General features: G+C 46.4%; 1 protein-coding gene across 3 annotated transcripts; it reads left to right on the top strand.

Moving 5' to 3' along the window:
* Positions 1-39,277: 39,277 nt before the first annotated feature.
* Positions 39,278-57,958, top strand: LOC125551633 (polypyrimidine tract-binding protein homolog 1-like). 3 transcript variants are annotated; one of them, XM_048714904.1, is made up of 10 exons: positions 39,279-39,588; positions 40,676-40,885; positions 41,621-41,683; positions 41,762-41,835; positions 41,939-42,034; positions 55,943-56,000; positions 56,114-56,218; positions 56,314-56,395; positions 57,092-57,204; positions 57,397-57,958. In XM_048714904.1, the coding sequence occupies exons 1-10, from the start codon at positions 39,394-39,396 to the stop codon at positions 57,814-57,816; spliced, it is 1,416 nt and encodes a 471-aa protein (XP_048570861.1). In that variant the 5' UTR covers positions 39,279-39,393; the 3' UTR covers positions 57,817-57,958. The 3 variants fall into 3 exon arrangements, with proteins under 3 accessions (XP_048570862.1, XP_048570861.1, XP_048570863.1); XM_048714906.1 differs by having other exon boundaries at positions 57,092-57,157; positions 57,397-57,641; XM_048714905.1 differs by lacking the exons at positions 57,092-57,204; positions 57,397-57,958 and adding an exon at positions 56,574-57,030 and having other exon boundaries at positions 39,278-39,588.
* The last annotated feature ends 14,131 nt before the right edge of the window (positions 57,959-72,089 follow it).

Raw genomic sequence — 72,089 nt, 5'->3', positions numbered from 1 at the left:
AATATTTGGTTTGGAGACCATCAAAGATCAATATGTGCATGATGCTGAATTTAAAGATGTATTGCAGAATTGTAAGGAAGGGAGAACTTGGAACAAGTTCGTTCTTAATGATGGATTTGTGTTTCGTGCTAACAAGCTATGCATTCCAGCTAGCTCCGTTCGTCTTCTGTTGTTGCAGGAGGCGCATGGAGGAGGATTAATGGGACACTTTGGCGTCAAGAAGACGGAGGATATACTTGCTACACATTTCTTTTGGCCAAAGATACGACGGGATGTTGAGCGTTTTGTTGCTCGCTGCACTACATATCAAAAAGCTAAGTCACGACTCAATCCTCATGATTTATATATGCCTTTGCCCGTACCTAGTGTTCCTTGGGAGGATATATCTATGGACTTTGTTTTAGGTTTACCTCGAACAAAGAAGGGGAGGGATAGCATATTTGTTGTCATGGATAGGTTCTCGAAAATGGCACACTTTATACCATGTCATAAAAGCGATGATGCTGTTAATGTTGCTGATTTGTTCTTTTGTGAAATTATTCGCTTGCATGGTGTGCCAAATACTATTGTTTCAGATCGTGATACTAAATTTCTTAGCCACTTTTGGAGATGTTTATGGGCTAAGTTCGGGACTAAACTGCTTTTTAGTACTACTTGTCACCTCCAAACTGATGGACAAACTGAAGTAGTCAATAGAACATTGTCTACTATGCTTAGGGCTATTTTGAAGAATAACAAGAAAATGTGGGAAGAATGCTTGCCTCATATTGAATTTGCTTATAGTCGTTCATTGCATTCTACTACTAAGATGTGCCCTTTTGAAATTGTGTATGGTTTCCTACCTCGTGCACCTATTGATTTGTTGCCTCTTCCATCTTCGGAGAAGGTTAATTTTGATGCTAAAGAACATGCTGAATTGATTTTAAAAATGCATGAGTTAACTAAGGAAAACATTGAGCGTATGAATGCTAAATATAAACTTGCTGGAGATAAGGGTAGAAAACATGTTGTGTTTGCACCTGGAGATCTTGTTTGGTTACATTTGCGTAAGGATAGATTTCCTAATTTGCGCAAATCAAAGCTAATGCCACGTGCTGATGGTCCTTCTAAGGTGTTAGAGAAAATAAATGATAATGCATATAAACTTGAGCTGCTTGCAGATTTTGGGGTTAGTCCCACTTTAAACATTCAGATTTGAAGCCTTATTTGGGTGAGGACGATGAACTTTCGTCGAGGACGACTTCATTTCAAGAAGGGGAGGATGATGAGGACATCAATACCATTGTTACACTCACAGCCCTTGCTGCTATACATACTGGACCAATTACTAGAGCTCGCGCACGCCAATTGAATTATCGGGTACTTTCGTTTCTTGGTAACGATTCTAATGTTCATGAGAATATGATGCTGCCTAAATTGGCTACATTTGTTTTGCTTACAAATGAAGGGCCTAGCTTGGACAAAAAAGATGAACCTTGGATCAAGTTCAAGCATGGAGATGATGGCATGCGCAAGGGGGTCAAGAACGGAGTTACAAGTGATGATTTTAGGATTTTGAAGCCACCATAAGGAGTGCATGAAGCCTTGGACGAAATATACAAGATGACACTTCATAAATTTCGTCCAGAGGCAATTTTAGGTGTTGCGTCACCGTATTATTGGGCCAGGCCCATGTATTTTCGAAATACTTAATTATAGGCTGTTTTTAGAGTCCGTATGTGTGGGGAAACAAGAGTTAGGGTTGGTTTCGGACCCCTCCTCCAAGGGCCACGAAATCCCCCCCTCTTCCTCCATATATACAGCCCTTAGGGCGTCGTTTAGACTTTGGGTTTTGTTTAGATTAAAGTTCGTCATAGCTGCAACTTCGCGTACTTTGTTTGTGTTCAACGACGAGACAAATGTGTCACAGAATCCCACCTTGATCAATAAAGATTTCATCTTATATTCGCAATATCCAGATTGCAATCTCCGTTTCTTTCTTGTTCTTCGTTTGCTCGCAGGAAACAGACCCTTGTGGTCAAGTTGATCGTGCTCCGGCGTGGTCAATAACCCTCGGAAGTTGGTTTAGTGATTGCTAAGGCGCGACGTCTCGCACGTTCATAGTCGGATCGTCAAGGTCGACTCCCACAGAAAATGATAGCCACCATCTCATTAAAACATCGAGACACCTTCGCCTCTATCAAAATTACATGGGCCTGGCCCAGTAATAAGGTGACGCAGCACCTGTAATAGCCTCTGGATGAAATTTATGAAGTGGCATCTTGTATATTTCGTCCAAGGCTTCACGCACTCATTATGGTGGCTTCAAAGTCCTGAAATCATCACTTGTAACTCCGTTCTTGTTCCCCTTGCGCATGCCATCATCTCCGTGCTTGATCTTGCTCCAATGATCATCCTTCTTGTCCAAGCTAGGCCCTTCATTTGTAAGCAAGACAAATGTATCCAATTTAGGCAGCATCATATACTCACGAACATTAGAATCATTACCAAGAAACGGAAGTACCTGGTAATTTAATTGGCGTGTGTGAGGTCTAGTAATTGGTCCTGTATATGTATCAGTAGGGGATGTGGGTGCAACTTTGTTAGTGATGTGATGCGGAGCATCCCAAGGCCATCCCCATGGACCCAACTACATCTCCTACGACCCCTCGTGGACCCATGACACGAGCACGTGCAAGAGCCCTTGAAACCGAGGTGACATCTCTCCTCTCACATTTCCACTTTGATGCACCTGAGACATGGCTACTACCTCATACGGATACTTTGTGCATTCTCAGGTATCATGGAGAAGCCAAGGAGCAAGGATAAGTAGAAGAGGAAGATGGACGTGAAGACGGAGATGAAGAAGAAGAACTGCTCAAAGTCTCCAGGCTCCGGACGACCGACGAACCCCGGACGTCCGACGACCTCCAGGCCCCGGACGTCCGGCCTCCTTCGGACGACCGACACTACTACCCGAGCCAAAACAGACAGACATCCGACGCCACCCGGACGACCGATGCTCCTTGGACGACCGACCCCGACCAGACGTCCGACCGAAGACCACCCGAGCCGAAACTACGGACGTCCGACAGGCACCGGACGTCCGGACCCTCGCGAGCCTCTGGATGACCGGTGACCCCCAGACATCCGACGCCTGTGCGTTGATGCGTGTTGGGCCGCAGCCCATGTACCCCTTCGCCCCCCTCTTTTGCACTAAGACTATATATACTCCACCTCGTCCAACTTTCTAGGGTTAGCGTTGGTTTAGCTCATTTTGAGAGATAGAGCTTCGCTCATCCACATCGGATCTACTCCTCGTGAGAGACCGCGGCCTCTTCGGAGAAGATCCCTTTGGATTCAAGACCCCTCTTTAGGGAAGAACATCAAGACCTCCTCGCGGGGAAGACCGTTACCCTTGTATCGTCCTTGGTTGATTGTATACCGTGTGAACCCTATGTATTCGAGGATCTAGCGCATGTGTAACTTGTTCTTGTTGGTTTAGTGTTTCTCTTGTGTTTCCCTCGTGTATTCCCTCGTTTCCCTCCTCGCGTTCTTCGTGTTCTTCGTGGGATCCGCTCCTATCGTGGAAGATCAGCCCCAAGGGTTCCTACCCTACATCATGATGTCCTCATCAAGGGGGGAAGAAAAGGGCAGGACCGGGCGGCGAGGACCGATGACCCGGCGACGAGGCACGCTGGCGAAGATGGGGATCAGGCGTGGGGGCTCCTGCGTGCGTGGGTGGTGGCGGCGGAAGGGAACGAGGAGGAGGGGATCGAGAGGAGGGGAGGGATCGAGAGTAGACCGGGCTAGGGTTAGGAGGTCTAACTGGACCTTGGGCCAAATTGGGCTGCTGGGAGGTGCAGCAGGGCTGGGCTCTCTTCTCTATCTGATCTCCCATAGTTCAGAAAAGAAAATGATGGAGAAGAAGAGAAAATATTTGAGGGCTCAATATTTTTTAGTTGAGACGAAACTTAACAAGTAGCCACTTGGCATCTTGCCAAAGTGCCACAACTTGAAATGGGCCATACAGAAAAAAGATCATGGATGCAAAAATATTTTAGAAACAAGAGGGAATTAAAATGCAAGTTTGTTACGATGGCTTTGAAGTAAAAGTAATATTTTGTTATAGCTCCCTAAAAATATTGGGAGACTTTGGTATGTTTTAAAGAGAATTTCACCATGTGAATTCCCTCGATTTAAATGGATCGAAGATCCGTACGGTTTATTTAGTTGAGTTTTAAAAAGGGGTGCAAGATGACATGATGCAATGCACATGATGCCAAGATAAATGCAACGAACCAAACAAATCACACGACGAATCTCGGAATCCATGGAAGGCATCTGAAGCGCCGGTCTTGGGGCGTCACAGATGATTTCCATCCCGAATGTGGATCAAGCTCACCATCCCTAGAAGGGCTCTAGTGTCGTCCCTATTTTGTCTTTTGCTAGTATTCTGCGGGCTTGAGTGTCGTGTTTCTTTTGCCTGTTTGGCCGTCTAAACTACTTGGTTCTTTATCTTACGTGGTTGTGTGACTTGTGTTGGATGCTTGGTGGCTTTATTAATTTACTAGTAAATTGCACGTGCTTTGCACGTCAATTATCATACAGAAACATATACCTAATTAAAATACACATGCCAAACCTATAGATGTTTTTTTCCCAATGACATAGAGATGTTGTTACACCTTATTACACATTTTATTATTATTTAATTGCAGGTAACATTACAACCAACTTACGAAAATAATGTTAACCGGTTTTACGTGTTTATAATGGTATTATCATTGGACTGCCATGTAGGATAAATGATGAGGTGGATAAAAGACCATAAGAAAATGCATGTCTTCTATTGATTAATAGATGATCTCTTAGCAACAATATGTCTCATCAAATATTTAGAAATATCGCATTATCAAAGATGAGACTAAAAATAAACCACTACATATGTTGATGTCTTCTCTAGATTACATGACGGGCTTAAGATAAAACGGTCTTATCAAGCACTGTGCATGCTCTAAATAGTAACAAATTAACATTTGGGTAGTCGATAATAACATGTGAGATTATGAATATATCTTTGTGCAAATATATCAGGACAAAATGTTCTTTTTTTCTAGTAGAAAAGAATGTTCAATGTGACTGATTAGCTCCATGCTGGTTTTGACTACTTTAATTTAAAAATGAACCACATGTTTTCTTTGGTAACACAAAATTAGTAACTAAATGGAGATTGGACACCATGTCCTGCCATGTACGTAAGTGCAGCAAGCAAGATTTATTCACGTACATGACATACTTGTACTCCATTTGTAAACTAATATAAGAGTGTTGATCTAAACACTTTTATATTAGTTTACAAAAGGAGTACTTAGAGAAAAGTAAAGAAAAGAAACGGGGAAGCTGATTACGACAACATGTGAAGTTGTGAACCCACATGTTGCATGAGCACGTGCCCTGCAAGTCTCCACGGCTTTACATGAATGTTCAGGATGGTTCACCAGATAGCGCGGTAGTTTCTGCGTTGCAGCAGGATGTGCAAAGTGACAACAATTTACGTGCTAAAGAGTTGATTCAATGGCTAATTTTGTTTGGATTTGCCAAATATTGACCATTGGATAGAGTGAATCAATGGCTTACATTCAGGGTCTGTTTGCTATGAAGGAAAACCGCAGGAAAATTGAAGGAAAGCGAATCATGAGGAAACATTGCCTTTCTTGCCATTCGGAATGAAGAAAACGCTCCCTTCCTATCCTATGGATAGTCTTCCTTATGTGCGTTTTCATGGGAAAGAAAATATCCACTTCCAACTTATTTTTTTGCGGAGGCCCGAGGTAGTGCAGGAAGAAAGCCTGTTGTACGCATCTTGGGGCCTATCAGGGTTGGGGGCTGGTTTATCTATGGATTCTTTCGCATTTAAAACTCATTTCATGAGCCTCACTTGTGTTGGTTCTCTGATATTTTCTGCTTTGTATAGTTTTATGTAGTGTTTTCTATCCCTTTTACATCTTTTTCCATTTCCTCCGTTTTGATCCAAAACCATGTTTCGCTCTCCTATAAACCGAACAGGGCCTCAAAGTTATTCTCACAACATAGAATGATATAGAGAAAATGGGGCAATCCCCTTTTTACCTTAAAAAGTATAGTTTTCGGGTTGGGAAACGTTTACAATCGGCACGCCGGCCGAACGCTCGCTCGGTCGCATCCACGCGTGTGCACTCCCAACCATTCAAGGTCTGACACGTAAGGGTGGGGGCCCACCTTATATTCTATCCTCTCTCTCACGCGTCCACCTCTCTTTCTCTGTTCTTTTCTCTCTCTCTCACGCACCCATCTCTCTTTATCTGTACCTTTCTCTCTCCCACCGCGGACATGGTCTCAGGTGTTCTCCTCGTCGGAAGTCTCTCACCGAGCGCCACCGCCGTGGGCCTCCATCAGCGACCCCCTCCTCCGATTGACCTTGTCTCAATGTGCTGGAGCTGACGAGCGATGCAGACGAGCCTTACCCGGAAAAACCTGCAACCTCGATGTGAGATGCTGGAAAGCTGCGACCGACACCCGTCGGCGCTGGAGAAGATACACCCTCAAACTCCCATGGTGCTACAATTGGCACCCACCGTTGTTGGAACGGTGGTCTCCATTTGCTACAACCGGCAGCACCAAAAAGGCTGGAATAGTTGGGAAAGCGAGTTGCATCTGTGTTGATTTTTTGCTGGAACTACGCTTGATTTTTGCTGGAACCGCAGTCAACTTTTGTTACATCCACCATGGCGGTGTTGGTCGAGACAACGATGATGTTGCTTTTTTGCTGCAACCGTGTTTGAATTTTGCTAGAACCGGAGACAAATTTTGCTACAATCCACCATGGTGGTGTTGGTCGCGGCGTCGGCGGCGTTTTGTTTCGCTGCAACCGTTTCGGAGTTTGCTACTAGCGGAGGTGCCATTTGCTACTACTGGAGCTTCAATGGCGACGACGGTGAGGCTGCGATGGCGAGGTTGCAACAGCAAGGCTACGGCGAGAAGGTTGCAAGTTGCAACGGCGAGGCTGCTACCGGCGACGACGAGGCTACGATGGTGAGGTTGCAAGCTCCAACGGCGAGGCTGCTACCCGAAGACGGCAAGGTAGCAACCTGCAATGGTGAGGTGGGTTTTTTTGCTGCAATAGTCATCGGATTTTGCTACCAGCAGTGGAGGATTTAGCTACATCCGTCCTGCTGGAGCTGCAACCCAGCGACGGCGGGGACCTTTTTTGCTGAAACAGTCATCAGATTTTTGCTACCACTGGCGAAGGTTTTGCTACATCCATTCAAAATGTCGTTTACTGGTGGTCGTTTGGAATCCCGTGCAGCGAGCGTTGACGGCGAGTGGCGGCGGTGGTGCATCATGGTGTTGCATCAATGGAGCCTCAACAGCGGGAGTTGCAACGCATCTCGCCGGAGTTGAAACCAGTCGGGGCGGAGCTGCAACTGAAATCGAAGAGCGCGGAAGTTTCTTCGGCGAGCAGCGGAGGGCTGCAGGGCGTCAGAGTGTGAGCGGCCGGTGGACGGCGGCCGTTTTTCCCTCGCGGAGCTGCACACGGGAGGCTATGGCGTGTGAGGCAGAGGTGGTTTTTTTTCTGAGATTCGGTGGGAGGTAGAAGACGAGTCAAGAAGGGGGAAGAGAGCCAGATCAGACGACAAATAGAAGTCAGATCGAACGACTGTGGCTGGACCGGCCCAAAACTAGCGCCAGCGCACCGGCGCCTAGCGTCGCCCTTTACCGAAAAAGGCTTTCGCCCCGCTTTATAGATAAAGCAAACTGCCAAGTGCACACATACATGAACTAGTTCAGGACAAACGCACCCACAAAACACAACAAGAGATCCAAAGGGTTCTGCTGAGGGCACAACTCAACAAGCCCTAAAAAACAACAAAGAAAACGGCATGGCCGAGGCCGAAGCCTAAGCTGAGGAGGACCGCCAAGCATCTAATCAGGCTCGGGAGGAGGCGGAGGGGGGGCGGCGATAGGCGGACTGCCATCGATCGAAGGTCGGCGATGAAGGCGGAGATGGCGTCCCAGTCTCGAGGGCGGCTAAGCGGCCGCCAAAGCTGCAAGTAACCAGACAATTTGAAAATAGCGTCAGTAGCCCGGCGAAGCGGAATGCGCTGAATCACAAGTTTGTTGCGAATCGTCCAGAGGGTCCACGCAAGAACGCCAATCTCAAGCCACCTAATGTGGTGAGTGGGCAGGGGGGAGTTCTGGAGTTCGGCGAATAGGTCAGGGAAATTGGTGTGGCACCAATCCCCCCCCCACCGCCTCTCGAAAACAGCTCCAGACGAACTGGGCAGAAACGCAGGCGAAAAATATGTGATTCGAGTCCTCGGGGATACTACAGAGCGGGCAAAGACCGGAGCCCGGACCATTGCGCTTGCGGACCTCCACTCCAGAAGGGAGCCGGCCGCGGATCCATTGCCACATAAAGATCCGTATTTTCAGAGGCAGACGGATGGGCCATACTGCCAGGAGTGGGGACGGAGCGGAGGAGGGAGCGATGGCCGAGTAGAGGGACTTGGTGGAGAATTGGCCCAAAGGGTCAAGGCGCCAATGAACTTGGTCCGGGCCAGCATCGACGTCCGGCTCATGGAGGGCGATGCAATCAAGAAGCTCCTCCCAAGCGGCAGTTTCTGGAGGCCCAAATGGCCTCCGGAAAGCAAGGCGCCCTAAGTCAATAAGGGCCCGTTCAACTGAGATCGACGGGGCGACGGCGATGGAGAAGAGCTCGGGAAACCGGGTCGTGAAGGGCGAGTCTCCCGCCCATCGGTCGAACTAGAACAGGGTCGCTGATCCCGATCCCACCGATATGGAGGTCCCAATACGGAGAACGGGGAGCAATTGGATCACAGACTGCCAAATTGGGATCCACCAGACCGTTGGCAGAAGGCCAAAGGTTGGCCGTGCAAGTACTTGTTTCGGATGATGTCCAGCCACAACCCACCATGCCCTTGCGAGATGCGCCAAAGCCATCGGGAGAGGAGAGCGATATTCATGCTTTTCGAACACATGATACCGAGGCCGCCCTGCTCCCGAGGCTTGCAGATATCGGGCCAACTAACCATATGGTATTTCTGTTTGTTATTGTCCCCGGCCCAATAGAAGCGGGATTGGACCTTCGCAATCTCATGGTGGAGCATCTCGTGGGGGGTGTAGAAGCTCATGAGGAACAAGAGGAGGCTGGAGAGCGAGGAGTTGATGAGGATCGTCCGGGCCGCCTTTGACAGCCACCGACCCTGCCATGGATCAATGTGCGTCTGCAACTTGGACACCGTCGGTCGCAGATCAGCCACTGTAAGCCGAGAGTCACTAATGGGCGTCCCCAGGTAGGTGGTGGGGAAGGTGCCCAGGCGGCAATTCAGGCGGTTGGCGATTTCGCCGGCCTCGGCCGGAGAGTAGCCCATCACCATCACATCACTCTTATCGAAGTTGATCTTGAGGCCAGACATTTGTTGGAAGCAGAGGAGGAGGAACTTGAGGTTGGCGATGTTCGCGTCCGAGCCTTCGACCATGATGATGGTGTCGTCAGCGTACTGGAGCAGGGAGATGCCGGCGCCGCCGGCCAAGTGGGGAGCGAGCCCACAGATATGGCCTGCCGCCTTAGCCTTGTCCAAGATGGCCGCCAGTGCATCCACCACCATGTTGAGCAGGAACGGGAAAAAGGGATCGCCTTGCCTCACCCCACAAAGAGTGGGGAAGTAGGGGCCAATCTCCCCATTTATGTTCACGGCAGTGCGACCACGGGAGACCATCTGCATCACCCTGGAGATCCAGCAGTCATCGAAGCCTTTCCGTAGAAGAACTTCCCGAAGGAAGGGCCAGCTAACGGTGTCATAGGCCTTATGGAAATCGATCTTCAGGAAGACCGCCTTTAGGTGTTTGGAGCGGACCTCGTGGAGAACCTCGTGGAGGACTAGCGCCCCATCCAGAATATATCGTCCTTGGATGAAGGCCGATTGGTTGGGGTGGGTAATGTGGTCCGCGAGCAGGGTCACCCTATTGGCGTACCCTTTCGCCAGAATACGGAAGATCACGTTTATCACCGTGATCGGGCGAAACTGACGGATGCCAGACGCCCCAGGGACCTTGGGGATAAGCGAGGTCGTCCCGTAGTTAAGGCGCCCGAGATCAATGGACCGAACATAGAACTCATCGAAGATGGCCATGACCTCCGGTTTGAGCACATTCCAGAAGGTTTGGAAGAACTTAACCGGCTGGCCATCCGGGCCCGGGGCAGAGATAGGGTTCATGTCTTTGATGGCGGCCCAGACCTCGCCCTCGGAGAAGGGGGTCGTGAGGACCGTGTTCTCCTCATCCGTGACAAGCTGGCAGCCGGACCAACAGTCCGGGGCCAGGGATAAGCCGCTCCGAGGAACGACAGCGAACAGAGATCTATAGAACCCATCAACATGGGACCTAATGTCCCGCGGGGACTGCAATAGAGAAGGCCCATCCCAGAGGAGGGGGATGGTGTTGCGTCTACGGCGGCCATTCGCGATGGCCTGAAAATACGCCGTGTTCGCATCACCCTTCAATACCCATTTTTGGGCCCCGTGCACACGCCAGTAGGCCTCCTCGTCGAGTAGATAATCGAGAGTTGGTCTTCCAGGTCGTACCGGGAGAGCCACTCCTCAGGAGAGAGGCCGGAGGAGTCCTGATGCGGAGCATCCTACGGACATCACCATGTCAAGAGTCCGTTTGGCAAGTGACACATGCGACATCTATTTCACATACACAAAGTTGAATCATCTCCTTTACATGTGCTCACTTGACCCCTTCGAGGATGGTATACTACTTGACACTCCACTCGTGTGCTTGCATAGGTATTGTCGAATGGTATGGACGAGGAGGAGGAGTGCGAGCGCAAGTGTACAACTACACCATCCGCGAGGGAAGCGTGGAAGCAAAGACGGAAGAAGATGGAGCGGCAGAATCTACAGCGGCCGGACGTCCGACGTGCCACCAGGCGTCCGACACTCTACAGCGCCCGGACGATCGACGTTCACCGGACGTCCGACAAGTCCCAGGCACCGGACGTCCGACGCTTACCAGAAATCCGGTGCCACCGATCCCGAAGCAAAACGACGGACGACCGACGCTGACCGGACGTCCGGCGCCACCTATCCCAAGAAGAATCAGCGGACGTCCGACGCGCGCCGGACGTCCGGACCGTCCTGAGCCATCGGACGTCCGGTACCCGTCGGACGCCCGACGCCTATCTGTGCACAGTGTATCGGGCCGAGCCCATGTATCCCTTCGCCCTCACTTACCCCTTCGTGGCCCTAGACTATATATACTCCTCCACCTCCTTCGTTTGAGGGTTAGCGTTGGTTTAGCTCATACTTAGAGATAGAGCTTCGCTCATCCACATCGGATCTACTCCTCGTGAGAGATCGCGGCTTCTTCGGAGAAGATCCCTTTGGATTCAAGACCTCCTTTTGGAGAAGAACATCAAGACCTCCTCACGGAGAAGGCCGGCTACCTTTGTATCGTCCATTGTTGACTTTGGATCTTGTATCTCACCTTTGTGTTCATCGATCTAGCGCATGTGTGATCTATTCTTGTTGGTTGAGTGATTCTCTCGTGTTTCCTCTTGTGTTTTCCCTCGTTTTCCCCTCGTGTTCTTCGTGTTCTTGGACGGGATCCGCTCCTTTCGTGAAAGATTGGCCCCTAGGGTTCCTACCCTACATCATCTTGGTATCATGAGCCACGTTGATCATGATTTCGGAGCCTCCCCCACCGTTTTCTAGCCTTCTTTTGCTTGATTTCATCCTAAATTCGAAAATCCCCACCAAAAATAGCCCCATTTTTTGTGATTTGTTGGTTTGATGATGTTTTGTTGATTTTGATCCATGGATTTGCTTGGTTTCGAGTGGATCTAGCATCTCCCCAAGTTTCCCCATCTTTCATCCATGAAATCTCATCAATTTTGACCCCAAAATCCCCAAATTCTACCCAAAATCGCGTCCCGAATCTCGGATCTGGAGTTGACCCCGATACACCGGACGACCATCACCTTACCGGACGTCCGGAGCCGCAGGAACCACCGGACGTCCGACCTTACTGGACGACCGGAACCCCCTAACCCGAGCAGAATCAGCGGATTTCCGACCCGACCGGACGTCCGGCGACCGGACGACCGTTTTTTCCGGACATCCGCTACCTGTAGATATCAACTTCGGCTAATTTTTGTTTCGGCCATAACTAATTCATCCGGAGTCCGATTTTCACGTTCTTTAGCTCATTGGAAAGCTCTTGACATCCCCCTTCCCAAAAAAATACTACATCATCATTTGACTCCATCAAATTTTGACAATTTTGGCATCTTTGCCTAGGGCTTCCACCACATCATCCGCTACACCAGCACCGACTTCCGCAACCTAACCCATATTGATCCCCAGCGCATATGTGGTTGCTTGAGGAGTGATTTGAGTCTCCTAAGGTGTCTAGGCTACTTAGGGATGGTTACTTCTTCATCAACCACCACCACCACTTCCGCATAACCTTGCCCACCATACACTTCCGCCACCTCAACTTAACCCAATTTTGTTTGTGTTGTGAGTTGTGTCTCCTAAGGTGTCTCGGCTACTTAGGGACACCGTGTATAGTCCACCACCATAACCTCCACTTCCGCATTGTCTAGTGCAACACCACCACTTCCCGCTACCACCATTTGACTTTTGTCCTTGAGATTTTGAGTTGTGGTTTTTCCGTTTCCTAAGGTGTTTCGGCTACTTAGGGACGAGTCTCCATCATCTTGGTATCTCCATCAAGATCACTGCAACTCATCATCGACACGGACGGTAACCTCCATATCATCTTGGTATCGTGGTACCCCTCCATTGTACATTCCCCTAGCAATTGCATTGTTAACCCCTAGCCCATTTTGCGTTACTTGCCTATCGAGACTAGCCATTTGAGTATTGCCGGCAACGTTACTTGTGCACATTAGTGATCTACACCATACATTGCATACATACCATACCATATCAGGTATCATCTTGGTATCATATCATCCTTCGTGCCTCAAGTTTGTTCCCGCATATACACAATAGCTATCTTGGTTTGTGCATTGTGCAAAAGTGGCCAAAAAAGAGAATAAAGCTTTTAAGAAAAGAAAAAGAGTGAACAAAGAGCTTGTAAGCAAGTGCCATAGCATCATACCACATTGTCATATAAGATCATCTTGGATCATAACACCAAGAACCATATATACATAGCATACTTGGGATAGAAGTCGTTGCATTTTTGTCTCCTATAGGTTGTGCACAAGTGTCGTATCCGCCTATTGAGCAATCGTGCTAGCGTCTCTCTAGAGTTGTGCAACAAGAGCATTTTCCATGGATTCCACATTTTGAGCTCATTCCTTGGTTGCACGACCCCATTTATCTATCCGTGTGTGCGTTTCCATGTGTCATTCTATTGCTATTGGTCTACTTGTTACACTTGCAAATTTGTGAATCTCTTTCAACATTATTGACTCTTGCTAACATTTTACATCAAATTTTTGTGCCACTATCCTCACCGGGCTCCACCATAAGCCTTACTTGTGTAGGTGTGAGAAACCGACAAGAATTGGTACCAATTGTGCTATTTCCTTATCCACATTGGAGTGATCATTGATCCACTTTCAACTTCAGTCAAGGTACATTTGGTATTCGTTCTTCTCTTTCTACCACTCACATTTTTCTCTTGGAGTGATGGATAGGCAAGGCATTTCATCTTCGGTCTACAACAACAACGACGAGTTCGATGCCGCGAACAACTCCACCTATGCCAAGATGCAAGCTCAAATGGAGGAGATCAAGGCCCTCATCAACTCCTACAAGCAGTCTTCCTCATCTTCGAGAAGATGCTCAAGAGCACATGCCTCCGAGCTACCATCTCCGGCAAGATCACATCGGCATCGACACCATCACCAACAAGGACGTGAAGGTCAAGAGCTCAACACCAACAACCGCTCAATGACTTCACCATCCCCCTTGGCATCTTCGCCAAGCGACTTCAAGGCATCTTCGCCTACGGACATACGACATCTTCGCCCACAAGCACCTCAAGAGAAGCTCCCCAAGCTCAAGTCCACGACTTCCACGAGCTACTACGACCTCGACATCGACCATGAGATTCCTTTCTATGGGACTCTAGAACCCGAGGAGTATCTTGAGTGGGAACGTTTGATGGACGACTACCTCAAGCTACATCAAGTTCCTCCCGAAGATCAAGTGAAGTGTGCCACAAGGAACTTCCACGACTACGCGTCCACATGGTGGCTTCACACACATTCGGAGAGCTACGACATGAGTTGGTCCAAGATGAAGAGCGCTTTGTGGCGAGAGTTCGTGCCTCCAACCTACACGGAACAACTTCAACGCCAATTGGAGAACACCATCCAAGGATCCAAGTCCATCGACGAGTACTTCAAGGAGATGAAGATTGCCTTGCGACGAGCCGGCATGGACAAAGTTCCACTTCATGATGGGATTGCACAATGACATCTCCAAGATGATCTTCCTCGAGAACTACAAGTCCCTTGACGACAACTACATTGGTGCTCTCAAGGCAGAACAAGAACTCATGAAGGCCAAGGCTTCTCGACCCCAAGCACACTTCTCTAAGACCAAGCTCCAAGAAGGCGAGCATGAGGATAATACCACCAAGATGTCCAAGCCCGACGAGTTCCAAGATGATGCTCCCAAGTTCGACTTCACCGCCATCCCTCTTTGTGGCATTAATGATGGTGAGTCCTCCACAACTCTTTTTCAAGATGGTGCAGCGACGACTATGACTACGGAGACCATCAAGGACCAAGCTTTGGAGGCGAGCGACATGGTGACGAGCAAGGATGATGCTTCCATCTTAGGAGGCGAGAGTGATGATGTGACATCTTCGGCCTTCATCCACGGCGATGACAACAAGATGGTTGAGCATGGGATTTTCCCTTCAACCACGGCGACGTATGATAACTTGAGTGACTTGTGCCACCATATTGAGAGTGAGAGTGACTTCACCACTAGCCCCATAGATGTGTTACCCCAATTCCCATGTGAGGAGAGCCACAACCCCCACCACTTGAGTGAGATGAGTGACTTCACCATACGTGAGATTGAGTGCACCTATTTTGAGGAAGTGAGTGAACCACCACATAGAGAGAGTGAGATAGTTGATAGGTCATGTGAGTCCACTTTCAACACTAACGACTTGACCTCTACCTCTATTGTGTCTTCTCATTTGGTGCCAGGTCCCATCTATGATGACGCGCCGATTCGTGATGACTTCGTCCTCCCCTTGGACAAGACGATGGCCATGGTGGAATATGATGCACCCCCACATGGTTCCATCACAATGATGATCTTGACCACCATTCGGTCTTACCCACCTCACCTACACCACGTGAGTGGAATGACAAAGGTAACATAGGTGAAGGTGATGCTCTTGTCCCACTAGTGGACTATCATGACATTGATTGCTTGCATGATGTTGATCAACCTATTTCCATGCTTCATGCTAGTGTGACTTCCCCATGCGATGATTTACCCATTTATGATGAGTATGATGATTGCCATGTGGAGTCTATTTGTAACACCCTCGATGCGACTATAGCTCCCACGTGTCGAGGCACGACTTAGAGACATAATCGCATTGAAGGCATATGTCGCAAGTTAGGCAATCTTCACAAACATCCCATGTAATATAATAATAAAAGGGGAGATAACATAGTTGGCTTACACTCGCCACGTCAATCAAGTACATAAATAACATTACATCATCCAAACACTCATGGCCCGACTATGGCGCCAAAATCAAAGATAACCAAACAAGCGACACGGTCCCAATCACCCCCAACTGGGCACCACTACTGATCATCAGGAAAGGAAATATAGTAACGCTGAGAGTCTTCGTCGAACTCCCACTTGAGCTCATACGCGTCTCCTGGAGCGGAATCATCAGGCCCTGCATCTGGTGTAATAGTAATCTGTGAGCCACAGGGACTCAGCAATCTCGCACCCTCGCGATCAAGACTATTTAAGCTTATAGGTAAGGCAAGGTAAATATATGTGGAGCTGCAGCAAGCGACTAGCAAGTATGGTGGCTAACTTATTCGCAAAAGAGAGCGAGAAGAGGAGGCAAAGCGCAAGCGAGAAACTAGAGAGCAACCTGCGCAAACATTACTCCAACACCGTGTCCACTTCCCGGACTCCGCCGAGAAGAGGCCATCAGCGGTAACACACTCAGTTGATTCATTTTAATTAATTAAGGTTCAAGTTATCTACAACCGGACATTAACAAATTCCCATCTGCCCATAACCGTGGGCACGGCTTTCGAAAGTTCAAATCCCTGCAGGGGAGTCCCAACTTAGCCCATGACAAGCTCTCACGGTCAACGAAGGAATAGACCTCCTCCCAAGACGTTTCGATCAGACTCGGTATCTCGGTAATTCAAGACACTTCGACAGGTTAAAACAAGACAAGCAACACCGGCCGAATGTGCCGACAAATCGATAGGAGCTGCACATATCTCTTTCTCAGGGCACACTGGGATAAGAAATCCGTTGAACTAAAACCAGCCCTCGAGTTTCCCCGAGGTGGTGCTGCAAGGGGCTCTAGGTTGGACCAACACTCAAAGGAGCACTAGCCCGGGGGGGTTTAAATAAGATGACCCTTGAGTCTGCAGAACCCAAGGGAAAGAAAAGGCTAGGTGGCAAATGGTAAAACCAAGGTTGGGCATTACTGGAAAAGCTTTAATCAAGGCGAACTATCAAGGGGTTCCCATTATAACCCAACCGCGTACATAACACCGATATGATGGAACTAGGGCGGCAAGAGTGGAACAAAACACTAGGCGAGAGGCCGAGCCTTCCACCCTTTACCAAGTATATAGGCGCATTATGATAACAAGATAATATAATGATATCCCAACAAGTAAATAAATGTTCAACAAGGAACGGCCTCCAATCTTCACCTACAACTAGCAACGCTATAAGAGGGGCTGAGCAAAGCGGTAACATAGCCAATCAACGGTTTGCTAGGAAAAGGTGGGTTAGAGGTTTGACATGGCAATTTGGGAGGCTTGAAAGCAAATGGTAGGCATCATAGCATTGGCATAGCAAAAGAGCGAGCAATCTAGCATAACAAAGATAGTAGTGATTTCGAGGGTATGATCATCTTGCCGGCACAGTTGTCAGAGTTGACTGGATCCTCGAAAGCAAACTCAAAGGGCTCCTCGTTAGTGAACTCGTCTCTCAGATCTACCCAAACAAGACAAACAAGCAACAAGGACACAATCAACCACGTGCAAGGACCAAGCAATATGATGCAATGATGATATGCTATGCGGGATGCGATGCGGGATGCAAAATGCAAGATATGACAGGAAATGCATGAACCTGGCCTCAACTTGGGAAACCAAGTGTGCGACTGGAAAGATGAGATGAAATCGCTTGAAAACGATATAAATAACGCCGGAATCGGATTTACGGTTTGGAAATGGCAAGCGATTCAAAAATGACACCGGTCTGCGATTTACAACAAGTAGGCATCTAAATGCAATGAGATGAACATGCTACAGCACCCAAACATGACCACAAAATACATGGCAGGGATGCATACAAGATGCTTAACAAAAGTCTAGCACTGAGCTACGGCCAATTCATCCATTAACAGGTTCAAACAAGCATGGCAAAAATGCATATGACAAACAGATCTCAGACTTAGTGAAATTAACACTTGTCTGGAATTTCAGATCAGGTAGCCCTCTTCGGAGCAACAAAACTACATGCTACAGGACCTGAACATGGCAAAGTAAAGCATGGCATGGAGCTACTCAAAGAGCTTAACAAAAGTCCCTTAGTGACCTTGAGCCAAAAGGGATCAGAAAATACAATTGCAAGCATGTGAACATAGCAAAAACATAATCAGTTTTCAGACTTAGTGAAAACTGACATGCTGAAATATAACTCAAGTAGGCATGTTTACGAGCTCGATGCACTCACTACGGTGCAAGTCATGGCAAGACAAGCATACAACCATCAAGAAGGACAAAATCCAAGCTAGACATGGCAAGAACAATAGCATAGCATGCACGGATCACTACAACATCATCGGCAAAATTGCAAACAAGTTGACAATCTGCCCAGATTCACAAAGTAGCAAAAGTAGAGCTCGATTGACTCAAGCTAGGGTGCTCCATAATTCAAACAAAGACATGGATGGATAGAGCACTACAATATTAACAAAACATCCTTACTGATCATCCTCAAAAGAGGCACGGATCACTAGGAAACAACATGAACATAAGGCATCATGAGATAAACAGATCAAGGACTTGGTGGAATTGCTAAGTCCCTGAAAACAGAATTACCAAGTGCACCACTTTGCAAGCTTGCACAAGCCACACCACATCACAAAAATACATGGGTTGCACCTCTGGAAAGATGACAAAACCCTTAACAAAACATATGTAGAGCATCAGGGCATATCATGCACACATTAACAAAACATGTAGCTCAGGGCCATATCATGCACACATTAATCATGGCAAAAATGACAAAAAGCTAAATGGAGTAGCAGATCTGACAATTAACTCAAGTAGCCCTCTTCTAACAGCATTTCGGGCATCAAGATGAGCTCAAATGAAAATTATGGAATGGAATGAAATGATGTACTCTCTGAGATGAACATTTTGATATGCTATATGCATGAATCGGAGCTACGGATGCAAAGTTACGGAGCTACAAACATGAGCACTTGGGCTAGGAATTTCGAGACTTAGACGAAAAAAACAACCTCCGGATCTAGGGTTTGACCCGGCGCGCGAACCGAGGCGGCGGCGGCACTGTTCACGGCCGGCGGATCCGAGGTCGCCGGCGGCCGGCAAGGGCGAGGCGAGGGCGGAGAGGTCGCTGGGGCGGCGGCCGGAGCGCGGCGGCGCGGTGCGGTGGCGGCGGCTGGTGGTGGCGGCGCGGCGCGGTGGCGGCGACGGCGCGCGGAGGCGGCGGCGGCGGCTCGCGCCGGCGGCTGCGGCTCGGAGGAGAGGGAGGTGGCGGCGCAGCGTGGGAGGAGGCGGCGCGGGCGGCTCGGGCCGCGGGGGCTGTCCCTGGGCCTGGCGGGCCGTGGCGGTGTAGGCGGTGGCTGCGCCACGTGGCAGCGCGTGGGTGGCTGGCGGCGGAGTGTCCGGCGCCGGCGGACAATGTCCGGCGCGCGCGAGGGGTGGATCTAGGGTTTGACGAGGGGGATCCGGATTTCGGGGAAGGGGTCTATATATAGACATTGGAGGAGCTAGGAGAGTCCAAATGAGGTGCGGTTTTCGGCCACGCGATCGTGATCGAACGCTCTAGATGATGGAGCAGAGTTAGGTGGGTTTTGGGCCAAATTGGAGGGGTGTTGGGCTGCAACACACACGAGGTCTTTTCGGTCTCTCGGTTAACCGTTGGAGTATCAAATGAAGTCCAAATGACACGAAACTTGACAGGCGGTCTACCGGTAGTAAACCAAGGCCGCTTGGCACGTCTCGGTCCAATCCGAAAATGTTCAATCCCCACACACGAAAGAAAGCTAGAAATGACCACCGGAGGAGAACGAAGCGCCGGAATGCAAAACGGACAACGGGGAAAATGCTCGAATGCATGAGACGAACACGTATGCAGATGCAATGCACATGATGACATGATATGAGATGCATGACAACGGCAACAACACACAGAGACAAAGACCCGAACCCGAGGAAATAAATATAACTTAACGCCGGAAACGGCAAGAGTTGGAGTACAAATTGGGAAAGTTACATCCGGGGTGTTACAACACTCCACCACTACGAAAGGATCTCGTCCCGAGATCTAGGACTGAAAGAACGCCGGGTACTCAGAACGGAGGTGATCCTCGCGTTCCCAGGTAGCTTCACGGTCGGAATGGTGTGACCACTTGACTTTGAGAAATTTGATTGACTTATGTCGAGTCTTGCGTTCAATCTCTTCAAGAATAGCAACTGGGTGCTCACGATAGGAAATATCTTCTTGGAGCTCAATGTCCTCAAAGTTGACGGTGCGGTCAGGAGTCTTGAAGCACTTTCGAAGCTGAGAGACATGGAACACGTCATGAACATTTGTAAAGTTTGAAGGAAGCTCGAGTTGATAGGCGAGGTTGCCTCTCTTGTTGACAATCTTGAAAGGTCCCACGTATCTGGGGGCAAGCTTCCCTTTGATACCGAAGCGACGAGTACCTTTCATAGGAGAGACACGGAGGTAAACATGATCTCCGATCTCGAAAGCCAAATCACGATGCTTACTATCATAGTAGCTCTTCTGACGGGATTGGGCTGCTTTGAGGTTATCACGAATGACTTTGCACATTTCTTCTGCTTCTGTGATTAAGTCATTACCCAAAAGCTGACGTTCACCGGTTTCAGACCAGTTGAGAGGGGTACGGCACTTCCTGCCATACAGAATTTCAAATGGGGCCTTGCCCGAACTTGCTTGAAAACTGTTGTTGTAGGAGAATTCAGCATAAGGAAGACAATCCTCCCACTTCATGCCGAAGGAGATCACACAAGCTCTGAGCATATCTTCAAGAATCTGGTTGACACGCTCGACTTGACCGCTAGTTTGAGGATGGAAAGCTGTGCTGAAGCGGATGTTCGTGCCCATGGCCTTCTGAAAAGAATCCCAAAACTTCGAGGTAAAGATGCTGCCATGGTCTAAAGAGATCACTTGTGGAATACCGTGCAGAGAGACAATACGAGAGGTATAGAGTTCCGCCAATTGAGCTGCAGTGATCGACTCTTTGATAGGCAGAAAGTGAGCCACTTTGGTGAGTTTGTCGATGACAATGAATATAGCATCATTGCCACGCTTGGACTTTGGAAACCCAGTCACGAAGTCCATTTCAATGTGGTCAAACTTCCATTCTGGAATGGCAAGAGGTTGGAGGAGACCCGCTGGCCTTTGGTGTTCTGCCTTCACTCTTCTGCAGACATCACATTCATTCACGAATTGAGCGATCTCGCGCTTCATTCGAGTCCACCAATAAGCTTGTTTAAGGTCCTGATACATCTTCGTGCTCCCAGGGTGGATGGAGAGGAGAGAATTGTGAGCCTCGTTCAAGATCACTTTACGGAGGTCACCTTTGGGTACAACAATACGATCCTCGTAGAAGAGAGTGTCCTTGTCATCAAGGCGGTAGCACTTGTACTTGGACTGACTCTTGGCAATCCCAATCTTCACCTTTTTCACCATAGCATCAAGAAGCTGGGCTTGGCGAATCTGGTCTTCCAAGGTAGGAGAGACTTTAAGGTTGGCGAGGAAACCTTGAGGAACAACTTGCAGATTAAGTTTGCGGAAAGCTTCACAAAGCTCGGGTTGATAAGGCTTGAGAATCAGACTGTTGCAGTAGGCCTTTTTGCTCAAAGCGTCAGCAATCACATTGGCCTTGCCTGTAGTATACTCAATACTCGGATTATACTCTTGAATCATTTCGACCCATCGAGTTTGCCTGAGGTTGAGATTAGGCTGAGTGAAGATGTACTTGAGACTCTTGTGATCAGTGAAAATGTCCACTTTTCTTCCCAATAGAAGATGTCTCCAAGTCAAAAGAGCATGCACAACTGCCGCCAACTCAAGATCATGAGTGGGGTAGTTCTTCTCATTAGGCTTCAACTGGCGAGAGGTATAAGCAACAACTTTCTTCTCTTGCATCAATACTGCGCCAAGACCTAGGAGAGAGGCATCACAAAAGACCTCGTACGGCTTGGATTCATCAGGCGGAGTGAGAACTGGAGCAGTGATCAATTTCTCTTTCAAAGTGTTGAAAGCAACATCACACTCCGGAGACCAAACGTACTTGACGTGCTTCTGAAGAAGATTTGAGAGAGGCTTCGCGATCTTAGAAAAGTTTTCAACGAATCTTCGGCAATAGCTTGCGAGGCCGAGAAAACTGCGGAGTTGCTTCACGTTCTGAGGAGGTTCCCAATTCACAATTGCAGACACCTTCTCAGGATTCACGGCAATGCCCTTGGCAGAGATGATATGACCAAGATAAAGCACTTCATCGAGCCAAAATTCACACTTGGAGAACTTGGCGTAGAACTGATGTTCCCTGAGCTTATCGAGAACCAAACGCAAGTGCTTGGCATGATCTTCCTTGTTCTTGGAGAAAACCAGAATGTCGTCGAGATAGACCAAAACGAAGTCATTGGTGTAGGCATTGAAGATGAAGTTCATCATGCGAGAGAACGTCGGAGGAGCGTTGACGAGGCCAAAAGACATGACAGTGTATTCATATGAACCAAAGCTTGTCCTGAAAGCCGTCTTGGGAATATCTTGCTCACGAATTCGAATCTGATGATAACCCATACGGAGATCAAGCTTGGAGAATACTTGAGAACCTTTGAGTTGTTCGAACAGCTCATTGATGTTGGGAAGTGGGTATTTGTTCTTGATGGTCTTCTTGTTCACTGGACGGTAATCAACACAAAGTCGGTCCGTTCCATCCTTCTTCTTCACAAAAAGAACACCACAACCCCACGGAGAAGAACTAGGCCGGATGAGACCCATTTTCTCTTGAATATCGAGTTGCTTCTTCAGCTCCTTCAACTCTTCAGGTCCGAGCTTGTAAGGACGTTTGCACACAGGTTCCGTGCCAGGCTCAAGATCAATAACGAATTCAACTGGCCGGTGCGGAGGCATTCCTGGAAGCTCTTCTGGAAAGACGTCTTGATATTCGCAAACGACTGGAATTTGCGAGATGGCATCAAGTTCACCCCTTTCATCGAGAGAAAATAGACGGATGGTATTATCACGAGCGGCAAAGACAATCACATCCTCAGACGAATGAGTCATTTGAATCTGCCTGGCTGCACAATCAAGCTGAGCCTTGTTCTTAGAAAGCCAATCCATCCCGAGAATAAGATCAATATCCGAGTCACCAAGAACATTTGGAGAGGACAAGAACTTATAGTCACCCAAAGTGATAGTAACATCCGGAACGCATACTCGAGATGTCATTTGACGGGCCGAAGAGACGATAGCCAACGGTTTCGGCAACACTTGAGTAACAAAATCATGCTTAGATGCAAAAGGTCTCGAGATGAAACAATGCGATGCACCCGTGTCAAAAAGAACTTTTGCCGGAACATCGTTAACAGGAAGGTTGCCCATGATCACATCTGACGAGTCCTCTGCCTGAGCTGCATTCAGCAAATTGACGTTGGTGTACTTGGGGTTATGCTTGACCACAGCTGTACTTGCCGATCTGACAGGAGGAGGAGGAGGAGGAAGACGCCTCTGGTTGAAACACTTGTTGGCATAGTGACCCTTCTGTTGGCACTTGTTGCACGTGACCTCTGAAAGCGGACGGTGATACGGAGCACTCGATCTTGGAGCTTGAGATGAAGTTTTGTTCTGAAAGCCAGGGTTGGGGGGGGGGGAAGATCCACTGCCACCTTTGCTCTTCTGCTGATACGGCTGACGGAACGGAGGAGGAGGAGGAAGCCAATACTTCTTCTGCTTGGCCACTTGAGTAGAGGAAGAAGGAGTAACATCTCTGACTCGCTTCTTGGAAGCATCACACCTCAACTGAGCAGCCTCTTGCTTCAGTGCCATGTTGTAGAACTCATCATACCTCAAGGGCTCGAAGAGAACAAGAGCTAGCTGAATTTCTTCTCTAAGACCACCCCTGAACTGATATATCATGCTCTTCTCATCAGGGACGTCCTGCTTGGCAAAGCGGGCGAGCTTCTGGAACAACTTGTTGTGGTCATAGACAGACAAAGAGCCTTGCTTCAGATTGCGGAATTCCTCACGCTTGCTTTCAACCACGCTCTGCGGAATATGATGAGCTCGGAAATCTCGACGGAAATCATCCCAAGTGATAACACGTCCACCTCTGGAATCCTTGTACTGCTGGAACCATTCTGCAGCTTGATCTTTGAGTTGGAAGGAAGCGAACTTGACAAAGTCCTCGGGCCTGACGTTACTGCACTCGAAATGCTTACACAGATCCACAAGCCAATCGTCAGCATCGGTTGCCTCAACACAATTGCTGAAAGTCTTTGGCCCATTAGCAAGGAACTGGTTGAGTGTAGCAAAGTGATTCTGATTGCTGCCTTGATTCCCTTGGTTGCCTTGATTGCGCTCTTGAAGAATTTGCATGATCAACTGTGTGTTTGCATTGGTTGCGGCCATCACAGCTTGCCATGCCTCCGGAGGAGGTGGAGGTGGTGGCGGATCAGGATTCGGAGTCGTGCGCGTTGGAGGAGCCATCCTGAAGAGGTTGACGTCCATTAGCACATTGATAGACAAATATTGAAGCTGAATCCAACGGAATGAAAATTGCAACATATAGTCTTCACATCCGAACAAAATGAACGAATGCATTCCTCTTGAAATGGTCACATATCCATAAATTGAGAAGCCGCGTAGAATTAAGGTAGAGGAAATAAATCAACAAGGTACGGATCAAGAACGAATAATCGGTAAGAAATCCCAATCTCAAACCAATATCCGTGGAAGAAGAACTAGAGCTACTAGAATTCCCACCTATGAAACTCCCGAACCTTTCCGGTTATGCAATCAGGTGTTGGGGATACAGGGGAAGCATAATATCTCACCCAAACTAGCAAATCCTACATCCAGCTGTATCCATCCTTCAACACATAACCAAGAAACCTTCGGAACCCATCTACCTCAACCTTCTAAAAGCACCCGTTATACAAGTTATGGCGATACTCCCGAACTCCCGCCCCAGTACTGGGTGGCGTCGAGGTTATCTCACCAACGAACTGCATAAAAGAGATTTTCGATGTCGGCGTACTAGACTCAGGTATTCCAGAACTGCAACGATAAAATTATGATGACAACACCTCAGAGCTCAACTCCCCGGGACACTTCCACTAAACCCCTGACAGGAGGCACCAAGACAATGTTCTCATCATAAAACCATCGGAACGATTCCAAGATACCCGCGTGATCCTAAAAAAATTTAGCGAAATTTGAGAAGAGAAGAGTCAAAACTCTACGTCAGGATGCCTTACCAGAGCGATGAGGAGACTGGGAAGTAAAAAAGAATTCCTAAACTCTTCGATATATAATTCCTAAAAGACTCAAAACATTTTTCTAGACACAACTCGGCTGCTAAAAACGATCAAGCAATGGGGCTCCTAAGGTCGGGGAAGGCTCTGATACCAACTTGTAACACCCTCGACGTGACTATAGCTCCCACGTGTCGAGGCACGACTTAGAGACATAATCGCATTGAAGGCATATGTCGCAAGTTAGGCAATCTTCACAAACATCCCATGTAATATAATAATAAAAGGGGAGATAACATAGTTGGCTTACACTCGCCACGTCAATCAAGTACATAAATAACATTACATCATCCAAACACTCATGGCCCGACTACGGCGCCAAAATCAAAGATAACCCAACAAGCGACACGGTCCCAATCACCCCCAACTGGGCACCACTACTGATCATCAGGAAAGGAAATATAGTAACGCTGAGAGTCTTCGTCGAACTCCCACTTGAGCTCATACGCGTCTCCTGGAGCGGAATCATCAGGCCCTGCATCTGGTGTAATAGTAATCTGTGAGCCACAGGGACTCAGCAATCTCGCACCCTCGCGATCAAGACTATTTAAGCTTATAGGTAAGGCAAGGTAAATATATGTGGAGCTGCAGCAAGCGACTAGCAAGTATGGTGGCTAACTTATTCGCAAAAGAGAGCGAGAAGAGGAGGCAAAGCGCAAGCGAGAAACTAGAGAGCAACCTGCGCAAACATTACTCCAACACCGTGTCCACTTCCCGGACTCCGCCGAGAAGAGGCCATCACGGTAACACACTCAGTTGATTCATTTTAATTAAGTTAAGGTTCAAGTTATCTACAACCGGACATTAACAAATTCCCATCTGCCCATAACCGCGGGCACGGCTTTCGAAAGTTGAATCCCTGTAGGGGAGTCCCAACTTAGCCCATGACAAGCTCTCACGGTCAACGAAGGAATAGACCTCCTCCCAAGACGTTCCGATCAGACTCGGTATCTCGGTAATTCAAGACACTTCGACGGGTTAAAACAAGACCAGCAACACCGCCCGAATGTGCCGACAAATCCCGATAGGAGCTGCACATATCTCTTTCTCAGGGCACACTCAGATAAGCAATCCGTACAACTAAAACCAACCCTCGAGTTTCCCCGAGGTGGCGCTGCAAGGGGCTCTAGTTTGGACCAACACTCAGAGGAGCACTGGCCCGGGGGGGTTAAAATAAGATGACCCTTGAGTCTGCAGAACCCAAGGGAAAGAAAAGGCTAGGTGGCAAATGCTAAAACCAAGGTTGGGCATTGCTGGAAAAGCTTTAATCAAGGCGAACTATCAAGGGGTTCCCATTATAACCCAACCGCGTAAGAAACGCAAAATCCGGGAACATAACACCGATATGACGGAAACTAGGGCGGCAAGAGTGGAACAAAACACTAGGCGAGAGGCCGAGCCTTCCACCCTTTACCAAGTATATAGATGCATTAAGATAACATAGCAATATAATGATATCCCAACAAGTAAATAAATGTTCCAACAAGGAACGGCCTTCAATCTTCACCTGCAACTAGCAACGCTATAAGAGGGGCTGAGCAAAGCGGTAACATAGCCAATCAACGGTTTGCTAGGACAATGGTGGGTTAGAGGTTTGACATGGCAATATGGGAGGCTTGAAAGCAAATGGTAGGCATCGTAGCATTGGCATAGCAAAAGAGCGAGCAAAACTAGCATAGCAAAGATAGTAGTGATTTCGAGGGTATGATCATCTTGCCTGCACAGTTGTCAGAGTTGACTGGATCCTCGAAAGCAAACTCAACGGGCTCCTCGTTACCGAACTCGTCTCCCGGCTCTACCCAAACAAGACAAACAAACAACAAGGATACAATCAACCACGTGCAAGGATCAAGCAATATGATGCAATGATGATATGCTAGGCGGGATGCGATGCGGGATGCAAAATGCAAGATATGACAGGAAATGCATGAACCTGGCCTCAACTTGGAAATCCAAGTGTGCCACTGGAAAGATGAGATGAAATCGCTTGAAAACGATATAAAGAACGCCGGAATCGGAGTTACGGTTTGGAAATGGCAAGCGATTCAAAAATGACACCGGTCTGCGATTTACAGCAAGTAGGCATCTAAATGCAACGAAAAGAACATGCTACAGCACCCAAACATGACAACAAAATACATGGCAGGGATGCACACAAGATGCTTAACAAAAGTCTAGCATTGAGCTACGGCCAGTTCATCCATTAATAGGTTCAAAGAAGCATGGCAAAAATGCATATGACAAACAGATCTCAGACTTAGTGAAATCAACACTTGTCTGGAATTTCAGATCAGGTAGCCCTCTTCGGAGCAACAAAACTATATGCTACAGGATCTGAACATGGCAAAGTAAAGCATGGCATGGAGCTACTCAAAGAGCTTAACAAAAGTCCCTTAGTGACCTTGAGCCAAAAGGGATCATAAAATACGATTGCAAGCTAGCAAAAAACATAATTAGTTTCAGACTTAGTGAAAAACTGACACATGCTGAAATATAACTCAAGTAGGCATGTTTACGAGCTCGATGCACTCACTACGGTGCAAGTCATGGCAAGACAAGCATACACCCATCAAGAAGCCACAAAATTCAATCTAGACATGGCAAGAACAATAGCATAGCATGCATGGATCAACTACAACATCATCGATAAAATTGCAAACAAGTTGACAATCTGCCCAGATTCACAAAGTAGCAAAAGTAGAGCTCGATTGACTCAAGCTAGGGTGCTCCATAATTTCAAACAAAGACATGGATGGATAGAGCACTACAATATTAACAAAACGTCCTTACTGATCATCCTCAAAAGAGGCACGGGTCACTAGGAAACAACATGAACATAAGGCATCATGAGCTAAACAGATCAAAGACTTGGTGGAATTGCTAAGTCCCTGAAAACAGGATTACTAAGTGCACCACTTTGCAAGCTTGCACAAGTCACCACACACATCACAAAAATACATGGGTTGCACCTCTGGAAAGATGACAAAACTCTTAACAAAACACATGTAGAGCATCAGGGCATATCATGCACACATTAATCATGGCAAAAATGACAAAAAGCTAAATGGAGTAGCAGATCTGACAATTAACTCAAGTAGCCCTCTTATAACAGCATTTCGGGCATCAAGATGAGCTCAAATGAAAATTATGCATTGGAACGAAATGATGTACTCTCTGAGATGAACATTTTGATATGCTATATGCATGAATCGGAGCTACGGATGCAAAGTTACGGAGCTACGAACATGAGCACTTGGGCTAGGAATTTCGGGACTTAGACGAAAAAAACAACCTCCGGATCTAGGGTTTGACCCGGCGCGCGAACCGAGGCGGCGGCGGCACTGTTCACGGCCGGCGGATCTGAGGTCGCCGGCGGCCGGCGAGGGCGAGGCGAGGCCGGAGAGGTCGCCGGGGCGGCGGCCGGAGCATGGCGGCGCGGCGCGGTGGCGGCGGCTGGTGGTGGCAGCACGACGCGGTGGCGGTGGCGGCGCGCGGAGGTGGGGGCGGCGGCGCGCAGAGGCGGCTGCGGCTCGGAGGAGAGGGAGGTGGCGGCGCAGCGTGGGAGGAGGCGCGCGCGGGCGGCTCGGGCTGCGGGGGCCGGCCCTGGGCTTGGCGGGCCGCGGCGGTGGAGGCGGTGGCTGCGCCATGTGGCAGCGCGTGGGTGGCTGGCGGCGGCGTGTCCGGCGCCGGCGGACAATGTCCGGCGCGCGCGAGGGGTGGATCTAGGGCTTGACGAGGGGGATCCGGATTTCGGGGAAGGGGTCTATATATAGACATTGGAGGAGCTAGGAGAGTCCAAATGAGGTGCGGTTTTAGGCCACGCGATCGTGATCGAACGCTCTAGATGATGGAGCAGAGTTAGGTGGGTTTTGGGCCAAATTGGAGGGGTGTTGGGCTGCAACACACACGAGGTCTTTTCGGTCTCTCGGTTAATCGTTGGAGTATCAAGTGAAGTCCAAATGACACGAAACTTGACAGGCGGTCTACCGGTAGTAAACCAAGGCCGCTTGGCAAGTCTCGGTCCAATCCGGAAATGTTTAATCCCCACACACGAAAGAAAGCTAGAAATGGCCACCGGAGGAGAACGAAGCGCCGGAATGCAAAACGGACAACGGGGAAAATGCTCGAATGCATGAGACGAACACGTATGCAGATGCAATGCACATGATGACATGATATGAGATGCATGACAACGACAACAACACACAGAGACAAAGACCCGAACCCGATGAAATAAATATAACTTAACGCCGGAAATGGCAAGAGTTGGAGTACAAATTGGGAAAGTTACATCCGGGGTGTTACACTATTAGTTGTGATGCCATGTTACATAGGATTTCTTGTGCTAATTCTCTCGGTCACATCATGTTTTCCAATCCGCCTGACTTGTCATATGTTATGCATGAGATCGACCATATGTCATATTTGCAATCTCTTTATAGTGACTATGCATATGCCATTCAAATTAACCCAATTTGCACTTATGGCATAAATGACAAGCCCATGGTTATTGGCATTTGTTTCTCTTGTGATGATATTGATATGCTCCCTTTGCATCATTTATCTCATATGCCATGCCGTGACCACCTAGCTTCGGATATGCATTGTTTTGGGTGTTGCCCATTTTCTCCGTATGATGTTTCAAATATTGCACATGAGGAGACCCCCATAGTTTCCTCATACATTTTAGGAGATTGTGATCACTCCCATACATTGCATGATCCTTATACTTGTATGCTCAATTTGCATCTCCATCGTGTCATACACAATAACTATTGTTTCATGATGGATGACATGTTCTTATACCATGCATCAAATTTCTTTGAGCAACGATTATCTTGTGCTAACTTTCACATGCACATACACATCATGATGGATGATGTGTACATTTACCACACACACAATTTCTTCCGTATGTGTCTCTTTTGTGTAGGTACCCATGAATTCTTGTCAAACTCACAATCCCATGAGTTGACAAAATGAGCTCTAGAGAGCAACGATGACTTGAGATCCCATGTAATGTCTTTCCCACCGCTCTCTTCGCGCAAAGACTTCGCGCATTTCTTCTACATGACCCTCACTTGGCTATGGGTTATTGTCCACTACATATTCTATGCCCATCTTGCCATGTTCACTTTGCATGTTATGCTCATTACTATGCTTTTGCCATGCATTCGTGACCCATGCTTTGCATTACACATGATGATTGATTCTCATACTTGTATGTGTATTTGCAAGCTTGGTGGAGACATTGCTTGTTATTGCCATGTTTGCTTTGTGCCCCATGCCTATAATGATACTATGATCTTGCTTTGTGTTCGTGCTTGCGATATGTCATGTGCATTCTCTATGTCAATTAATTGCTCTCATGACATGATTGCCATGATTCACTCTAGTATGTTGCATCTTCGCACTACTAGCTTGCACGACTTGATTACTATGTTTGCTTGCCTTGTCGCATCACCGATGACTCAAACTTGCTCTCTTCATGCGGTTGATGACAACCATCTACGTACTTTTCACATGATTGTTATTGCTTGCCGTCATATATCTCCATATGGTGCTTCTCTCATGTTAGACAATTTGCCATGTATTGAGTGCAACAATGATTCTAATCTTGCTAATGAGTTTGCCCCCATAGCATTCTCACATATATTTGGAGATTTTGACATATTTCCTTGTGAAGCATGCTTGCCTTACCTCTTTGCACCATATACCTAGTGCCATGAATATTGCCATTATTGCATCATATTATTCATGCACTTGTGCTTCTAATGGTTATGTGCAAGAGAAGAGAACCATCGTGATGGATGATGTGTTTATCTACCATGCGCATACATTCTTTGCTTTCTTTTATGCATGTGTAGGATACTTGGACCTTATGTCGACTTTCGCTTCACATGAGTTGACCATTTGAGCTCTTGAGAGCGAGCCTCATACATTCGACCACGACTCGCTTCTCCAACACCTTTCCTACCACTTCGGCATTGTGAAGAATGCACAAGGACACGCCTTCAAGGTGACATCTTTCTTGAGCATGGATATTGCAGATCATACTACTTGTGTTGCTTGCACCATGAGACTTATTGTTCATCTTGCACCACTTGATTGCACACATGTTAGAGACCTTGCTTCGATTTGTCATTTTCACCGCTCCATGCATCATGATATATATGCCTTGTGTGTTGCATCCAATTTTTGGATTACTTTCTCCTCTCATATGTTTGGTTGCAACAATGTCATCACTTCACATATGCCATGTCTCATCGATTGCTACATGCTTGCCTTGATTGCCTCACACATGATGATCACTTGCTCTTTCTATTGTGTTGAGTGCCACACTATATTTACTACACCCTATGCACATTGTGCTTGGATTGTCTTGCACTTGACCCATGTGTTTAGACACTTCATTTTATTTGGTGTTGTGAATGATTCGTATGCCTACCATAGACCTTTCATTGAGCAATTTGTGAATGTTTGCTATGAGCTTGAGGTAGATGCTTGTTCACTTGTCCAACATATTTGCATCACTACCTCACATTCACATGCTTGTTCCCATGATATCTTTGCTTGTGCTCAATTTATGTTCTTACATGCCATGTCACTATCCTTTGTCAAACCATATGCTTCGCATGATGATGACACTTGTTTGGTGAATCACCTCTTGAATGCTTGGTTTTGCACTAACGCTAACCCCAATCATTTTTCCAAGTGTTTGTTGTCCTTGCTCATTTTGAAGGAATCCCAAGATGGTGCGACATTGGAGAGTGCCCACTTCAAGCTTGAAGAGATGACTACTTGGTGAACGTCCACTTCTACACGGTGAAGCCATCTCTTTCCCATGGTGATTTGGTTTTCGATCTGAGGTCGGATCTTTCCCAAGGGAGGGGAGATGATGCGGAGCATCCTACGGACATCACCATGTCAAGATTCCGTTTGGCAAGTGACACATGCGACATCTACTTCACATACACAAAGGTGAATCATCTCCTTTACATGTGCTCACTTGACCCCTTCGAGGATGGTATACTACTTGACACTCCACTCGTGTGCTTGCATAGGTATTGTCGAACGGTATAGACGAGGAAGAGGAGTGCGAGCGCAAGTGTACAACTACAACATCCGCGAGGGAAGCGTGGAAGCAAAGACGAAAGAAGATGGAGCCGCAGAATCTACAGCGGCCGGACGTCCGACGTGCCACCGGACGTCCGACACTCTACAGCGCCCGGACAACCGACGTTCACCGGACGTCCGACAAGTCCCAGGCACCGGACGTCCGACGCTTACCTGAAATCCGGTGCCACCGATCCCGAAGCAAAACGACGGACGACCGATGCTGACCGGACGTCCGGCACCACCTATCCCGAGAAGAATCAACGGACATCCGACGCGCGCCGGACGTCCGGACCGTCCTGAGCCATCGGACGTCCGGTACCCGCCGGACGTCCGACGCCTGTCTGTGCACAGTGTATCGGGCCGAGCCCATGTATCCCTTCGCCCTCACTTACCCCTTCGTGGCCCTAGACTATATATTGTAACGCCCTCGATGCGGCTATATCTCCCACGTGTCGAAGCACGACTTAGAGGCATAACCACATTGAAAGCAATGTCGCAAGTGAGGTAATCTTCACACAACCCATGTAATACATGAGGGAAAGAGATACATAGTTGGCTTACAATCGCCACGTCACATAATACATGAATAAAGCATTACATCAACCAAATACAATCAAGGTCCGACTACGGAACCAAAATAAAAGAAGAACCCCAAAGGCGACAAGGTCCCCGATCGTCCCGACTGGGCTCCACTACTGATCAACTGGAATTGAAACAACACGAAGGACAAGATCTTCATCGAGCTCCTCCTTGAGCTTGGTTGCGTCAACTGCACGGACTCATCGGCACCTGCAAGCTGGTTTTGGAAGTATCTGTGAGTCACGGGGACTCAACAATCTCACACCCTCGCGATCAAGACTATTTAAGCTTATGGGTAAGGTAAAGGTATGAGGTGGAGCTGCAGCAAGTGACTAGCATATATGGTGGCTAACATACGCAAATGAGAGCGAGAAGAGAAGGCAAAGCACGTTCGAGAAAGTATGATCAAGAAGTGATCCTAAAGCAACCTACGTCAAGCATAACTCCAACACCATGTTCACTTCCCGGACTCCGCCGGAAAGAGACCATCACGGTTACACACGCGGTTGATGTATTTTAATTAAGGTCAACTTCAGGTTTTCTACAACCGGACATTAACAAATTCCCATCTGCCCATAACCACGGGCACGGCTTTCGAAAGTTCAAATCCCTGCAGGGGTGTCCCAACTTAGCCCATCACAAGCTCTCACGGTCAACGAAGGATATTCCTTCTAGCGGGAAGACCCAATCAGACTCGGAATCCCATTTACAAGACATTTTGACAATGGTAAAACAAGTCCAGCAAAGCCGCCCGATGCGCCGACATCCTGATGGGAGCTGCACATATCTCGTTCTCAGGGCAACACCGAATGAGACATCCTACGAGTAAAACCAGCCCTCAAGTTTCCCCGAGGTGGCCCCGTAGTCTACTCAGTTCGGACCAACACTTAGACAATCACTGGCCCGGGGGGTTAAAATAAGATGACCCTTGGGCTGGCCTAACCCAAGGGAAAAAAAGGCTAGGTGGCGAATGATAAAACCAAGGTTGGGCCTTGCTGGAGGAGTTTTATTCAAGATGAACTGTCAAGGGGTTCCCATTATAACCCAACCACGTAAGGAACGCAAAATCCGGGAACATAACACCGATATGACAGAAACTAGGGCGACAAGAGTGGAACAAAACACCAGGCATAAGGCCGAGCCTTCCACCCTTTACCAAGTATATAGATGCATTAATTAAATAAGAGATATTGTGATATCCCTAACAAGTAAACATGTTCCAACAAGGAACAACATCTCCATGTTCCAACAAGAAACAAACTTCAATCTTCACCTGCAACTAACAACGCTATAAGAGGGGCTGAGCAAAGCGGTAACATAGCCAAACAACGGTTTGCTAGGACAAGGTGGGTTAGAGGCTTGGTTCAACAATATAGGAGGCATGATAAGTAAGTGGTAGGTATCGCAGCATAGGCATAGCAAAAGAGCGAGCAACTAGCAAGCAGAGATAGAAGTGATTTCGAGGGTATGGTCATCTTGCCTGAAATCCCGCAAGGAAGAAGAACGAGCCCATGAAGAAGACAAACGGACGTATTCGAACGAATCCTCACAAACGCGACGTTATCGGAACTAACCCGAAGAAGCAACACCGGAAAGAAGCAAACAACATAGTAAACAACCAACACATAACATGGCATGATGCACAACCAAATATGATGCATGTACGGTTTTTAATATGCATGGCATGGTAAAGTGCACAAACAATACTACAAATTAAGTGGAGCTCAATATGCAACTCCATTGCATATTGACGAAACACCACGACAATTATTTAGTTCTCTCCCGGTTATGAACTCACCAATATTAAATGTTGTTAAGCATGTCAAGAGGTGAAACATAACAAAATTATACCATCTAAACAATTTAAATGGGGCCAGATATAAGAAACAACAAACCCGGTAAATCCCCATATGCATTAGTAATTTAAAGCAAACAACAATTTTAAACATTTTAATTGTTGTTACCATGATGCGGATGACATGAACAAGTTTTATGCAAGTTTAAGAAAAAAATGTTGACATGAGCATATTATGAAGCATTTGTCATCGTGGCGGAAACAAAAGGGGTGCCACGGCGACGATAACGAAACGGTGCCACGGCAACGTTCCGGTTCCCAGTAACTCGATTGAGATACCGATGCAAAAGAGAAGTGTGGCGGGAGCGTGCAAAAGATGGTGGGGCGCTCCCGGATATCAGGTGTCCCATGTGTCGGCGGCATGGCAACCGAGGGTCGTGCACGTAACAAACGGGCACGCTGCAAACACGGGGTTCATCTCGTATCACATAACATGCATTCGGTCCACGGACGGTCGTGTCAATGGTTATACCTTTCGAAGCATGCCTTTTTCGAAGCGGATTGGGTTCGATAGTAGCGGAAGTAGTGGTTCACGTTCATTCGGAGAGGTACTAGATGACTCCAATGTCTTCGAGGTGACGGTAGTGGTTCACACGACGTCGGGATGCTTGTCGGTCCGATCTTGCCGGAGTAGTTGTACACGTTATCGGGGTACTTGTCGCATCACCGGGCGTATTCGTACATGTTCGGAGGGGAACTTGGCATATCCATGTACTTGGCGTTCCGGTGCGGTACTTGGTGGATCCAACACGCGCGTCGGTGGTGGAACTTGGCGCCGTATTAGGAAGTAGTTGTACTCGCGGTCTTCGTCGACGGTAGTCGTACACGGTTCGTAGACGTTCGGGTCTTCCGAAGAGGTACTTGACGCATGCGTTACACGGGTTTTCGACGATGGTAGTGGTTCTTGGCGTCGGGCGTCGGGGTACTTGGCGTTCATGGGATTCCGATGATGACAGTAGAGGTACTTGACGCAAAACTTTGTAGTCGTTCGAGCGCCTGTGGTCTTGACGGTCTTGACAGTCCAACACGAAGCCACAGAGAAGCACGGGTCATAGGCGGCTTGAACAGGGACCACCCGAACTCGGCGGGAGGCAGAGGCAGGGGCTCATCCTCGTGCTGAAGCGAAGCAGAGGAGCCGAGCGGGGACTCGGCACGGTGGCACGTGCTTGCAGGGGAGGTCTGGGACGAGCAGAGAGCGGATGAGGAGGCAAAAGGCGTTGCGGTTTCCTGCTAGTCTTGGACGGCGACGACACCTGGGAGAAGGAGAAGCGCAGCAGTGGGCAACGGCAGCCACGGGAGGCGCCCTTGGTGCGCCTGCGGCGTCGGGCACGAGAGGAGAGGCAAGGCCGTGATGAAGCAACGGGATGCTTGGCGGAGCCGGCCATCCATGGGGTCGTCGGGGTCCCTGTCCAAGGTCAAAGAGAGCAGGATATGTTGCGGGGCGGCGGCGCTCCTCGAGGTAGCCGACGGTGGCGAACGCGCGGATCCGGGCAGCAGCGGACGGGGTTCGGCGATGAGCGGCTCTGGCTGCTCGATGCAGGGGCGCGGCAGGGACCGAAGCAGGTCGTGAAGACGACAGCGGCGCGGGACTTGGCGTGCGGCAGCAGCTTGCAGGGTCGTCGGCGCGGGGTTGGTCTTCCTGGTGGAGCTCGGCTGCCCAAGCGATTGAGAGGGAGAGAAAAGGATCGGGCGCGCGCGTTCCTTCCTGGCGGCACGAGCAGCGAGACAAGAGGAGAGAGTGGGGGTCGAGGGAAGGAGAGGCTGCGGGCGAATGGGATCGAGCGAGAGGGTGAGGAGGCGGCTGGAGGAGGAACGAAGAGGGGATCGAGCATAGGCGTCTCCGGCGGCTAGGGTTAGAAATGGTTCGGGTGGGCTTTAGCCTTGGGCCGGCCCAGTGGAGAGGCAAAAGGCCAGGGCCTTAGAGAGAGATTAGGAGGGGGGTCGGCTGGACCTGCAGATGGGCCGGCCAGTTGCCGCTTCGGATCAAAAGGCCAACCTTTGCTATTTCCCATTTACAGAAAAGTAGACAGAAGGAAAAAGGAAGGAAAGAAATAGCTAGGGGGTTTTAGAAAATGCTGAAACTTCTCCTTCTGAGTCTAAGAATTATACTTAGTTCAAGAAAAGAAGTTTCATGCGAAATAGAAGAGTTTAATTCAAACTCATTTAAATTTAATTCAAATGGGTTTGAACTAGGGCTTGGTTTCAGAAGTGTCCAAAAATGTTGAGGTTTTTGGAGGAGCCTCGATAAAAGAGATGAGAGATATTGGCAAGGTTTGAAGGTCAAACTCGAAGAGGAATAGACATGAGGAATTATTTGCACGAGTGTTACGGTAAATCCAAACAAATGGAATGTTTTTATTTAGCTCCCTAATATTGGGAGGATATGTTATAAAGAGAATCACTATGGGAATTCCCTCGATTTAAATGGACCGAAGATCCATGCAATTTTTTTAGTGAGATACAAAAGACTTATGACATGATGACATGATGACATGATGCAATGCACAAATAAAAGGGCGGGCACAAATGAAACACACGGTGAAACCCGGAACACATGGAAGTCTTCTCGAGCATCGGTCTCGGGGCGTCACATATATACTCCTCCACCTCCTTCGTTTGAGGGTTAGCGTTGGTTTAGCTCATACTTAGAGATAGAGCTTCGCTCATCCACATCGGATCTACTCCTCGTGAGAGACCGCGGCCTCTTCGGAGAAGATCCCTTTGGGTTCAAGGCCTCCTTTTGGAGAAGAACATCAAGACCTCCTCACGGAGAAGACCGGCTACCTTTGTATCGTCCGTTGTTGACTTTGGATCTTGTATCTCACCTTTGTGTTCATCGATCTAGCGCATGTGTGATCTATTCTTGTTGGTTGAGTGATTCTCTCGTGTCTCCTCTTGTGTTTTCCCTCGTTTTCCCCTCGTGTTCTTCGCGTTCTTGGACGAGATCCGCTCCTTTCGTGAAAGATCGGCCCCTAGGGTTCCTACCCTACATCAAGTCCCCGCGCAGGTCTAGGGCCTGAATAGCAGACAGAAGGGCCTTCTTGCGCTCACGGAGGTCACAACCCAAGTTGGCGCCCCAGCCCTTCATGAACTGCCGGCCACACTTGGCACAGAAATGCCATGAGTCGATGGCGGATGGGGGGCGAGACAAGGACTGGGAGAGGGCGCGAGCCTCCACCCATCGAGCGGTCACGGCCTCGACGAAGCCAGGTTGGGACAACCAAAATGTCTCAAACCGGAATCGGGGAGGGATCAGGGGACGCTCGTCGGCGGAGGAGAGGAGGAGGGGGACGTGGTCAGACCCGATTCGAGTGATGGCCCGAAGGGAAGCAAGAGAGCACCGGAGGTCCCATTCTAGGGAAACTAGGACCCGGTCCAGGACGGACTGGGTCGGTGTAGCCTGACGGTTGGTCCAGGTGAACCTGGCACCAACCCTATCTAATTCGCGGAGACCAAGGTCAGCAATGTAGTCATTAAACATTTGCATTCGTGCAAAGTTTACATGCGAATTGCTCTTGTCCTCCGTGAAGCGAAGGAGGTTAAAATCCCCCGACCACCACCGGAAGCGAAGCAGCCGAGATCTTCCGGTGGAGCTCCTCGAGGAAGGAGGAGGCCCGGCTATGGTCGGTGGGGCTGTAAACAATAATAACCTCCCACTTGAAGTTGATGACGCGTTCATAAAGTTCCATGCTGACAAAAATTGTCCCCGGTCCATACTACCGACCTCAAAGGTGGCATCCTTGACGCCTAACAGGATGCCACCCGAGTGGCCCGCGCTCCCACTAGAAGGGAGCCAATGCCAGGTGAAGAGGTGGGGGCTGAGACGGTCGAGCTCAGGGAGGGAGAATTCCGTGTGCATGGTTTCTTGGATGGCGACAATGTCAACGTGTTCATCACGCATGTACTCGATGAGTTGGCGGCGGTGGCCATCATGGCCGAAGCCGCGAATGTTACAGAAGAGAGCACACATCAAGCATCCATAGGGGGGCTGCTTGACCCCAGGACACGAGATGCGTTTTGGGCGCGGAGAGCGGCAATGCGAGAATGGGTGCGGCCCCGCAGCTTCGCCATGGACAGGGGGGAATGCCACCAGCCCGCCGAGGAGGGGGCGGGGCGGCATCCCCTGACACGGTCGACGGGGGGGGGAGGTGCGAGCAGAACCGCTCGGGCCTCCGCGAGGCGACCGTCGAGAATCTCATGGGCCCTAATGGCCTCAATCTGGACTAAGGGGGGGACCAACCTCCTCCTGAACAGGATCGCAGAATCTGAGACGACCTTCGCAAGGTGACCGAGCGGAGCCGACTCCAAAGCAGAGAATGAACAAGTAGATACTGAGGGGGAGACTGCCGACGTACCTGGCTCTAGGTTCCGGGCAACCGTCCGGACCTCCACCCGCTCGTGGACGGCCAGCGCCAGGCCTCTCTCGGGACGCGCCGCGTCAATCCACGCGCTCCGGCGGGAGGCAGTCACCAAAGAGGAGGACGATCCGCCGCGGCGAAAGTAGGCCGCGGCCCGCGGATGGGGAGGAGGGGCGAGGCGGCCACGGGAGTGGCCACCCGAGTCTCCACGTCTGTGCCAAGAGCCGTCACGGGGGCGGGGGGAACAAAAACAAGTTGGGGATCGCTAACAAATTCCAGCGTCTCCCTTTCGGGTTTGGTTTGGGAAACAAAAACAAGTCCCCACGGGCAGACCGAACCCTAGCTTCGCCTTTTCGACCTTCACCCTTGCCATTCTCTCTTTAAGACCTATTGTGATGTCGTCGTCCGGCGGGGGTGGGGCTGGGCAGCAGTTCCGGTACACGCAAACGCCGTCGAAGGTGCTGCACCTGCGGAACCTACCCTGGGAGTGCACGGAGGAGGAGCTCGTTGAGCTCTGCAAGCCCTTCGGCCGCATCGTCAACACCAAATCCGGCGTCGGCGCCAACCGCAACCAGGCCTTCGTCGAGTTTGTAAGACATCCTACCACCCCCTCACCCCGGTCCCCCTTGCCCCGGTCGATACGCGCGACCCGGTGGGAAATTCCGGATGCCGTTGGTTTCCAGATACTCCTTTGAGTTTATTTTGCACGATCATCCATGTAGTTGCAGGTCAATCTTGGATCTAGTCGCGCAATAGTGGAATTTGTTAGCGATCTTGTATGGGTAGCAAGGCCTCATGCCTAATATTCACGCACTGGGGGTAGGTTGGCCCTGGTTGGTTTATTTGGCCTGCACATCAATTGTCAACACGTGGGATATAATGGTTTCTTCAGTTTTATGGATCAGTCATAATGAGAGCTTTAGTGGCTTGTACACTATTCCCGTATCTACTTATTTTAGTCTGGTTTGCTGTGGGATTTGTGAAGAGCAGCTAGGATTTATCCCCTACAAACTTTATGCGGGACCTTCTAAGGCCGTCTGCCGCTCCTGCATCTCTGCCTTGTATGGATTAATAAGATTGGGGGCTGTGGAATATGTGCAAATGCTGGATTTTGATTTTTTTATGACAGTGTAGGATGGTTTGGAGCTGAATGATTGGATTTTCTGAGCTAATGGACTTCAGTTCTGTAATAATGGAAAGCTTCTTGCATCAATATGTTGAATTGATCTGTAGCTAACTTGTATCCAAGCATGTGCAGCTAAGATATTTTGTGGTTGTAAGATCCCATATGACACTATTCATTTGGTTTTATGCTAGGGATATAGGATGCTCTGCATGGGTTCAATTTGGTTGTGTTAGTAAGTGGGGATTGCAGAATTACTGGAGTAGATTGCAGTTTTGTGGGCATTAATGGTTCTCAAGTATTACCTTTGTCCCGAATTACTTGTCTTAGATTTGTATAGATACGGATGTACGGATGTATCGGGACGGAGGGAGCATAATAATTTATATCATTGGTTAGCTTGTAACGGCATACATAATTTGAAAACTTTCTGTAGTTAGAAATAAAAAGTTTGTACATTTGCTTTTGTCTGGTTAATTCTACACAGCTGACTGATTTATATGTTAAAATTGATAATGCCAGGATCACTTATGTGAAGATTTATTTGTTTGCAGACCGATGTTAATCAAGCCATTTCAATGGTTTCTTATTTTGCATCATCTTCAGAACCAGCACAAATTCGAGGCAAAACTGTTTACATTCAGTATTCAAATAGACAAGAAATAATTAACAACAAGAGCCCTGGTGAGACTGTTGGAAATGTGTTGCTTGTTACCATAGAGGGTGTTCAAGCTAGTGATGTCACCATCGATGTAATCCATTTGGTGAGTTCTAAATTTATTTATTTACCCTGTCTTAATAAAAACTTTGATGCCTGGGTTTATTAGGCAACAATAAATTTAAGTTTTCTGATGCCTGTCATTGGCTGAAGATATCCAAGGGAGTCTACCTGACCTGATCCTTGTAAATCCAAGATTTTACATAGCTGTTCATCTCGTAGTAACGCGTTCTGCATGAATCAGCAGGCCCATGTTAACTTGGAGAAAATGTCGTTATCAACACCTGCAATTGGAGAGATACCATGTTTGTTTGCTTCCTCTGTCTTCTAACTGTTGCATTTGAAGTTTTTATGAACTCTCATCTTGAGGATGCCATTTTCTAATCATCCTTCATCATCACGCTTATCTCCGGTGTAGGTCACCTCATTGTTTATCCAAGTTATTGATGAAAGGTTAAATTCCCAAACCTTTAGAAGATTAGTATATTGTTTGGTGCTTCTTTTGAGATTATTTTGTTAAGGATCATTTCCAGCTGGTTGTTTGACAGTTAAGTCTCACTGTTTGGCTGTAGAGTGTGTTTCTTTAAGACCTTTCCCCCTTGATTTTTTTGGTGGAACACAAGAGTTAATTTGTTTCGGAAAAATGGTTTATGCATCATTTATCATGGCAAATGGAAAATTTAATTATCGATTGTTTATATGTACCATTGTTTATGGTAGATTGGTCTCCTAGACTTATTTTTACTCCTATACATGTCCCTCATCTCCTACCGTGTTTCAGGTTTTCTCTGCTTTTGGATTTGTTCACAAAATAGCCACTTTTGAGAAGGCTGCAGGTTTTCAGGTAATTCCAAATTTCATTTTGTTTCAAGTACTTGATCATTGCAAAAAGCCAAAACCCCCATCTTAAATTTCCCAACAGGCACTGATCCAGTATACTGATGCACCCACTGCATCAGCAGCAAGAGAAGCCTTAGATGGAAGAAGCATCCCAAGGTGATATCTCTTAATTTTAGCTTGTATAACTCATTGTGGGTAATGCTTATACTGTCCTGTGCCCATTATAAACTGAATTGTATGAGACTTGAATACAATGTAGATACTTGCTTCCGGATCATGTAGTATCCTGCCACTTGCGGATTTCTTTCTCTGCGCATAAGGATTTGAACATCAAGTTCCAATCACACCGCAGCAGGTATAGTTTATTATTTAGTTTCCTTTGGTTATTGCTATTTCCGATAAGTATCCCATGAAAACCAGAACATGAGCTATTCGATCTGAAATACGCGAGCTGGATCATCCCTCTGTTTATTCCGCACATTTTTGTAAAGCGCACTTGCCTTCATGGTTGTTTTTTCGCACAAATCCCATCGTGCTTCTCCCCTCTACTAACCGAGCCCCTGAAATGTGCCACTGCACATTTTGTATTACGGGCTAGGCTTTCAATGTTATTGCGCAATTTTGGGAGCTGTGGAGCACCCACATGAAACGGCAGCACTCCTCATGAGGATGTTGCAGGGCCATGCAAGAATTGAATCCGAGGTCTGACCTAGCTCGTGCATGTTTTAGTGGCACTATGTTGGGGTTGGTTGGAAGAGATTTGGGGACTGGTGAGTGTTAGGAGAGAGAAAGAACGGAAGATCAAGGTGGCTTTTGCAAACATAATGAAACGATGCTGGGGCGAAAGATATTCATCAGGACCACACATCTCTGGTCCGAATCTGACGTTGGTTTCCATGTTTCCAGTTAGTATGGATTTCCATGGGATACTTTATCTTCCGATAAAGGATCTATCTATATATGCATTTCCTCTAACTCGTGATCATTCACTGGTTTGTGGTGTTGCTAAATGAGTAGATTCGTAGTGTTAATGACTAAGCATTACTCGTGGGAACATACTAATTGGGAAAATCAGAGGGGTGTCAAATTGCGTGGGTGGATAGGATGTGCTCAATGCTGTAAACAATTACTTCTAAGCATTTTAGGCCAATGGCATCAAGTTGCTTTTTTTTAAGGAGTTCATATTAGTCATGTACCCTTACATAGAAATAATAAGACCTCGGCTTTATTTGCTTGTGCGAAAATAGTCTTATAACGATGGGTGAGACGAGACGGGTGTTTTATAGTACGGGCTCCAAGGAGCCTGTTTTTTTAAAAAAATCAAAATATATTTAGAAGTTTCATAAAATATCATTTTTTTCTCCACAAATAGATATACATATTCTCTAAGTATGTGTAAAGTTTAGTTAAATATTACGTTTGTTTGCAGTCTACACAAAAAAAAAACAAAAATCTGGCCCAAATATAACAAAAGGAAAAACTCATTTTAATCTATTTATTTGTCTTCTTTGTGTACATCACATATGAACATACTCCCTCCGTCCCAAAATAAGTGCATTGCTACGGGCTATCCGCCCCACGACGCACCTTTCCATTTTCCCGCCGGATCCTCCCCTTCCCGCCCGGTTTTCGCCGTAGCGGAACATTTCTCGCTGGATAATTCTCCTTCAAAACCGGATGACGCACACCAGTGTTGTAGCCAGGCTGAAGCCACGCCCTGGGCCAATAGCGTTGCTACAGTTGGAACAGTGCCAAATAGTTGTATTGTGGCTACAGAGAATGCCTGTCACGGCCCCTCTTGTGCGGGGCATGGCTATGCCCTTGACGCCCACCTCACCTTCGCCATGACACCCTTTCTTCTTCACACCGTTCTTGCTCACGGACCGTCAAGGAGTCTCCCGCCAACCGCCCCACTCCCCCCCCCCCCCCCCCCCCCCCCCCCCCCCCCCCCCCCCCCCCCCCCCCCCCCCCCCCCCCCCGGTCCGTGTCGATCCACCACCGCCATTAAGGCGACGAGCCGGGCGCCGTGCGGGACACCGTCGTGGCAGGCCAGCAGCAAGGGACAAGGATGGCAACCGTCTTCCTATCTTAGTGCTAGTGCCTCCTGGTTTTATGCTGGACCAACCTTTCATCCCACGCTCTACCACGACGGCGCTACGCACATGCGTTGCCACGGGAAAAGAAAGCTATGAATAGAAATGTTCATCCAAAGAATGAAAAAATTCAATGTTTCTCTCCTCTTCCCTCCCTCACGTGCACATGCTTGATTTGTGGTACAAATTTATGTATCTGTTGGAGAAGAGCAAAAAAAGAGAAGACTCCCCTAATTAGTTAATTGCCCGTGCATTGCAACGGTGGCATACATATTCTAGTGTTTAAACATTAATCATGTCTGTTATATAACTTGTGATACGGACAACTTATTAACCACTCTTCTTCTCCTTCCTGCCCCCTTTGATGACTTCTCAACAACGCCCCCCTCCCTTGTCGACTTTTTAACAACACACTCTCTTCACCCCCCCTCGCTTCGTTTCTCTCTACCTCTCCCTCTCTCCCCCTCCTTGTGTGACCGACTTCTCTATACACACAAAATGATTTTAGGGGAAAATACACATAAGTACATGTGGAATTCACTATTTTGTGCTTTGACAATGCCTCATATTTGACATCTGTCACGGGCAACCAGCCTACAGACTAATGGATCATATGCATTATATTTGGCCAACATAACCCGAGGGGAATAATTTCATTGAATTTGGTGCGGCTTAATCGTCCCAGTCAAGATAGTTGTCTCATGCTTCTCACAGCGACCTTGGCCCGCTATTTATCTTGCCTGTCACCATGCTGCTGCCGTAAGCACTACCTTGTGTTGCAACTGCATCAGTTACTTGTGTTAGTTCCCTCGGTGGAACCATCAGCTACAGCTTCATCATCATCTGACATGCATAAGATGCATATTCTATCATTATTTATATTTCAAGTACTTGCCCTAGTATAACAAATAAAAGTAGTGATCTAAACGCTCTTATATTTCTTTATGGAGGGAGTACAACAAAGTAACCAATCCAAATCTGAGTAGAATGGTTTTGAAGAACACCCCATTATTTGTCAACAAGGCCCCGCCATCTACACTATTTGTGGGTGAATACTTCAAAAAAAAAAGTACGGCAGAACTCAGGAGAGTGTTAGCAAAGACATCACAAATTTTCCACTCTAAAGGTCAGGTGGATGCTTAGTGTCATACATCCATTCAGGAGCAAATATGGCAGGTGAGCATCATCTTTTTAAGGTGGATCAAGGGCAACATTTGCCTGGCAATGCAGACGGCTTATAGAATGAATTCATTTCCATTTAGACAAAAAGAATTAGAAGAGATGGTGTACAGGATTACTGTGGTATTCATGCAATGTTCTACAAGTAGAGCCATCATGTTTTATTAATGTACGGCAAGGTAATACCCATTGCCCACCACAGAAAGTATTTCGGCCGAAGACAACAATACACATGCACACATCATACTCTCAATTCCTAGAAGTTCTACCTCAACCTCGTCCATATTTTTCTACTGAAACCTCCCAAATATTTTCAGGTGTTCAGTTAAATGAACTGGGTTACCTTGCTGCTATAATTGGCAAATATGTCATCACACGTATCAAAGAATGGCTTGTTATGCTCTTTCATGCGGAACTCAGATGCAAGTTACTACAAAATCTTCAGAAGTATGGATTTTAACATCAAAAGATCTAAAAAGCTTAATTCCTTTTCGTTGTCCAAAAGTAGTCACCTTAACATGTACCCGTACAAGAAAAGTAAAGAGATGCGCATAATAGTGGACATGCATTTTTGTAGTGAAAGGTACATTCACATGAACAAGTCTGTACAAAAATACTTCATCCTTGTAATCTCATTCACTTATTCCTGAGTAGATTATGCATATAAGGTCCATTACTATGCAAATTCATTTGAGACGGCACTTCGTGGGCTCATATATTACCTCGAAAGCAATCCTACTGAAAGAAAACAATGATAATTGGCATTTCTGTGCCACTATTTCATCTATCCTCTGTCCCTACCTTCTTTTCATTATGTCCGATGACAAAACTGAAGTAAAAAGCCCGCAAGTGAACAAAGCTACTATTGGGAGGGTATTAATAAACATCTACTTTGCTTAACAGGAAGTACATGACATCTACTTTACACAGAACATGTTGTATATTGTCTCAAATCTAAGGGTCACCTAATACGATTATATATATGTTAATTAGGCTAGAGTCCAAGTGAACCTATGCATCGAATCATATGTCTATAAATTAAGATTACTTAGAGAGAGGTAGTCACACATTGTCACTAATATAGTGAAGAACAATATGCACAACTGAAATATTGTACTAAGCCGGAAAAAACTAATGAAGACATGTAATTATTCTTGTATGCGCAATCAATTTAACCGAGCAAGGAAATCACCAAGAAAAAGAAAGTATAAGTTGAGTGACGATGTTTTGCAAATTTAGTCAAACACAAAATAGGAGGCCCAGTGTAGAAAACATACTTGCCTGCATATTGTTTGCTCTACCTCCTTGTCTGCAGTCACCAATACTTGCCTGCATATTGTTTGTTCTACCTCCTTGTCTGCAGTCACCAAAAGGAAGATCTGTTCGCTGAACAGATTCCCACCTAAATCGAAAGAAAGCAAGAAGACAAAATTCTTCACAAATGAAAGATGTAAAAAGCAGTGAGTGATAGAGGCGGAGGTGTCCCGATGTTTCGATGAGATAGATATCGTTTTCTGTGGGAGTCGACTTTGACGATCCGACTACAAACATGCGAAGACGTCGCGCCTCTGCAATCGCTAAACCAACTTTCGAGGGTTATTGACCATGCCGGAGCACGATCAACCTGACCACGAGGGTCTATTTCCTACGAGCAAACGAAGAGCAAGCAAGAAACTAAGATTGCAATTTGGATATTGCGAATAAAAGAGGAAAGCTTTATTAGTGAAGGTGGGTTCTGTGACGTCTTGGTCTGGTCGTTGGACACAAACGAAGTACGCGAAGTTGCAGCTATGTCGAACTTTTAATCTAAATAAAACCCAAAGTCTAAACGATGTTCTAAAGGCTGTATATATGGAGGAAGAGGGGGAAATTTCGTGGCCCTTGGTGGAGGGGTCCGAAACCAACCCCAACTCTTGTTTCCTCACACATACGGACTCTAAAAATAGCATATACTTAAGTATTTCGAAAATACATGGGCCTGGCCCAATAATAAGGTGATGCAGCACCTAGAATAGTCTCTGGATGAAATTTATGAAGTGGCATCTTGTGTATTTTGTCCAAGGCTTCATGCACTCCTTATGGTGGCTTCAAAGTCCTGAAATCATCACTTGTAACTCCGTTCTTGACCCCTTTGCGCATGCCATCATCTCCATGCTTGAACTTGCTTCAAGGTTCATCTTTTTTGTTCAAGCTAGGCCCTTTATTTATAAGCAAAACAAATGTATCCAATTTAGGCAGTATCATATTCTTATGAACATTAGAATCGTTACCAAGAAACGAAAGTACCTGATAATTGAGTTGGCATGCGCGAGCTCTAGTAATTGGTCCAGTATGTCTAGCAGCAGGGGCTGTGAATGTAACAATGGTATTGATGTCCTCATCATCCTCCCGTTCTTGAAACGAAGTCGTCCTTAACGAAAGCTCATCTTCCTTATCCAAATAAGACTTCAAATTTGCAATGTTAAAAGTGGGACTAACCCCAAAATCCGCAGGCAGCTCAAGTTTATATGCATTATTATTTATTTTCTCTTAACACCTTAAAAGGACCATCAGCACGTGGCATTAGCTTTGATTTGCGTCAATTAGGAAATCTACCCTTACGCAAATGTAATCAAACAAGATATCCAGGTACAAACACAACATGTTTTTTACCCTTTTTTCTAGCAAATTTATATTTAGCATTTATACGCTTAATGTTTTCCTTAGTTAGCTCGTGCATTTTTAAAATCAATTCAGCACGTTCTTTAGCATCAAAATTAATCTTCTTCGAAGATGGAAGAGGCAACAAATCAATAGGTGCACGAGGTAGGAAACCATACATAATTTCAAAAAGGCACATCTTAATAGTAGAATGCAATGAACGATTATAAGCAAATTCAATATGAGGCAAGCATTCTTCCCACATTTTCTTATTATTCTTCAAAACAGTCCTAAGCATAGTAGACAAAGTTCTATTGACTACTTTAGTTTGTCCATCAGTTTGGGGTGACAAGTAGTATTAAAAAGCAGTTTAGTCCCCAATTTAGCCCATAAACATCTTCAAAAGTGACTAAGAAATTTAGTATCACGATCTGAAACAATAGTATTTGCCACACCATGCAAGCGAATAATTTCACGAAAGAACAAATCAGCAATATTAACATCATCATTTTTATGACATGGTATAAAGTGTGCATTTTCGAGAATCTATCCACGACAAACAAATTGCTATTCCTTCCCTTCTTTATTCGAGGTAAACCTAAAACAAAGTCTATAGATATATCTTTCCAAGAAACACTAGGTACAGGCAAAGGCATATATAAATCATGAGGATTGAGTCATGACTTAGCTTTTTGACATGTAGTGCAGCGAGCAACAAAACGCTCAATATCCCGTCTTATCTTTGGCCAAAAAAAATGTGTAGCAAGTATATCCTCCGTCTTCTTGACGCTAAAGTGTTCCATTAATCCTCCTCCATGCGCCTCTTGCAACAACAAAAGACGAACGGAGCTAGCTGGAATGCATAGCTTGTTAGCATGAAACACAAATCCATCGTTGAAAACGAACTTATTTCAAGTTCTTCCTTCCTTACAATTCTGCAATACATCTTTAAATTCAGCATCATGCACATATTGATCTTTGATGGTCTCCAAAACAAATATTTTAAAGTCAAGTTGTGAAAGCATAGTATAACGACGAGACAATGCATCAGCAATAACATTTTCTTTACCCTTCTTGTGTTTGATGACATAAGGGAAGGTCTCAATGAATTCAACCCATTTAGCATGTCTACGGTTAAGTTTTGCTTGACTTTTAATGTGTTCCAAAAATTCATGATTAGAATGTATAAGAAATTCCTTGGGTTATAAATAATGTTGCCATGTTTCTAAGGTCCGAACAAGAGCATATAATTCTTTATCATAAGTAGAATAGTTCAGACTAGGCCTACTCAATTTTTCAGAAAAGTATGCAACAGGTTTACCATCTTGTAATAACACACCTCCTAATCCAATTTCATTAGCATCACATTCAAGCTGAAAAGTCTAATTAAAATCAGAAAGTTGGAGTAAAGGAGCATGTGCCAATTTATCTTTCAACTTATTTTAGTGACAGCAGGAGGCAAAGAGGAAGGCACGTCCTCGAATGAAAATAATACCTCTTTGCACACAAAAGCATAGCAAACAGATTTACTAAAATCTAGATCATCAATATCAGATTTGGTGGCAAGTAAACATGCATTTTTCAATTTAATTTCAGAAGCAACATTAGATGATTTATTATTATGCTTCATTTGTTGCTCAAATTCTTTTGCCACAATCTAATTTTCACTCTTAATTTGCTCCTGTTTTGCTTTATTAGCTTTATTAATATCATCTTTCAAAATGAAATCAGGAGTCATAGGAAGCAAAGTAATATTTTTGTCCTTAAATGTTTTTGTTCTTATGAACAAGATTATACTGATTTTTTCTACCATGGTGTACAGAATTTTTATCAAATTGGCATGGTCTACCAAGTAATAAGGAACATGTTTGCATGGGTACCACATCACAGTCAACATAATTAGCATATGTAGAAATACTAAAATGAACACGAACAATACGTGTTACCTTAACCTTGCCGCTGTTGTTGAACCATTGGATGTAGTAAGGATGTGGATGTGGTCTTGTGGTGATAGATAGCATCTCCGCTAACTCCATGCTATCCAAGTTGTTGCAGCTCCTTCCATCTATAATGACGCGAACAGAACGTTTCTTCACAACTCCCTTTGTGGGGAACAAATTATACCTCTGATTTTGCTCAGCTTGTGTAACGTGCAAACTCAAAACACGTTGAACAACTGAACATTCATACCTGTCAGCATCTTCAGCAGTCATGTATTGCGTCTCATGATTATAATCAACTCCATCGTGTTCTTTATGTGTAATAAGAGGTAAAGTCTCCTCATCATAGTCACTAGCGGACTCATACCCACCATCCTCAGTAGCAATTATCACACGCTGAGATTTGCATTCTCTCGCAAAATGTCCTCTTTCCTTACAACGACGACAAATAATATCACTTGTGTGCTCTGTTGATGTCATGGAAGAAGAAGAGCTCTAGGCAGGCCCAGCAGGTGTGCTCTTGGCAGATAGTGGTGGTTGTGCTTGCTTTCTCGTATCACGGCTGGAGGTGGCACCTGATGGAGGTGCTAGTGCAGTGGAAGTAGAGGATGCGCGTGGTGTCCATGATGAAGATCGACTTGCAGAAAAGTTAGGTCGCGCCAATGCATGTCGATCCTGCACTTCACGTTCAACTTTACAAGCAAGATAGAATAAACGAGTGATATTGTTATACTCCTTATACTTTGAATGGTCTGAATCTCTCTATTTAAACCACCCATAAAACGTGCAAGCATAGCTTCATTCTCCTCAACAATACCACATCTAATCATGCCAGTTTGTAATTCTTGATAATATTTTTCTACAGAATTTTTTCCTTGTCTTAAACGCTGCAGTTTTTGAACTAATTCACATTGATAATATGATGGAACCCAACGAGTACGCATAGCAGTTTTCAAAGCAGCCCAAGTAGCTGGAATAGGGTATAATCTATAATGTTTAGACCATCAAACACATGCAAAGCTAGTGAAAGCACACAGAGCAGCAGGAACACATATCTCCTCAGGATATTGTAAACATGTAAATCGTTTTCAGTTTCGAATTCCCAAGTAAAATATATATCAAGAACATATCTACCCTCAAATGGTGGAATATTCAATTTTAGTTTAGGAAGATGGTCATGATCTTGTACCTCGGGTGGTGGTGCAGCCCTACTGTTCTGATGATATATCTTAGAACGACCTGGTGGTGGTGGTGCTGGTGGTTGCACGTAGTTCTGATTTTGATCAACCCCATCCTCGTAATGGTCCTTCACCTCTCCAGTAGCAGCAGGAGCTACAGAAGCATCAACAGTGGCACCAGAATTTTGCCCAGGGTCAATGGGAACATGCTGTGCTCGTCCCACTTGATTTGGAAGATGTTGTTGTTGTTGTTGTTGTTGTTGTTGTTGTTGTAGAGGTGCGTTAGGTGCCAGCCGGTGGCGGTGGTGGAAGACGCGCAAGCAATTCATTAAACTTGTTATCGAGCTTTGTTTCGAACGTCTTCTCCATTCCATTTATCTTCTTCCTGGCCTCTTCAAATCTGTTTAGCACATCTTGCACCTGTCCACTCATCATTTACTGAAATTTATCATGCAACTCATTCGTCATGTTCTCCCAGTCAGTCTCGTCGGCTTGTGATTCTGCCATGGTTAGCAGCAATAGAAACACACAAGAATATGATCCTACAGACTACTAACAAGAGGTGATGGTGGGTGTCACAAATCCGTCAAGCAAATCTCAAATTCTTACTAGTTCTTACCCAACAGCAGGCGGTGATCGGCAACCGTCGTAGTCAAAACTCTCAAAGATTGGATAGAGCGATTACCAGGGAGAGTCCAACGCACGACGTAGATGTATGTGGAGCTGGGAAGGCTTATAATATGGTAGCAAAAAGGGTCAGCAATAATCAATTCAGAGATGCAAAGTTGAATAAACGCTCAACAACGGTACTGTGTTGATCCTAGGCTAGATCGTGCTAGAGACGCGAGCCTAGAACACTAATAAAATCACGGCGCTGCATGTAAACAAGGGAGGAGCTCACTCTGAATTTTTTTCTTTTTTTTTCTTTTTTTTGTCACTTTTTTTTTCTGTTTTTTTTGCTTCGCAATTTTTTTTTGAAAAAGTTTACAAATGGTCTAAAAACTACCTAGCCAGAATTTTCCAGACTTGTTTTTTTTTAGTTTGGAACTATTTTTCTATTGCGGGTAGCACGGAATCTCGGGAGTTCTACTCTGTCATGACTCGAAGTATCGCGTGATCTGGAAGTCGAAAGCAATGCAACAAATACTGGATTCGGACTGGTGGTGGAGATGAATCTGGTGGAACTCGAACTGGTGGCGAATATATGTAGGGCGGTGGAACACGGACTGGTGGCGAATCTGTGATGGAGGTAGACTTGGATTATCATGATGGTGGTGGATATGTGGTATATGGCAGCGACGATGACGATGGTGGTATATGGCAGCGGTGATGACGATGGTGGTATATGGCAGCGGTGACGATGATGGTGGTATATGGCAGCGGTGATGATGATGACGCGGCGGCGGCGACTAGACACAACGATGCAACCGCAAATTCAACAATGCAAAACCCTAAAAAGATTATGCAAAGGCTCAGATTGGTTCAGATATGATGAACTAACCCTAATTTTTTTGTGGTTTTTTCGTGGACTGTAGGTATGAATAACAAACTCAATCTAAACTACGAAAAACTGTAAAATCTCACCGAGCAACCTGTAAATCTGATACCACTTGATAGAGGCGGAGGTGTCCTGATGTTTCAATAAGATAGATATCGTTTTCTGTGGGAGTCGACTTTGACGATCCCACTACGAACGTGCGAATACGTCGCGCCTTAGCAATCGCTAAACCAACTTCCGAAGGTTATTGACCACGCCGGAGCATGATCAACCTGGCAACGAGGGTCTATTTCCTGCTAGCAAACGAAGAACAAGTAAGAAACTGAGATTGCAATCTGAATATTGCGAATAAAAGAGGAAAGCTTTATCAATGTAGGCGGGGTTCTGTGACGTCTTGGTCTGGTCGTTGGACACAAACGAAGTACGCGAAGTTGCAGCTATGGCGAACTTTTAATCTAAACAAAACCCAAAGTCTAAACGACGCCCTAAGGGCTGTATATATGGAGGAAGAGGGGGGAATTTCGTGGCCCTTGGTGGAGGGGTCCGAAACCAACCCTAACTCTTGTTTCCCCACACATACGGACTCTAAAACAGCCTATACTTAAGTATTTCGAAAATATATGGGCCTGGCCCAATAATAAGGTGACGCAGCACCTAGAATAGCCTCTGGACGAAATTTATGAAGTGACATCTTGTATATTTCGTCCAAGGCTTCATGCACTCCTTATGGTGGCTTCAAAGTCCTGAAATCATCACTTGTATCTCCGTTCTTGATCCCCTTGCGCACTAAGCAAAACAAATGTATCCAATTTAGGCAACATCATATTCTCATGAACATTAGAATCGTTACCAAGAAACGAAAGTACCTGATAATTCAGTTGGCGTGCGCGAGCTCTAGTAATTGGTCCAGTATGTATAGTAGCAGGGTCTGTGGGTGTAACAATGGTATTTATGTCCTCATCAGTGAGGGATCTTAATCAACACATTCTTCTCTTTGAATTGTAACAGAGTAAGGAACATAATTCATAATCGTTGTGCTAAGTTATGATGTAGGGTGGAACCCTAATGGCCGATCTTTCACGATTTGGAGGGGGATTCCCGAAAAACACGAAGAACACACAAGAGGAAAACACACAAATCAACTAGATCCGATGATACATACGCTAGATCCACATACATAGAGAGGTCACAAAGATCCAAGGATAACAAGGGAGAATACAAAGAAACTAGGTCTTCTCAATCCTTGAAGGAAGGAGGTCTTGAATCCACGAAGGATCTTCCCACAAGGGGATCTTGAATCCACTTGGGGAATCTTCTCCTAGGAGGCCTTGGTCTCCAATGGAGTATAGGTACAAGTGGATGAGCAAAGCTCTATCTCCAAAATGAGCTATCACAATGCTAACCCTAAAACGTAGGTAGAGGAGTATATATAGTCTAGGAGGCTAAGGGGTATATAGGCCTCGGCCCAGATACACTGCACGCAGGCAGGAGGCCGGATGTTCGGGCGTTCGAGGGGGTGCCGGATGTCCGGGGCATGGGGGCAAGATGTTCAGGCTGGCGGGGTCAGACTTTGGGTGTCCTTTGTATAGGAGGGGCCGGATTTCCGGGCTAGCGTCGGATGTCCGGGGCTGCCGGCCTTGTAGCACTTCGGCTGTTGGGCTGTTGTTGTTGTGGATCAAGGGCCGGGTGTCTGGGGCCTGTAGGCTTCTTTCGGTTCCTTTTGTCGGTCCTCTTCATCTGTGTACTTGGGGACTTGTCCATCTTCACGAGCATCTCCAAGGGGGTGTTCTTCATACCTAATCACACATAGCATCCCAGGTAGTAGCCATGTCTCACGTGGGTCATACAGAATATCACTAAGGAGAGATGTCACCTCGGTCTCGAGAGCTCTTGCACGTGCTCGTGTCATTGATCCATTTGGCACTTGGGGTGGTGTAGGTAGGTCCATGGGGATGACAATAGGATGCTCCACATCAAGTTAGCTTTCTCAGGCTAAGATTTTAAGCTAATGAATACCACGATGCCAACACCCGTTGCATCCATTATTGTGTGAAGGGTTTACATGTCAAGCGATGACTTACCAGCATTGTGTGGTGGTCAATCGCTTGCCTACCTGAATGTTGTGCAACAAAACTGGAATGCTGGAAAGTAAGTATTTGAATGTTGCAACTTCTGGTAATTGAAACCGTCAAGACTTACCGCCTTGTAAGGGTTGGTGTTGGTGATCCTGAGAGCCGCCTCCATGGCGGCGACGTTGGGGTTGCATAGGACGCGGAACCTGGGCAGGTCGTCGGTGCTGCCTGACCTAGTGAAGTGGCCGGCAATGTAGAAAATCTTGGGCGCTTGGTCGCACGGCAGCATCAAGGACGGCGGGTTTAGGGTGTCGAAGCAGATGATCCCCTTGAAGCAGTACTTCGGGCCCAGCCTCTTGAGGGCTTTCACGGCCGCCGGGCCGCGATGTGGCGAGGAGGGGCAGCGATGTTGAAGCAGATGATCCCTTTGAAGCAGTACTCCAGGCCCAGCCTTTTGAGGGCTTTCACGGCCCCCGGGCCGCGATGTGGCGAGGAGGGGCAGCGATGTGGGCGCTGGGGAAGGAGGTGGTGCGAGGGCTTGGGGGGATGCGTCGGTTGGGAGGGTTGTGATGGGGCGCCGGGAGGTCAATGGTGGGGCGCCGGTGAGGCACCCGAGGGCTCTGGCCACGAGGAGAAGGCAGACCAGGGATGGGAGGCAGCCATCGAAGGAGCAAGTAGCAGCGGCGCCATGCAGGGTGTCGGGTTGATTGGGAGATGGCATGGTGAGGTTCCGGGAGAATGGACGAAACGTGATTTGCCTCTTGATGTCACAAACTATGTACCTCTAATAGAGCAAATTCGAACAGAAAAATACCGTAGAGGCTGGAACGGTCTTCTCCAATGATGATGTCCTGCACTGTTCGCCGCCTTATGCATCGTCTGTGGGGATCCATGGCGCTGGCAGCGTGTGGGGATCCACGGCGATGGCGGCGGCGACGTCCTGGTGATCCGTGACATCCTGGGGATCTGCGATGTCCGCGTGCTGGTGATCAACGACGGCGTCGTTGGTCGGTGGCGTCCCTGGGAATCGACGGCGGCGCGACAGCGTCGACGTATATAATCCTAGACAAATGATCTCGTCCGGGAAAGGAGTGGCAGATGTTTTTTTTTCCTTCTGTAATCTTTTGTAAAGAGATAAAAACCAATGGGAGGGGGTGGTGGCAGGTGGGACGAAAAAAACGGATGAAAAAAACACGGTGTACCAGGCTACCAACTTCCCCTTTAGGAGTAGAGGTGAAATTTCGTACGATTATACTACACATATATGCTTTTTTATGTGTACTTTTTTCAGATTTTTTTAATATGTAGAAAATGTATTTTTGCTGGGAAAAAAACACCGAGCTGCCTGGAGCCCAGCCATCATATGCACTTTTTGTGGGTGAGATTCACATTCGATGGATAACTAGATTGTGTGGCTTACATTATAATAACATTTGGCTTTCAGTTTTTATGGTCGCCGGGGCTATTTGCTTGGAACTTATGTTGTATGGTTGAACCTATTGTATGAGGATACTGCTACAAGTCTACACCTGTCACTGGACTAGCCTTTTTCATCCCTGCTCCTTACCCTTGTTAGGAGTAGTTCTTTTTCTATCAATCAGGTTACCTTTTTTTTTTCCCAGTCCGTCGCTGTTAAATGTTCCCTTTTGTTTTTATTTTCCAGGGATTACACTAACCCTTACCTTCCAGTCAACTCCTCTGCTATAGATAGTACATTGCAGGTATTTCTTCTGCAAGGGATCAGAAACATTCTAACAATTTAGTTTCATTTGTTTCACCATTTTATCTAACTCTGCTGTTTTTGCATGGATTTCCCTTTGATATGACTTGGCAGCCTGCTGTTGGTGCTGATGGAAGGAGGGTGGAGGCTGAGGGTAATGTTCTTCTTGCATCAATTGAGAATATGCAGTATGCTGTATCAGTGGATGTTCTCCATACTGTAAGTAAAATTGGGAAAATACTTATTCAAATAGGCTTCAAGACTTTGATTCTGCTTTGCTTATTGTGTGCTGGTTACGATTAATTAAATTTCAGGTGTTCTCTGCATTCGGTACAGTCCAGAAAATTGCTATTTTTGAGAAGAACGGTGGAACACAAGCTCTAATTCAGTACCCTGGTATGGGCCAGAGAATATATCATTTTTGGCATTAAATAGTCAGCAACATCCTTTACCCTTTTGATTTTTATTCAGTAATTTAATTTGTTCTGAATTATGTTATGTCAATTGATGGTGTATATTGGCGGTAGCGATTGGCCACCCTTTTTTTCATGCTCTTGCCATCTTCCTCCTTCAGGATGTTCTTCCTTGCTAGCGACCATCGAGGTTACCTGCTCGAACGTGGTTGCCGTCGGGAGGAGAGTTGCGTGCCGGCATGGTCGCTGTTGGCTGGCTCCCGAGTCCCCACTGTGTCCTTATCTAATATTCTTTCTTTTTTAATTTGAAAAAGATGGGATACTGCGGGATACCAGTCCCCCCCCCCCCCCCCTCCGCGCGTATCAGGACGGCCAACTAACCATACCATGCAAGCATGCCACCTCACCATACAACTGTGAATTGGATAAAGCCCACGTTAACATGCAATCATGCATGGAAAAAGACCCACCACAACATTCAACCATGCATGGGAAAATGTTTTCCATTCTACTATTCTATTTATTCAATAAATATTGTTACAACTATACGTAATCAAATATAGTCATGTTTTTTTAATTTTGGTTCTTATGTTATCAATCCAATTTTTCATCAACCAATTCTCGCAGCAAGCGCGGGGTATCCTCTAGTTACCTGATTCTTGGTCACTTTACCATTCAGATGCAAGTACTGCTACAATTGTGAAGGAAGCATTGGAAGGGCATTGCATCTACGATGGTGGCTACTGTAAGATTCACCTGTCATACTCTCGTCATACTGATCTCAATGTAAAGGTATAATGGGTTCATTTTGTTTAGTGTGTTTTGGACATGAAAACGATTTGGAGGATATGATTTGCTTCATTTGTAGAACCCACTTTGGTTTGCCTCGTCACTTGTAACACAAACTCCACGTTTTAAAAGAACACAAACTCACTTTGATTTGTCTTGCCATATGAAAAACATCACTGTCTCTCTGTCATTCAGGCTCATAGTGACAAGAGCAAGGATTACACAATCCCAGAAGGAGCACACCAAGCAGCACCACAGCCAGCCGGTGTACCACCTACAACTGCAGGATGGCAAGGTAATTCTCAAGCAGCTGGACCATACGGACCACCAGGTGTCGCTGCTCAAAACCAGAACACCAACGGACAAGTGCCGAATTGGAATCCCGGCAACTCAGGGTACCCACCAGCTCCAGGCCAGTATCCAGGCCATATGTACTCAACTCCTCCACCACAGCAGTACACGGCGACATCAGGGGGCTTCTCCGCCCCTCCGCCACCGCCACCTCATGAGATGCATCCTTCACACCAAATGCCACCTGCTCATCATGGAAATCAGCAGAGACCGGCAAGTGGTGCCCCTGGAACCGGCCAACCATCTCCGTATTACCACCATTAAGTGTGTGTACCTAGTTTATGGAGTTTTGTAACTCTACAATACTGCTACCCTCTTTTGTTTATCATCTCCGCCCTACAATGAAATAACAGTCAATAAATTCTCATCCATCATTTTTTTTGTCAATGCGAGGCATTGATGGAAATCTGCTCTGTCAGGTGCAAAAATGGTTTGCTTTATCGGACTTGCCAGCGAAAATATAAAGGTTGCATGCTAAGTGAATTTGAATATTCTGCAGTTTTGGAATATCAAACTTGGTCAACCATTCTATTTACGTGTGAAGTTTTGGTAGTATTCTTAGTGTAGACCTAAGTTCACACTAAGCAAAACTCTTACCCAGAGAATGGTTTATTCTACACCCTAGTAGTGCTCTACACAAAATATAGTAATGTAGTCCGAAAAATAATACTAATTTATCTAGAAAGTACTCCTTCCGTCCCTTAATATAAGACCTTTTTTTGATGCTCAAAAAACGTCTTATGTTTCGGGACGAAGGGAGTAGTAAATTATGAACTTGTGTAGTAAAAAATAATTTTATAATTATTATATTTTGTACACCATTCTATTAGATTTTGTATGTAAATTTACAGGTGGATTTAGGGTTTTGTACACCATACGAACTTGTATAATAAAAAAAAATATAGTAATATAAATATATATACTATTCATCATCCTAGGTGTAGAATAATTTATTCTTCACTTGAGATAATTTATGATCGTTTTATAAATAAATTAAATTTAAAATACAAATAGTTACATTCATATTGATTCACTTCATAAAATTTGGCATAAGAAAATGAAATTATATGCTATAAGACCAGAAAGTTGCATTCTATATATATTTTACATTATTTTTACGTTTGTAATTTTATGTAACAAAATATTTTTTACGGTGATTATATATTTTCTTACGTTTTTTTTTTATATCTGAAATAAGACAAAATTTATGAAACATAACATTACAATGCATTGATGCTAAAAAGGAGGAATTTTTATTCCTCACCCCAGTCCATGTGTGCGCGTGCAACTTAAAAACCTAAGAAACAAAGAAGTTGAGGTAAAATTACAGTGTGGGTGGGAGAAAGAACCGGTATCCCACCGTAAATAAAAGAAACGACTGTAATCTTACAACATGCATATCAGTAAGTTACAAAATACATGCGAGGAATCAGTTGGCACATCAAAAAACACACTATAAAAAACAAACGGTGATGCTGTAATCTTACAACGGTAACCGAGGCGTTCCCAACTTTTTGTAGGACGTTCTGTTCCTATATTGTAGGAATTTCCCTTGCTAGATCTATTAATAATCATATTGGATTGAGTATCGGGTGTCTAGCAAAAATGAAAGGCCTCCCTCATTTGATTTGTTTTGTATGCATCAAAACTCAGGTGGCATTAAATTTGTGTGAGATTGCTTTGGCTATATATAATAGTTCAACTGCAGAACATATACGAGGAAACAAAGCATCAGGATTCTGAGCGATGACTCCCAACAGAACTAGTTCTTTCATTAGTGTTTGCAAAAAAAAAAAAAAAACCCGGTGATCTCCTCCATAATTTCCACAACATAGAAAATCTCACAACCGAAGCCCTCACAAAAAGCTTTTCGGATAGATTGTTCAGCTTCGTTGACCAGAGACTAATCTGGAGCTATGCTAAAACTGAATACACATAGCAATTTAGGAAGAACAGGACAAAGTGAAAAGTAAGTGGAAGTTAATTAGATTTTTTTAAGAAAAAGAGGATGATCCCCGGCCTCTGCATCTGAGAGATGCATGCGGTCACTTTATTAATTATTTTCGAGGACCTTACAAAGTATTACAACAATATGCTTGAATCCGCCATCGGCAACATTTACCACTACTTCTATCCAAATGATGAAGGCGTGCTAGCTAGGCCACTATCCAGACCACTCATCCAAGCCTAACATTAAAATGATGAAGGGGTGCTAGCTGGGCCACTACCCAGACCACTCACCTAAGCCTAACATCAAAAGCCGGAAGCCCCAGCCGAGCCACATACCGGGCCTAGGGTACAAACCGGTCCGACACACTCGTGTGTCGTCGCCGCCATCTTCCACAGGTCCGTCTTCAGAGCAAATATTGAGACTTTTACCTTGTCTGGCAACTCAGCCATCGACGTCACCACGACACCAGACAGCTTCGTCCTCCTGCGCGAGTCCATCGCCACACATCGAACGCCGAATCTTCATTGCGCCACGCCGCCGAGATACGTCGCCATCAATGAGTAGGATGAAGCACCGCTCCACCGAGTCTGGCAGGGCTGCTGAAGACCAAGCACCGTGGAAGAAGGACTCCGAGGCTGAGCACGTAGGCGGCAGAGCGCCAACGCACCTCCACCAGACGAACTCCGACCACGCCACCAACCGCCGCCAAGCAACCAAAGCATCACATCCACCCCAAGCTCACCACGAACGACACCCCCAAGAGGGTAACGACGCCCGGAGCGCCGCTGTCGCTCGATCCGGAAGGATTTGGGCTTTCACCCGGCATACGAGCTGGGTGGAAGGAAGAGGGAAGGAGGCAGCCTGGACGGCGCCTACAAAAAGGGTACGGTGCCCTCGGGCATCGCCGCCGTCGTGGCCAACACTGCTGGCCTCGGATTTCTCCGGAGCCACCTCCCATCTCCAGTCGCCAAATAGGTACAACTCCGGCGACAAAGGCCGCCCAAAGCAGGACCATCGGAGGCAGCCCTGGTTGAAGTAGACGGAGGACTTCAGATCTGGATCGGGCGCCGCCGAGACGCTCGCACCACAGCCACCACCTGTCGCCACCTCGCCGCCCCCGCGGCTGAGGAAGAACGGCCAGCACCAACGAGCACCGGTCACCGCAGACCCGGCGTCGATCCACCAGCCGAGGTCGCCGCCACTGTAGCGACCAGACCTCAAACAGTCTGATCTCTGTGCTTCAGTGTCATCCCTGGATCAGTAATGCTGACACGCACAGTACTTGAAGGATTTATAACAGAGTAGCAATCACACACTTAGTACATCGAATGTCTCAAAAGAGAACTTATTACAATAAATATGGCTTAAGGCCATCTAATAATGATAACAATGGAAGGCTTGGAAGATAAGTGAGTCCATCAATTCCAACGGCATCACTGAGTATAGAACCACGAGCTAAAAGCACCCTACTCGTCGTCTGAAAAGTCTGCAACATGAACGTTGCAGCCCGAAACGGGTCAGCACATGGAATATGCTGGCAAAGTAACACATAGAGAGTAATGGAAGAATAAGACTATACTACATGCATATTTGGCTGGTGGAAAGCTCTATGGTTACAGTTTTGCGTAAAGCCAATTTTTCCCTACTGCAAAAGAATAAATTTTATTTAATTATCATGGAGGTTGTTAAACATTGAGAGTGTAGACACCCTCTCAATCTCAATTAAGCATCATCTTTAAAACCCAACAATATTAATTAGAGTAATATGATGAGATTCACATGATAATCCAAGTACTAGATACTCAAGTTGTCCATAACCGGAGAACGGCTAACCATGATTAGTTTATACACTCTGCAGAGATTTGCGCACTTTTTCCCACAAGACTCGATCTCCTCCGTTGGGATTCTCGCACTACATGGTGTTTGAGAAACGGATGACCGAGACATAGTCTTTCAGAAGCGCTAGCACCTTACGAACGGGTAGACTGTTACACCTACTTTCCCCTACATCTGCTAGTCTACCATTGTAAGAGTTCGCACGACTTACTCAACTATGCTAGAGCCCATAGTAGCTTGTGGCTGCACACGGAAGTTTCTAGTATGAATAATTCATGATCCCTTTGAGCCTGGGCGGCGGTCCATAAAGAAAAACAGGCAATCGCTGGAATACCCAGATGCCTCAATCCACCCAGATGTGTGTTTAAGTTGCCATCTTAAATAAACCATTAATTTAACAATCTCACATCTGTCATGGATACACTCACCCAATCCACGTCTACTAGCATAGCATGTCAATATAAGCAAACGTAGAAGTAACTCCCAAAGGTTTGATATAAAACAGGTAATAGGTACTACCTCATCTACTTCCCAAAACCCACAATTTAATTAGATCCTAATCATGCAATTGTTTGAGGATTGATCTAATACAATAAAACTGGGTAGTAGGAGGTATGATCAAAGTGTTACTTACCTTTGCTGATGATCCGTGAAACCTAGCGATTCGAAGTAGCAAGCGGCGGCGGCGGGGTCCGGCGGCGGCGGCGGCTCCGGCGTGCGGCGGCGCGGGGCGGCGGCGGCATCGGGCGGCGCGGGGCGGCGGCTCTGGCGTGCGGCGGCGGCGGCGGCGTCGGGCGGCGCGGGGCAGCTGCGGCGGCAGGGCGGCGTGCGGTGGTGCGGCGATGCGGCGGCGTGGGCGGCGGGGTCCGACAGCACGCGACGGTGGCGGCGGGCTAGGGTTAGGGCGCGGCGCGGCTTGGGCCTTAACGGGCTCGGGGCGGCGCCTTTTAAAGGCCCGGCCGGACAGAGTCCTGGCCGAACACGGCCCAAAGTCGGTTACGCGTTTTTTTAAATAATTTTGCGCAGAAAAACAAATAAAAGAAATACTAAATGAACTCCAAAAATCCCGAAATAAATTTTCCCCGACTTCTAAAATCAAGCCGAACAGGATAAACATTTATTTGGGGCTTAAATGCAATTTTGAAAAATGCGCATTTTTCCTAAATTCAAATAAAATAGCAAATAACTCCAAAATAAACTCTTATTTGATTTTATTATTAAATCCTCAATTTTTTATTTTTATTTTGGGAAAGTCATTTTATTCCCTCTTTCATATTTCTATGATAGAGATAATTAAAGATAAATAAATAAAATCAAATGATCCTATTTTCAAAATTTGAGAAAACTCAAATATGAAAATAACAAAATCCTCAACTCTCTCCGAGGGTCCTTGAGTTGCGTAGAATTTCTAGGATCAAACCAAAAGCAAATAAAATATGATATGCAGTGATGATCTAATGTATAACATTTCAAATTAAAATTTTGGGATGTTACAAACCTACCCCTTAAGATGAATCTCGCCCTCGAGATTCGGGTTGGCTAGAAATAGGTGAGGGTGGTCCTTCAGCAGTTCTTCCTCTCGCTCCCAGGTGGCTTCATCCTCGGTGTGGTGGTTCCACTGAACTTTGCAAAACTTAATAACCTTGCTGCGGGTGACTCGAGTGGCATACTCAAGAATCTTGACTGGTTTCTCCTCATAGGTCAAATCACTGTCCAACTGAATAGCTTCCAGCGGCACTGTATCTCTCAGCGGTATATCAGTCATCTCTGTGTGGCACTTCTTCAACTGGGAAACGTGGAATACATCGTGAACTCCTGACAATCCTTCGGACAATTCCAACTTGTAGGCTACTTCTCCCATACGCTCCAAAACCTTGTATGGTCCTACAAAACGTGGCGCTAACTTTCGCTTAACTCCAAAACGCTTAACTCCTCGAAGTGGAGATACTCGAAGATAAACTCGGTCTCCGACTTCATAAACTGTCTCCTTGCGTTTAGAATATGCATAGCTCTTCTGCCTCGACTGGGCTACCTTGAGCCTATCGCGAATCAATTTTACCTTATGTTCGGACTCCTTAATCAAATCTGGGCCAAACAACTGGCGGTCTCCAACTTCATCCCACGACAATGGGGTCCTGCACCTCCTTCCGTACAAGGCTTCAAAAGGAGCCATCTTCAAACTGGATTGATAACTGTTGTTGTAAGAGAACACTGCATATGGCAAGTTGTCGTCCCAACTAGATCCGTAACCTAGCGCACAAACTCTCAGCATATCCTCCAGAATCTGGTTGACTCTCTTGGTCTGTCCATCTGTCTGCGGATGAAAAGCTGTACTGAACTCTAGCCTGGTACCCAAATTTTTATGCAACTGATTCCAGAACTTTGAGGTAAACTGGGTTCCTCTAGCTGTAACAATCCTACTGGCTTCTGATGCTCTGCCTTTACTCTCTGACATACATCACAAACTGCTACATACTCCGCAATATCCTTCTTCATTCCGGTCCACCAGAAAGTATCCTTCAAATCCAAATACATCTTGGTATTTCCTGGGTGAATCAAATATGGTGAATCATGAACTTCCTGCAGAATTAACTTCCTGATCTCCGGGTTGTTAGTTACATAAACACGGTCTTCAAACCATAGGGTATTGTGCTCATCCTCATGAAATCCTTTAACTTTTCCTTTGCTCATCTTCTCCTTTATAGAGGCAACTTCCTTGTCAGTCTTCTGAGCATCTCTGATCTTATCCATCAAAGTAGACTGAATCTCCAATGCTGCTACATAGCCTCTCGGAACTATCTCCAAACATAGCTCACGAAGGTCCTCGGCTAACTCCTTCGGTAAATCTCCCGTCATTAGTGTGTTGACATGGCTTTTACGGCTCAGCGCATCGGCTACTACGTTAGCCTTTCCGGGATGATAATGCAATCTCATATCATAATCCTTGATGAGCTCCAACCATCTCCTTTGCCTGAGATTCAACTCCTTCTGTGTGAAAATATACTTCAAACTCTTGTGATCCGTATACACCTCACAATGGTTTCCAATGATAAAATGTCTCCAAGTCTTCAAGGCGTGCACTACGACTGCTAATTCCAAATCATGCGTGGCATAATTCAACTCATGAGGCTTAAGATGTCGTGAGGCATATGAAACAACTCTTCCCTCCTGCATAAGCACTGCTCCAAGTCCTTGACGTGAAGCGTCACAATACACCTCATAATCCTTGTTCTGATCCGGCAAAATCAACACTAGTGAGGTAACCAAATGTTTCTTTAACTCCTGGAAACTGGCCTCACATTCCTCAGTCCATATGAACTTGGTATCCTTCTTCAACAACTCTGTCATAGGCTTCGCAATCTTCGAGAAATTTTTAATGAATCTCCGGTAGTATCCTGCAAGTCCAAGAAAACTCCGGATCTTTCCAACTGTTGTTGGTGCTTCCCAATTTGTCACAGTGTCAATCTTGGTGGGATCTACTACTATACCTTCTCCGGATATAACGTGTCCGAGGAATCCAACTTCCTTCAACCAAAACTCACATTTGCTAAACTTGGCATATAACTGATGTTCTTTGAGCTTCTCAAGTACCAAACGCAAATGCTCCTTATGCTCCTCTTCATTCTTCGAGTAAACCAGAATATCACAAATGAATACTACGATGAACTTATCCAAAAACTCCATAAACACTCTGTTCATCATGTTCATAAAATAGGCAGGTGCGTTAGTCAGACCAAATGACATAACAGTATACTCGTACAACCCATACCTGGTGGTAAAAGCCGTCTTAGGTATATCCTGTTCTCGAATCTTTAACTGATGGTATCCTGATCGCAGATCGATCTTGGAAAATACCTTAGCTCCTTGCAATTGATCAAACATATCATTGATCATCAGTAGTGGGTACTTGTTCTTGATTGTTACTTTATTCAATCCTCGATAATCAACAACCATCCTTAACGATCTATCCTTTTTCTCAACTAGAAGTACTGGCGATCCCCAAGGCGACGAACTTGGGCGAATATAACATTTATCCAGTAACTCTTTAATCTGCTTCTTAATCTCCTCCAAATCCTTTACTGGCATCCTGTATGGTCTCTTAGATATTGGCCCTATGCCTGGCAAAAGCTCAATAAAAAACTCAATGTCTCTATCCGGTGGCATGCCTGGCAACTCCTCTGGAAATACATCCGGAAAATCCTTTACCACCGGTACTTCCTCCTGTACAACTCCCGTTAGGGAATTTACTTGAGTCCTCTTAGGCACATGTCGGGATACATACTTGATCCTTCTTCTTTCTGGGGTGGTAAGCAAAATTGACTTACTGGCGCAATCGATTTCCTCCATACATCGACAGCCAATCCATACCCGGAATTACACCCAAACCTTGAGATTCCAAAATGATCAAATCCGAGGGAAACACATGCCTACCTATACTCAATGGCACTTGAAAACATCCTCGGCTGGCCATATACTCCGCTCCTGGTGAGCTTACTAGCATAGTTGTTCTAAGAACCTTGGTGGGCAGGTTATACTTATCCACAAATCCCCTTAATATGTATGAATGCGATGCACCGGTATCAAAAAGAACGATTGCAGTAAAAGACTTAACCAAAAACTTACCGATTACTTTATCCGGCTGCTCTTCAACCTCCTCCACGTTTACGTGGTTCACCTGTCCCCTGTTGAAAGGGTTCGGCTTCTTCCCAGAGCTTCCATTGCCATTTCCATTCTGGGATTCAGGACATTCATTGGCGTAATGTCCGGTCTTCTGGCACTTAAAGCAAGTGACTTGGCTCAAGTCTCTCTTGGCTGGTGTTGATGGGTTGGTACGGTTCTGGCCGTTGCTTCCTCCATTCCCGTTACCATTCTTGGGGCCAAATATAAGTCTTTTTAGAGATTCATATATGGACTATGTACGGAGCAAAATGAGTGAATCTACACTCTAAAATAAGTCTATATACATCCGTATGTAGTCCATATTGAAATTTCTAAAAAGACCTATATTTAGGAACGGAGGGAGTAGTTTTGAGTTGTAATCAAGTTAGATAGCTTTTAGTTCGCAACTTCATTGTCTGATTATTGTAGCTTTATACATGACATTGTATTTTTTATATCTTTTAGAGAATTAGAGGAGGCACAACCAACTAAGAATCATGTCAGGTGAAAGGTACAAGTTATTGTCACATGGATGCGCACATGGTGGTTATCCTAGGGCATATGGTAGTTTTTTCGATAGAAGAATTAAAGGAGTAACATCACCAGAGATATGTGACTGGACTTTTGTGTACGCCCAATTACCCATTGTGTACTGAATTTTGTGCAATTCAACACGTGAGTTGTGGTCAGATTTAAGAGGGGATTTAGTTTGTTTCGATTGAATACGCGCTTGCTAATGAAAAAAAATCCTCAGATATAACGTGCGTTGCACGTGCACATTTACTAGTAGAGAGTAATAGAAGAATAAGACTATACTACATGCATATTTGGCTGGTGGAAAGCTCTATGATTACAGTTTTGCGTAAAGCCAATTTTCCCCTACTTCAAAGGAATAAATTTTATTTAACTATCATGGTAGTTGTTAACATTAAGAGTGTAGACACCCTCTCAATCCCAATTAAGCATCATCTTTAAAACCCAACAATATTAATTGGAGTAACATGTTGAGATTCACATGATAATCCAAGTACTAGATACTCAAGTTGTCCATAACCGGGGACACGGCTAACCATGATTAGTTTATACACTCTGCAGAGGTTTGCGCATTTTTCCCCACAAGACTCGATCTCCTCCATTGGGATTCTCGCACTACATGGTGTTTGAGAAACGGATGACCGAGACATAGTCTTTCAGAAGCGCTAGCACCTTACGAACGGGTAGACCGTTACACCTACTTTTCCCTACATCTGCTAGTCTACCACTGTAAGAGTTCGCACGACTTACTCAACTATGCTAGAGCCCATAGTAGCTTGTGACTGCACACGGAAGTTTCTAGTATGAATAATCTCATGATCCCTTTGAGTCTGGGTGGCGTTCCATAAAGAAAAACAGGCAATCGCTGAAATACCCAGGTGCCTCAATCCACCCAAATGTGTGTTTAAGTTGCCACCTTAAATAAACCATTAATTTAACAATCTCACATCTGTCATGGATACACTCACCCAATCCACGTCTATTAGCATAGCATGTCAATATAAGCAAACGTAGAAGTAACTCCCAAAGGTTTGATAATAAAACAGGTAATAGGTACTACCTCATCTACTTCCCAAAACCCACAATTTAATTAGATCCTAATCATGCAATTGTTTGAGGATTGATCTAATGCAATAAAACTGGGTAGTAGGAGGTATGATCAAAGTGTTACTTGCCTTGCTGATGATCCGTGAAACCTAGCGATTCGAAGTAGCAAGCGGCGCACTCCGGGTACTCTATCTGTAACGCCCTGAGACCGATGTGCCAGGTGTCATCCAGTTATTCGCTGTTGTTGCGTTGTCATTGCTTGCGTGTCTTGCATTGCATATCATGTCATCATGCACATTTCATTTTCATACGTGTTCGTCTCATGCATCCGAGCATTTTCCCCGTTGTCCGTTTTGCAATCCGGCGCTCCGTTCTTCTCCGGTGGTCATTTCTACCTTCTTCTCGTGTGTGGGGGTTAAACATTTCCGGATTGGACCGAGACTTGCCAAGCGGCCTTGGTTTACTACCGGTAGACCGCCTGTCAAGTTTCGTACCATTTGGACTTCGTTTGATGCTCCAACGGTTAACCGAGGGACCGAAAAGGCCTCGTGTGTGTTGCAGCCCAACACTCTTCCAAAGTGGCCCAAAACCCACTTAAACCTCCTTCATGATCTCGGTCGTTCGATCACGATCGCGTGGCCGAAAACCGCACCTCATTTGGACTCTCCTAGCTCCCTCTACCTATAAATATGTGCGCCCCGTTCATTTTCGCGGACGAAACCCTAATCTCCCTCCTCATCGCGCCGCCGGACATGTCCGCGCCGCACCGGACATGTCCACCGCCGCCAGCCACCTCGCTCCGGCGAATAAGACGCCGCCACGTCGCCCCGTCGCCGCTCTCCTCCAACCCCTGCGCGCCATGTCACCTGCCCCGCGCCTCCGCCACCGCGCGGCCCACCGCGGCCCATCGCGGACCCGCCCGGGCCCGAGCCGTCCGCCGCCACGCCCGAGGCGCCCGAGCCCGCGCCCGAGGCCGTCGCCTCCGCGTGCTCCTCTCGCCGGCGCCGCGCCGCCGAGCCCGCACCCGCCGGCCGTCCGCCGGAGCTGCGCGGCCGTCGCCCGCTCGCCGGCCGCCGTCGCTGTCACTCGCCGCTGGCGCCGTCTTCCTCGCCGCCTCACCGGCGCGCGCCACCCTCGCTGTCATCGCCCGGCCCCGGATCCGGCCGTCCCCACTTCTCCGGCGACTTCCCTCGTGAACTCCGACGAGCTACAGTGCACTCCGGCCGTCCTCGGATTCCGCGCCCGATCTGGATCCAGATCCAGATCCACCTCGCGGTTGACTTTCTCCTCTAACCCTAGTTATTGTTGCTTACTTTGACATGCCGTAACTTTGCATCTGTAGCTTCGATTCATGCATATAGCATATCAAAATGTTCGCCTCAGAGAGTACATCATTTCATCTCATTGCATCATTTTCATTTGAGTTCATCTTGACGCCCGAAATGCTGTTAGAAGAGTGCTACTTGAGATAATTGTCAGATCCGCTGCTCCAATTAGATATTTGTCATTTTTTTCATGATTATTGTGTGCATGATATGCCCATGAGCTCTACATATGTTTTGCTAAGGGTTTTGCCATTTTTCCAGAGGTGCAACCCATGTATTTTTGTGATGTGTGTGGTGACTAGCACAAGCTTGCAAAGTGAGGCACTTGTTAATGCTGATTTCAGGGACTTAGCATTTCCACTAAGTCCTTGACCTGTTTATCTCATTATGCCATATGTTCATGTGATTTCCTAGTGATCCGTGCCTCTTTTGAGGATGATCAGTAAGGATGATTTGTTAATCTTGTAGTGCTCTATCCATCCATGTCTTTGTTTGCAATTATGGAGCACCCTAGCTTGAGTCAATCGAGCTCTACTTTTGCTATTTCGTGAATTTGGGCAGATTGTCTACTTGTTAGCAATTTTGCCGGGGATGTTGTAGTTGATCCGTGCATGCTATGCTATTTTTCTTGCCATGTCTAGCTTGAATTTTGTGTATTCTTGATGGGTGTATGCTTAGCTTGTCATGATTTGCTCTGTAGTGAGTGCATCGAGCTCATAAACATGCCTACTTGATATCTGATTTGCATGCTCCAGTTTTCTCTAAGTCTGTAACCTGATTATGTTTTTGCCATGTTCGCATGCTTGCAATTGTATTTTCTGACCCCTTTTGGCTCAAGGTCACTAAGGGACTTTTGTTAAGATCTTTGAGTAGCTTCATGCCATGCTTTACTTTGCCATGTTCAGGTCCTGTAGCCTATAGTTTTCATGCTCCGAAGAGTGCTATCTGATCTGAAATTCCAGACAAGTGTTAATTTCACTAAGTCTGAGATCTGTTTACCATATGCATTTTTGCCATACTTGTTTGAACCTGTTAATGGATGAATTGGCCGTAGCTCAGTGCTAGACTTTTGTTAAGCTTCATGAATGGATCCCTGCCATGTATTTTGTTGCCATGTTTGAGTGCTGTAGCATGTTCATCTCGTTGCATTTAGATGGCTACTTGCTGTATATCGCAGACCGGTGCCATATTTGAATTGCTTGCCGTTTCCAAACCGTAACTCCGATTTCGGTGATCTTTATATCGATTTCAACCGAAATCACCTCACATTTACAGTGGCATACTTGGATTCCCAAGTTGAGTCCAGGTTCATTCATTCCTTTGCAAATCATGCATATGCATCGCATACTGCATTCCGCATATCATACCATGTTCATGTGTTGGTTGTTTACTATGTTGTGTGCTTCTTTTCTGGTGTTGGCTTCTTCGGATTGGTTCCGATAACGTCGCGTTTGTGAGGACCCGTTCGTCTATATCCGTTTGTCTTCTTCATGGACTCGTTCTTCTTCCTTGCGGGATTTCAGGCAAGATGATCATACCCTCGAAATCACTTCTATCTTTGCTTGCTTAGTTGCTCGCTCTTTTGCTATGCCTATGCTGCAATACCTACCACTTGCTTATCATGCCTCCCATTTTGTTAAGCCAAGCCTCTAACCCACCTTGTCCTAGCAAACCGTTGTTTGGCTATGTTACCGCTTTGCTCAGCCCCTCTTATAGCGTTGTTAGTTGCAGGTGAAGATTGAAGTTTGTTCCTTGTTGGAACATGGAGATGCTGTTCCTTGTTGGAACATGTTTACTTGTTGGGATATCACAATATATCTTATTTAATTAATGCATCTATATACTTGGTAAAGGGTGGAAGGCTCGGCCTTATGCCTGCTGTTTTGTTCCACTCTTGCCGCCCTAGTTTCCGTCATATCGGTGTTATGTTCCCGGATTTTGCGTTCCTTATGCGGTTGGGTAATAATGGGAACCCCTTGACAGTTCGCCTTAAGTAAAGCTCTTCCAGCAATGCCCAACATTGGTTTTACCATTTGCCACCTAGCCTTTTCTTTTCCCTTGGGAGTCGCGCTCCTGAGGGTCATCATTATTTTACCCCCCCCGGGCCAGTGCTCCTCTGAGTGTTGGTCCAACTGAGCGATGTCTGGGGCTACCAGGGGCAACTCTGGGCTGGCCTACCCGACGTCTGGCTCATCTGAGTGTGCCCTGAGAAAGAGATATGTGCAGCTCCTATCGGGATTTGTCGGCACATTCGGACGGTGTTGCTGGTTTAGTTTTACCCTGTCGAAATGTCTTGTAGAACCGGGATACCGAGTCTGATCGAAATGTCTCGGGAGGAGGTCTATTCCTTCGTTGACCGTGAGAGCTTGTGATGGGCTAAGTTGGGACACCCCTGCAGGGATTTGAACTTTCGAAAGCCGTGCCCGCGGTTATGGGCAGATGAGAATTTGTTAATGTCCGGTTATAGATAACTTGAACCTTAACTTAATTAAAATGCATCAACCGCGTGTGTAACCATGATGGTCTCTTTCCGGCGGAGTCCGGGAAGTGAACACGGTGTTGGAGTTATGCTTGACGTAGGTTGTTCTAGGATCACTTCTTGATCATACTTCTATCGACCGTGCTTTGCCTGCTCTTCTCGCTCTCATTTGCGTATGTTAGCCACCATATATGCTAGTCGCTTGCTGCAGCTCCACCTCATACCTTTACCTTACCCATAAGCTTAAATAGTCTTGATCGCGAGGGTGTGAGATTGCTGAGTCCCCGTGGCTCACAGATACTTCCAAAACCAGCTTGCAGGTGCCGACGAGTCCGTGCAGATGACGCAACCAAGCTCAGGAGGAGCTCGATGAAGATCTTGTCCTTTGTGTTGTTTCGTTCTAGTTGGTCAGTAGTGGAGCCCAGTTGGGGTCGATCGGGGACCTTTGTCGCATTTGGGGTTCTTCTTTTATTTTGGCTCCGTAGTCGGGCCTTAATTGTATTTGGATGATGTAATGCTTTATTCATGTAATTGTATGAAGTGGCGATTGTAAGCCAACTATGTATCTTTTTCCCCTATTGTATTACTTGGGTTGTGTGAAGATTACCTCACTTGCGACATTGCTTTCAATGCGGTTATGCCTCTAAGTCGTGCTTCGACACGTGGGAGATATAGCCGCATCGAGGGCGTTACACTATCGCAAACA

The sequence above is a fragment of the Triticum urartu genome, chromosome 4 (genome assembly GCF_003073215.2).
Source record: "Triticum urartu cultivar G1812 chromosome 4, Tu2.1, whole genome shotgun sequence".
Classification (NCBI taxonomy): Eukaryota; Viridiplantae; Streptophyta; class Magnoliopsida; order Poales; family Poaceae; genus Triticum; species Triticum urartu.
Note: the sequence above shows the minus strand (reverse complement) of the source record. Positions and strands in the feature narration are given on the sequence as shown.

What these genes read in the sequence shown, in the direction of transcription:
- LOC125551633 (XM_048714904.1), top strand. Translation starts at nt 39,394, where the DNA reads ATGTCGTCGTCCGGCGGGGGTGGGGCTGGGCAGCAGTTCCGGTACACG. An exon ending in CCATCGATGTAATCCATTTG is followed by an intron (nt 40,886 to 41,620) that starts GTGAGTTCTAAA and finishes ACCGTGTTTCAG; the next exon opens with GTTTTCTCTGCTTTTGGATT. An exon ending in CAGTGGATGTTCTCCATACT is followed by an intron (nt 56,219 to 56,313) that starts GTAAGTAAAATT and finishes ATTAAATTTCAG; the next exon opens with GTGTTCTCTGCATTCGGTAC.